Source organism: Pimephales promelas, chromosome 20, assembly GCF_988280905.1.
Source record: "Pimephales promelas chromosome 20, fPimPro1.hap1.1, whole genome shotgun sequence".
Taxonomy (NCBI): Eukaryota; Metazoa; Chordata; class Actinopteri; order Cypriniformes; family Leuciscidae; genus Pimephales; species Pimephales promelas.
Genome location: NC_142788.1, coordinates 31,470,772 through 31,542,860, shown reverse-complemented (window position 1 = coordinate 31,542,860; position 72,089 = coordinate 31,470,772). Strand labels below are relative to the sequence as shown.

General features: G+C 38.2%; 4 protein-coding genes and 1 long non-coding RNA gene across 8 annotated transcripts in view; 4 read left to right on the top strand and 1 right to left on the bottom strand.

The window, feature by feature from the left end:
- The window catches only part of LOC120462939 (alpha-2,8-sialyltransferase 8E), a 17,683-nt gene extending 12,502 nt beyond the window's left edge, over positions 1 to 5,181 (top strand). Inside the window, exons 6-7 of the mRNA XM_039651640.2 lie at positions 237 to 314; positions 4,573 to 5,181. Of these exons, the coding sequence (XP_039507574.2) occupies positions 237 to 314; positions 4,573 to 5,074 (580 nt within the window). The 3' untranslated portion in view covers positions 5,075 to 5,181. The remainder of the gene's footprint in view (positions 1 to 236; positions 315 to 4,572) is intronic.
- On the bottom strand, positions 1,140 to 3,855 carry LOC148970690 (uncharacterized). 2 transcript variants are annotated; one of them, XR_016148124.1, is made up of 6 exons: positions 3,460 to 3,855; positions 2,947 to 3,026; positions 2,620 to 2,697; positions 2,440 to 2,491; positions 1,808 to 1,868; positions 1,140 to 1,535 (listed from the first exon to the last, which is right to left on the bottom strand). It is a non-coding gene; the product is annotated as an uncharacterized LOC148970690 (long non-coding RNA). The 2 variants fall into 2 exon arrangements; XR_016148123.1 differs by lacking the exon at positions 2,440 to 2,491 and having other exon boundaries at positions 1,142 to 1,535; positions 3,460 to 3,841.
- Positions 5,182 to 19,389: 14,208 nt separating the features above from the next.
- On the top strand, positions 19,390 to 33,935 carry LOC120463365 (alpha-2,8-sialyltransferase 8E). 3 transcript variants are annotated; one of them, XM_089124154.1, is made up of 9 exons: positions 19,390 to 19,535; positions 25,809 to 25,889; positions 25,970 to 26,056; positions 28,778 to 28,922; positions 30,564 to 30,676; positions 30,950 to 30,993; positions 31,967 to 32,099; positions 32,390 to 32,467; positions 32,952 to 33,935. In XM_089124154.1, exons 1-9 carry the CDS (start codon positions 19,429 to 19,431, stop codon positions 33,442 to 33,444), a joined length of 1,281 nt encoding a protein of 426 aa, XP_088980280.1. In that variant the 5' UTR covers positions 19,390 to 19,428; the 3' UTR covers positions 33,445 to 33,935. The 3 variants fall into 3 exon arrangements, with proteins under 3 accessions (XP_088980280.1, XP_088980281.1, XP_039508338.2); XM_089124155.1 differs by lacking the exons at positions 25,809 to 25,889; positions 25,970 to 26,056; XM_039652404.2 differs by lacking the exons at positions 30,950 to 30,993; positions 31,967 to 32,099.
- Positions 33,936 to 41,216: 7,281 nt separating this feature from the next.
- LOC120463364 (alpha-2,8-sialyltransferase 8E) lies at positions 41,217 to 50,826 on the top strand. Its single transcript, XM_039652403.2, has 7 exons — positions 41,217 to 41,332; positions 41,877 to 41,957; positions 42,906 to 42,992; positions 44,277 to 44,421; positions 46,392 to 46,504; positions 46,699 to 46,776; positions 50,259 to 50,826. The coding sequence occupies exons 1-7, from the start codon at positions 41,220 to 41,222 to the stop codon at positions 50,749 to 50,751; spliced, it is 1,110 nt and encodes a 369-aa protein (XP_039508337.2). The 5' UTR covers positions 41,217 to 41,219; the 3' UTR covers positions 50,752 to 50,826.
- Positions 50,827 to 55,707: 4,881 nt separating this feature from the next.
- On the top strand, positions 55,708 to 67,617 carry LOC120463366 (alpha-2,8-sialyltransferase 8E). Its single transcript, XM_039652407.2, has 7 exons — positions 55,708 to 55,818; positions 56,294 to 56,374; positions 56,458 to 56,544; positions 60,271 to 60,412; positions 62,858 to 62,970; positions 63,167 to 63,244; positions 66,034 to 67,617. Exons 1-7 carry the CDS (start codon positions 55,712 to 55,714, stop codon positions 66,524 to 66,526), a joined length of 1,101 nt encoding a protein of 366 aa, XP_039508341.2. The 5' UTR covers positions 55,708 to 55,711; the 3' UTR covers positions 66,527 to 67,617.
- Positions 67,618 to 72,089: the final 4,472 nt, after the last annotated feature.

Here is a 72,089-nt window from a genome sequence, read left to right as displayed (position 1 = left end):
AGATCTGGTTGTGTTTGTCAGTAGGAGACCATTTTAAAATGACAACCATGTTAATATGATTTTATAGTAAAGTGATTATTAAATATCATCAGCATCAGATTCTCTTTCTTTCTAACAAACGCATGGATAATATACGTAGATCCCAACATTACTTTAGCTTGGACGACACACCAGTTATGTTTACTTCTTAAAGATTGAAGAAGCACCAGTTTCACAGATTTATTTTTCTCTTTCAGGTTTAATTTGGCAGTGGTTAATGACAGTGATGTTGGGCTGAAGACGGATCTGATAACCATCAACCCCAGTCAGATCCGGTTAGTGCACACACACACACACACACACACTCCTCTCAGTGAGATTATTTAAAATTATAATAATATTAGACACTTTTATTCTCATATATCCAACATATACTGTATATATGCAGGCATACAGTTAGATCTGTTTTTTTCAATATTGTTTATTAGATAACGTGGTAACACTTTACAAACTAACATTAACAAATATTAATAAATATGGTAACACTTTATTTTACAGTGTCTTTGTTACATGTTACATGCACTTACCACAGCAATAAATGTAAATTATACATAATTACATGCAATTAACCCTCAACCCTACATGTTTTTTAATGATATTACCCAGCAAACATTTTGACGTTTATTGACCGTTGAAAAGACGTCCATCCGAGACCTCCCGTCATGGTTGAAAAATAGTTCCAAAATGGAAGTTGAACCGACGTCTTCGACGTCATCTGGCCGTGAATTGCACGTCTTTTCTGCGCGTCCACGGACGTCTAAATGGGCTTATTTTTTTTAGTTCTGCAGGATCTTGCTACCTATTGTATGTGTATATATATATTCCTGCATATAAAATAATTACACCCATATTGTATAAGTTCGTGAAAGTCAATCAATCAGGATATTTCTATACACATCTGAACTTATAGGTTCTAAAACAGGTCCAAAATCGGTCCGGTCAGACCTGGACGTCTATAAAACCGTTTAAACACGTCTACATCAACACATTACTTCTGGACTAAGGCAAAAGAGTTATAATTTACAACAACATTTTATTGAGAATATTACATTTGAAATGTCTTCCAGTTGTTAAACTGCTAAAAAAATAAAAATAAAATAAAAATAGTACAATGACATTTTCTGACAGTTGTGACAGTTTCACATTAGGGTTAAGCAGCCATTAATCAAACCAGAATATAACAAAAGTACAGGAACTGTCAACACATTCTATAATATTACAGAAAAGTCGTTCTAAAAATATTCCACCATTGATAAATAGAAGTCAGAGCTGTGGCAGTACTAACTTTCAGTTACTTCAGTCTTGCATTACTGTTAAACAGACATAAATAAAATTATTTAGAGTCTTTGAAATTTGTTTATGGCTTTAAGGTTTTGGTTTTGTTTATGGCTATTTTTATATCCAGCTCTTCTTGAGTGTGCTTCAGGTGTTCGCCATTGCTGCATCAACATCTTAATCTGTGGCGTTTGGGCTCCACCTCGTCACAATCACAGCATCTGAGGGAAGAGAATGCGGTTTAAAAAAAGGCTCATTTTTAGGTTAATTACGTACGGTGTTTGAAAATGTCTGAAAATAGCAATGTTATTTTTCTGCATAATAATCTTATGCCAATAAAAGATGTTCTGGACTAAATGCGTTTGAAGAGTGAAATAATTAAAATAAAATTACATTAAGGAACAAGAGATGTATTAAATAAATATTTGTAAAATGTAAATTCAGTTTTGGATAGGACAACCCCATGGCTGGAAAAAAACATTAACGTACATACCCTCACTTCTGTGTTCTCTCCCGAATGCAGCGGTCAAGAGGCAAGACAACATTAGGAAATTCTGTTCATGAAAACATAACAGACTTAAATAAGAGAGTAGTTTAATAAAAAAAAAAAAAAAAAACAGTAAACAATATTGTTTTATTTTAACTAGGCCTACTTTGTGGATATAGCAAGGATTTAGACATATTGTTATCCAATTCTACCTAGTAAACTATTGTAGCCATATAATGATCATTCATAATGACTAAATCTAAGGTAGCCAACCCTGGTCCTCGAGAGCCTCACTCCTGCTATTTCCAAACTATCCCTGTCCTACTGCTGAGTGCTGACTATTAACGGATTAGGTGTGTTTTCAGAAGCTGCAAGGGCAGGAATAGTTGGAAAACAAGCAGGGTAGTGGCTCTCGGGGACCAGGGTTGGCTACACCTGGTCAGCGCATATTTTAAATTGTGTAATAAGACTGCTGTTCAAATGTTCACTTAACAGTGTAATAATGACTTAGATACTATGAAATTAGCTGGCTGTACTTTAGCTTTTTCTTGAGCAATGACAGACACAGGCTCTATATTTGTATTCAATGTAAATTGTGTAAAAAAAAATAAGATGCAAATAGCAAAGTTCTAACATACAATTGGGTGTCCTCTGGGACTGGGATGATAATGCAGAATTTGGAACTGGTGACTATAGACATTAAAAACAAATGGGTGAAAAATATTTTAAGTAAGTAAAGACACCTTAATCAATAAACACCATTACAAAACAAACAAACAAAACTTTGTGAAGGACATAAAACAAGAAAAATGCCATGCCTCTTTCGGTTCTGCCAGATGGCCTGGAGAAGGATTCCTGAATTCTACGTCTGACAGATGGCTGTTCGTTATGTCACCCTGAAAGACAAATTGAAAAATAAAATTCACAAAAGTGATCACAAAATTGGTAATCTTTAGAGTATGGTTAGAGACTTGTAACAGAGCAAAACTGGAAAACTGCCTTATAGAGAGTACATTAAGTGTCTTCTAAGTGACAATAATACACTCACATTACATTCCAAATATTATCAAAAACATAAGATTTATTCTTTGCATACAGACAGTATTTATAATCAAATGTGCAAAAATGTACAGTCAATACTTTACATTTAAAGCTGAGGCCATGGTTGAGGAATCAGATAGTCTCCATCCAGATATGTGCCTATTTTCATTGTGCATTACCTCACCTGCACAAAAAGTTAAATTTATTGTAGTGTAAGATATAAACACAGTCAATCACAGAGCCGTTTTGGGATATTATGTTAACACTTATGGAAAACATAACCTGACTTGGACCTGAAATATTATGAAAGATCCTTAATGGTCCGAACCAATAAAGGGTCCGTGCAGGAGTAGCGCAAGATTCGTTCCGCTTTCGATTCGCAGATTCGTTCCGCTTTCATTTTGTTTGACTTTTGCAACGTTGCGGTCGCGTGAACGCGACTTATAACAAAATCTGGTCTCACCGGCGGAGAAATGGTCGCAATCTGAAATTCTGCCAAGTTAATTTTATCCAAACTCAAACCTTTCAGTTGAAAGTGTACGCATCATTTATTCCGGTTCATGAGTCAAATTACAAAACTCAAATCACATTTATAAAATAATACAAAATGTACTTACCAAACAGCAGATTTGTAGTAGTTCGTCAACTTTTTGTACAACAAATTGCCCCCGATCATCAAGTCCTTCTCGCCTCGTCGTGGTTGAAGAAGAAGAAAAAACAGGAAATTGGCTGCGTAGTTGCTTTATCGCGAGATAATCAATCATATCGCGGGATTTGTTATCAAATCTCGGTAGCACAGTTAAGTGTAAAGGTTGAGGACGTAATTGTACTTCAGAACCTCGTAAAAACTATTTGGGGCATATAAATTATTTACTGCAATATCAGCCAAGGTGTAAGCATATTGCTTTTTCATATTTCATAAGGATTTCATAGCGGGTCACGATGGACTATAAATGCACGTGTAAAGGACGTCACCTACTGGACGTCAACTTACAACTGATCCACAACATGAATAAATGCAGTGGCTTTGCAATCACTGGGCATTTTGTGATTCTAATTTACATTGTATACAAATCGTGTATTTCATAAAGATAATTCCTGATAATTTTTTTCTGTCTGGCTAGACTAGACGTGCAAAAGACGCCAGTGGACGTTCACAGCCAGACTAGACGTGTAAAGGACGCCATTGGACGTCTTCACAACCTCTTAAAAACTACTTCGGCAATTACATTAATTATTGCGGTATAAACCATGCGAGGATTAAGCGCAGCTTTTGCATATTTAACAAGGATTTCATGGAGGGTCATGAGGGACTATAAATGCACGTGTAAAAGACGTCGCCAAGTGACGTCCTTTCACCCGATAAACTGTATATAACTACACGTACCTAAAACTTAAAAAAAACTATTATGCATGCAACTGTAGACATGTACAAATGCATCTGAATGCATTTTTAGGAAATTTTCTGTGTTACATATTTTTACCGATTTATGAGGTCCTGGCCGCAACTATTTTTGGCCAGGGACACGACGTCGCCGTCGGACCAATGTTTGCTGGGTACTCTGTACTTAAATATAAAATTACACTGTAACAATGAGACCTTAAAATAAATACTGTAAGAAATGACGTATTGCCGATAGTTATAGTTATACATGTTAGTTAATACATAATGTTAAGTAATGAACCTAATTGTAATGTGTTACTGATATTGTGTGTGTGTGTATCTATAGATACAAAGACCTGGAGAAGAATCCGGATCCGTTGGTGGAGCGGGTCAGTGTGTACGGAAACGCCTCCGTCATTATTCCAGCCTTCGCCTACACCTTCTGCACATCAGTGTCAATCAAAGTGCTCAAAGTCCTCCAGCCAATCAGACCTCATCAGCCGGTGGTGTTCTTCAGCCCCTCTTACCTGCGGTCACTGGACCGGTTCTGGAAGGGGCGTGGCCTGCGGGAGACGCGCCTCTCCACTGGGTTTATGCTAATCAGCACTGCACTGGAACTGTGTGAGCATGTTCACGTTTACGGATTCTGGCCGTTCGGCAGCGACCTGCAGGATCAGCCGATTCCATACCATTATTACGACCTGAAGCGTCCGCACCCCCACATGCACAAGATGCCGGAGGAGTTTGTGCGACTACTGCAGCTCCACAGCCAGGGGGCGCTGACACTGCACCTGCTGCCCTGCGACTCACCAGAGACGGATCGAGAAAATAATTTATATACTGTGTGAGCATGTTCACGTTTACGGATTCTGGCCGTTCGATAACGACCTGCAGGATCAGCCGATTCCATACCATTATTACGACCTGAGCCGTCCGAGCTCCCACATGCACAAGATGCCGGAAGAGTTTGTGCGACTACTGCAGCTCCACAGCCAGGGGGCGCTGACACTGCACCTGCTGCCCTGCGACTCACAAACACACACTTGCACTATGTCTGAAAACAGGGCGTAACGATATTCTAACCGAACCGAAAAACCGCGATACAGAACTTATGATTTGAATCGCGATACTCTCATTGCGTACCGAACATGCCCCGCCCCCTGCTACGCCGGCCCCGCCCAGCCCGGCTCATTGGACCTCATGTCTTATGGTAACAGTACACAACAAATTCAGTTTTGTACAACCCGATCTCACGACCAAGTTGGCATATGACCGACCTTCAACGTTGAAATATGGTTGAAATAATGTCAGTTGTTGTTTCAACATTGAAACAACGTTGATATAACGTTGAATGCTAAATGGTTGAAAAATGTTAACAAAACACTTCTAAATCAACGTTGAAATTTTTACAAGATCTGTACGTTGGAACAACTTAATGTTTTCAACAACATACAACAGAAATATCTGCCTTATTAAGTAGTATTGTGATCATTATTAGCATTTAATGATATTCTGCCATATAATGATATTCTGATAATACAGCCTTTCAATGGATATGTTAAAATATAATTATTATCATTATAGACAACTCTCCAATAATTTCAACCTCAAGAGTGCAGCAGAAACTTTTTGCTTTGTGATTTTGTGTGGATTTACAATACTGTGTGCTTACCTAACAGTTTAACATGCTTTATTATTTTTTTTAATCATACACTGTCATGAAAACACCATTTGACAAATTAATTAAATAAATACAGACTGCAAACTAAATATACTATACACATTTCGCTACGTTACCACGCTGAAACTACTGTTATTGGTTGTTTCACCGGTTTACTTTGATCATGATTGGTTAATCTTTCTGTCTTCCAGGAAACTAGCCAATGACAAAATGCGTGCCTATTTTAAGTTTGAAAATACGTCCGTTATTGTTTGAGTCGGTGTTTGAGGTGAGCATCTGCTCTGCTGATTATTACCCCGTCGGACACGGATTATTTTATAAATTCTTGTTAAATTCTTATTTTGAGCGAATTTGAGTTGTGATACGTCAATGAAGGACAAAAGCGGGAATGTGAACAGAGGATGGGGTCGTAATGTCACGTGGTCTATAAAAATACTGGCGAAATCACTTTTATGACATTTTTAGGTCAAACCGTTCTTGTCTGTCAGTCAGTCATGTAATGGAGATTTATGGGGCCCACCTCAAAGAGCAGCACAGAGAAGTCCAGATTAAACATGATTGAATGACTCGTAAATGTAAGTACACATTGATGGCCTAAGACACGAAACGAGCGGTTTGTGTGAGAAAACCAACAGTATTTATTTCGTTTTTACCTCTTGTAACCACAGCCACGTCCAACTGATTAAGGCACGGGCGCTTCGGTCTGCGCATGCGCCGGGAGTGATCTCTTGCGTGTGTACGTCATTCATTGTTTACACAGAGATTCGGAAGTTTTATTGCGATTTCCTATATATCTAAATATGTTTAGATCCCAGTGACAGTTAAAACTTCCGAAATCTCTGTGTAAACAATGAATCACTTCCGGCGCTTGCGCAGACCGATTATGCCTTCAGATCACTTGGACGTGGCTGTGCTTACAAGAGGTAAAAACGATATAGGCCTAAATACTGTTGGTTTTCTCACACAAACCGCTCGTTTCGTGTCTTAGGCCATCATTTACGAGTCATTAAATCATGTTTAATCTGGACTTCTCTGCATGCTCTTTGAGGTGGTGACCATAGACCTCGTTTATATGACTGACAGACAAGAACGGTTTGACCTAAAAATGTCAAAATTGAAAATACTGTGGAAACAAAGACACCTACATCTTGGATGCCCTTGAGGTAAGATAAAACATATCAAAAATTTATTTCAAAGTGACCTTTAATATTAAGCAGCAATCAATTCCACCTTGAGGCTCTGAAGAACTGCTTGTTAATTATGGTTGATATTGTACATTTACATCTGAATACATAACATGCCTTGGATAGTGTTGTATACTTTTTCAACTTGACTGTTATTGAACAGTGTAAGTGAAAATCTTGTAAATTATTTTCTATTCAGTTTTAACTGTTTTTGCTTTTATTTATGAGCTACAGGATCGTACAGAGAGCAGATGGAAGCGATGGCATCGGAACGGACCTCGAGCTGGGACTCTACTAGCAATGCAAAAGGCTGTCGTATTTTATTGAGATGCTAAGTTTTTCTACTGTTACTGTACACTTTAAATATTAAATGTATTTCATCTAAGTTTTACTGTAATTGAACAAAAACTGTCTTTTAAGTATTCCATTCAGTTTTGTACTTTACTTTAACATTACTTTGAAAACACTGCAAGTTGAAGTTTTCAGATGTAGAAAGTATTTTTAGACTTTTTTGTTTTGTTTTCCAAAATAAAACTTGTTTTACAATCTTGAGCATGTGCTAACTCTTTATTAAATGTGTTTGTAATTAAGCCATTGCTGTCAGTCATTTGACATTAAACAATGTTTTAGTGTAGACTACAGTTAATCACTATATCAGTTAGCATTGTTATGATCGTGTATTCAAACTACGTTGTAATTTAATGTATAATTGTATTCTCCCATGTTGAAAGGTAAGACTGAAACAATATCACGATAGCAATGTTGATTCAATTTGCAAAACCGAAGCATAATTAAATGTTGGTTTAACTTCGACATACAACCTTACTCACCCATATTGAAAGGAGAAACCGTGAAACAACGTCGCGACATCAACAGTGAAACAACATTCATGATGTCAACGGTGAAACAACGTTGATTAGATTTGCAAAATCGAAACATAATTCAATGTTGATCCAACCATGGTCCCTGACGTTGTTTCACCGGTGAATCAACGTTAAAATGCCAGCTGTACGAATTCGACGAATGATTAAAAAGTGGCTAATTCGTAACAATTCGTACGACCTCACTCGTACGAATTAATACGATTTTGCTAAATCGTACATATTTTACGAATTGGCCAATTCGTATGAATTCGTACGAATGACAGTCTACCCCCTTACCCCGCCCCTAAACCTAACCATCACGTGGGTTTAGACAAATCGTACGAATTAGTACGAGTGAGGTCGTACGAATTAGTACGAATTAGCCATAAAACAAATTAATATATTGATTTAATAATTATAAAATATTTTTTCTGCTATAGTTAATTATAACCAATATTTTACAGAAAGATTGTTTACAGAAAAACATTAAAGTAATTAAAACATAAGTTTGTAATTCTAGCCTCGCACTCATAGTTTTTATTAGAATACATCACTTCCGGTTGGCCGGTCGCATACGGTCTAGCCGCAGAAGTTCAGATATTTCAACGGATCCAAAGCTCAAATCGGATCCGAATTTTCCGCACACGCATATCGGAACTCCCCGCAGCTCCCGTACGACTCTCCATTGGAAATGAATGACTTCCGGTCCGACGGCGGTCGTTTGTTGTGTGCAGTGGAAAGGCGGCTATAGTGTTGGTTTTAGCCTAACCACCATTAACTCCAAATAACAAGCTCCGTGTTTTGTTACTTTCGATAATAAGCAAGGTGTAATCTTTCAAATTCTGTCTATTTGATCACGAAATTCAAACAATGGCGTTTTGGCGCCCTGTGATGTGGCGTGACATATCGCTGATGGATCCTCATGTCAAGCGGCAGCGCGGCGCGCGAGTAAACGCGATCATCTCTTCCTCAGATACAGAATGGACACCTGAAGGTATGTTGAAAGATACAGTATACTTACTGAAAAGCATCATAACTCGTGTAATCGCTCAATCAGTGTTTCAGCAGCGGAAAGACGTCTATAAACAACATAGTTGTCACTTGCATTATATTTACCTCAACAGTCAACAGGCAAGTGATTCAGTGTCCACAACTTTGGTTCCTATAATGAATTAAATAAATGCACTATGTTAGCCTATATATTATATTTTACTTAACCTGTTAATGATATCTTGATTATTTAATGTATGTTTAAAATATCTTTAATGAAAATGACAATTGTGTACATTCCAATAACAAATTGTAAAAAACACAAGCTAATGCAAAAACTGCCTTATGTTCAGTTTACATGTTTTCATAGAATGTGTTGCGTGTTAATAATTATTTCTAAAAAATAAATAGCATCTGATCCTTTAATCCTCATGAAACGTTTAATTGTAATTGAATTAAGACAAAGACAAATTTTTCATTAAACCACTGTTTTAAAAAAAGCAATTTTAAGCTTTCTAAACCGAACCGAGACGTCAAAACCGTGGAAAACCAAACCATACGTTTTGTGTATCGTTACACCCCTAGTATGAGGGCACGGCCATTTGTAGTGGTCTCCGAACCCATGGTCTCCACGGGTGCTTAAAGGGATACTTCACCTCTGGAAAGATGAATGTGTATTTAAAATGGGTCATTTATGTAGAAGAAATGTGAAATTATTCTTGAAATTTGGAGCTTTCTAAACTGAGAAAAGCCAGAAAATTTATTTTTGGCTTAAATGGTAAATGGGCCACGCCCACCGGTAAAAGTGTTAAACAACAAGTCTAGGCAACTAGTGAGTCTCCGTGATGAGTCTGCCCAGGATTTTGAGATCGTCCAAAATGTCCGGAATTCGGCTTGAGGCTCGAGGCCGTTGCGCTCGTCATGTAAACACTACATCCAGATTCACCAATCGGAATGAATTCAGTTAGATTTAAACAGGTGTGCATAAACAATGAATGGCGACTGCAGAAAGCAAAAGCCGATAAAATAAGCCGATCAGATTCTGCCATATGAAGAAGATCTTATTATAATATTCCCGCCCTTAATCTGCATGTTTACACACACCAGCGACATTGGGTTGGGCGAGCGCCAACAGAGCCCAGTTCTAACGCACTGGAGAAGATCCAGCTGAGCCTGAAACTGTTCTGTGGTCGAGCACAGACGACACTGAACACTATTGAGCAGAACATGTGACCAGCGCTGTCTTATAAACACTGTCTCAGGAACTGTGGACACTTGTGGAAGAGATCAACATTAGGGTTGGGTATCGTTTGAATTTGAACGATTCTGATTCCGATTCCTTGTTTCGATTCCGGTTCCTAACGATTCTCGATTCCGATTCTTTTAAGAGGCGGGGTCAAAAAAGTTTAGCTAACCTTGCGAACCAACGGCCTTTTTGAAGGAAATACTCCTTCAGTAAAAATACTCCTTTTGTCACAAATTTTGCATTTTGCCGAGATTTCGTTATTTTTAGAAAAGTGAAGCCACACTTTGGACCGCCGACGTAAGGTACTCATGTTCGCGTGGTTATGCCAACACTTCCGGTAGACGCTTCTTCGTTGGTGTTGTCCAGCGGTTTCTTCTTCCGCTCGGCGGACTGTGAATATCGAAACTAGGAATCGAAATTTTAACTTTTGAAGTGAGTTTGGCCTGTTCCGTTATTGCCGGAGTCTCTGAAGCTCCGCCCTCTTCTGAACGGAGGCGGAGCAACAGCTCATTTGCATTTAAAGGGTACACACACTTAAAGGGCGCGTTTTTACCCACAATCAAAAAGGGGCAATTTGACAAGCTTTAATATCTGGTATTTTGAGCTGAAATGTCACACACACACACACACTCTGGTGACACCATAGATCTATATCACATCTTGTAAAAAAGGAGCATAATATGTCACCTTTAATTAAAATTTTAGGGCATAAAAAGTCTTAAATAAATGGGTATATTCAAATTAATTAACCAATCCTTAATACCATTGATCAGCTCTACAATAAGAAACGAACATTGGTGCTTTGATGCAATCTATATTGTGAAAAGCACTATACTTGACGTGTCGACCAGCTTCCTTTGCGCTCACTAGTATCAAACGGAGTAACCATAGACCCCCTATCGAGCCGTTGGCGCGGTCAAGCCGTGGGGCTGCCGTCTTAAACCGGTCATCCGCTCCGCTCAGAGTAATCTGTTTGGCAGGCGATATGAGCTGTCAGCGCATTTAATGAATCATATCTCACTAAATACCGAACTGATTTTCACGTGGGGTTTTTTCCTGCAAAGGTCATACATGTAGCTATGATACAGGACACATGGGATATTTTATTCACAAAATACAAACTTTAGTCAGGTAATGTTAAATGTTAAATCTTATGAAAAGTAATTCCCGAGCGATAGTCCGTCGATTTGAGCAGGAATATGCCACATAGTGCTCTCTCACCTACTGCTGCTATGCAACACAATAGGAATACGACCGGTTTAAAATGGCGGCCACGTTTCTCAGTGCCCAGCAACCAATAGGGCGTCTAGTCTCTGTATGATATCTATGGGAGTATCTATACTTCGAAAAGCTACGGGTTGAACTGGATGCATTCACTGGATTTTATGTTTTTACACTTAAATCTGGATTAGTTACTGACTCAGGGTTTCTAACTTAAAATTAGGGTTATTTCTGTTGGAAAAATCATGCAAATAAATATCCTTTTAAAATATATATGGGATATAGCGGAATATTTAATGTTTTCATGTCATATATTTACATTTACTTTTGAAAATAATGATGTGTACACTCATTAATTCAAGCAGTATGGAAAATGTTAGTCATTTTTACTTGGTTACATCACGTGACGTTTTTAAAGTAGACTAATTAAAATGAAACTTTTCTGAAAAGTTTTCAAACCCACATTTCCCAAAAGCCTCTGGTCCATCCAAACACATTTCCGTGTTCTACATCAACTCTCAATACCGATTAGTCTCCAAATGAACCTCAGTTTTCTTGACGACACTCTTCTTTTTTTTTTTCTTGACTAGCCTACACTTTTTTCATTGACGACACGTGCACAAAGTCGCGCGCCAATGTTCCATCATCGCTGACCGTCGGGAATCCTCTCCCTGTTTCCCCTGACCACGGGAGTGTTTACTCTGCGGTTCGGGAGGCGGAAAGCCGAACATGCCAGTGATTGCTGGCCCGTGACAGGCTCTACATTTATTTGCTGTCGTGAGGCTTGAAAATTCCTTGGAAGAGAGTCACGGGCACGCCTGTCCTTTGCCATAAAATCTCTGTGTGACAAACATTTAACAATCTTGTTTTCCCATCTCATCGAAACACCCGAGATGATTAGTAAAGAGCTGAAGACTTTTAGCTTTCCTCGTGTTTAGCTCACATTCTGTATCAGAAACAACAATCGAGTTTAGGCTATGTTAAAATTCCACAGAGTTTATGTACAAATTCAATTCATAATTATTATTTCGGTCAGCAAAAAGAAATTTACAAACAAACATGGAAACAAAAGTAAAATTACAATATAAACAATAATAAAGAAAAGAAAACTTGCTTGACCGAATTGTGTCGGCTGAAGCTTATGCTTATTGCGTCCTTACATTTTATTTATTTAACACACATAGAGGTAATATCACACAAAAATATCATAGCAGCAGCCATAGCTACAATAAAACGTTGGCTATTATTGGTATAAACCCTATTGGTATTTTATTAATTTGATGTATTGATAGTAATTTCAGTAGTGGATTTGGTTGGCTGGCAACTTAGTTTTGTAGGCACAATCAATCGAAAGGTTCGTTTAAATGACAATTATTTGCGAATTGTAATTTCAACACTGTAAAAAAATTAAAAAATCGAATAAAACAATTATTGTGGTAAATGCGGTGCAGCTCAGAAAAAAAAAACAACAACAATCCAAGCCACTCCAGTAATTTGTTTTTAGAAAATTTAAAAAGCTTTTATTCTTTAAGTATTTTAAAACAGATGACAAGCAACAGCACACCAAGCTGCAGGACAAACAGAATCAGGTTCAAATATTACAAAGAAAATATATCTCACCAAAAACATGACTAAACAGCAACAAAAATGTAGATTTTGTTGTGTTTTTTTTTTTGGCTTTTTTTGAGAATACATTATTGATTTGCTGATTCTGATTTGTACCTTATTTCACTTATGATATTTTTGACTTGTGGATTTTGACATAGGCCTATATTCCAATTGAATCATGAGAATTGATTTGTAATAGTTTATATCTTGTTTTGTGAGATATTTTCTTCGGGTTTAAAATCATATGACCATTTTACAGGACATTTTTACATTTTACAGCAGGTGTGTTGGACATCGGATGCGGCTGGATGTAAGCGATCGGCGAAAGGAGCCGCGCGTGCAGGCGGGGAGGAGCTGCAAACGGAGACGTGAAGTCGGACACTTTCTGCTTCCCGTAGTGACCGCTAATGCAATATTTGCCAAATACACAGATATTTCAGACACATTTTCATTCAATACTTTACTGCTTCATACAGCATCTGTTTGAACTGCCTAATCAATGACGTGGAGTCAATGTTATTTTGATATGATAAACATGACACAAAATTACATCGCAACTACATAAAAAGACTGTTTTCTGTTATGAAAAACTGATTTGTGAGTTTTAGTGGAACTAAAGGTGTTAACACAAAACGCACGATCGGTCGCCGTGTTTTTCGTGTTTTTCGTGTTTATTCTCACACGTTTAGTTCCACTAAAGCTCACAAATCAGTATTTTATAACAGTAAACACTCTTTTCATGTAGTCGCAATGTTATGTTGTGTCATGTTTATCAAAATAAAACTGATTAAAAAACGTTGACTCCACTTCATTGATTATAGGCTTATTTTGAACTTTATTCTAGTTCAAACAGATGCTGTATGAAGCAGTAAAGTATTGAATGAAAATGTGTCTGAAATATCTGTTTATTTGGCAAATGTTGCATTTATTTCACTTCAGCTGTGGTATGCAAACACCACGTGAGCCGTCACTACGGGAACCAGAAATTTGACGCGCTTGCCCGTCTCTGTTTGCAGCTCCTCCTCGCCTGCACGCGGTTGTTCTCGACGATCGGTTGCATCCTATGGCGCTCGCTTTGTGTCATTTGATTCCTAGCCAAGCTTAAAGACGTGTTAACGTGCGTGTGGAGAATGTCTGTACGTTTTAATGACTGCATATCTGGACGTCTGCCCGTCTTAACGACTGCACGTCTTAACGTCTGGAGCTAGGCTATCTCCATTCAGCTTTTTAGGGCCCGAGCACTAACAGTGCGAGGACCCTCTTGAAACTGTTAGGGTTATTTTTTTTCTTTTTTCTGCAAAGTAAGCGCCATTTTCGGGGCCGCAACATGCTCAAAAACTCACCAAATTTGGCACGCATGTCAGGACTGGTGAAAAATTTCGTATTTTGTGGGTTTCGCGGATGGGCGTGGCAAAATGGCTCCCTAGCGCCACCTAGAAAATTGAAAAAAATTAGCCCCTCGTCCACGTTCAACCTACAAACACGAAATTTGGTGGGGACGTGTATCATATCAAGACGCACAAAAAAGCCTCAAGAACCCATACCCTAAACTCGACAGGAAGTCAGCCATTTTGAATTTGGCGCCCATTTTGGGACGATTTACACACTCAGTACTTTAACTCCTCCTCCTAGGGATTTAGTCGGATCGACTTCAGATTTCTGCTGTGCCTTCTAAAGGCATTGACGATGTAAAGTTGTGCTATCTGTGCATTTTCGTCGATGGGCGTGTCCGTGGCGTCGATGATTCGCCATGAAACAGGAAGTTGTAGTAACTTGGCTGTAAATGCCCAGATCTGCACCAAATTTTACACATTTGACAAGAGTCCCGCCCTGAACAAATCTACATGCCGACATTCACCCACAGTCATAGCGCCACCTGCTGGCAATAGGAAGTGACCTTTAATGAAGCAGCGTAGCAAATTCACAGCCGCACCGGCTGAGCTGCAAAATATGCAACGCGGCCGCCTCACACCTCGACGCGCTACAGGTGCGAGGGCCCGCCCATCGCTGCTTGCAGCTTTAATTTAATTTTCATTTATGTTGATTATGAACAGTGAACAGCATGAGCAACATCATAGGATGCGAAATATGACGGGAGACAAGTGGGTCAGACATGATTAATGAGTTTTGTAGAAAGACTTTCTTTAAGTGAATTTCGTTTTGTATCAATTATGCACGAGCATGCATGGGAATAGGCTATATAGGCTAATAATAATACAAAATATATAGATATAGTAGAGTGGCAGTGGGTGGAATTATATTCTGAAATTCTATGTTATAAAAAAATGGTTATAACGAGTTGTAGCCTAAATCCCGAAATAAAGGAGCTCGGCCAAACAAATATGAAACTGCTAAATATAAATATAAAACCGCCAGTAGATGGCGGCAAGGCACTGTTCTATTGACATTACTGGTTAATGTTCAACCTATTCTTTCAAAAAAACAAAACAAAGAGGCTATATATTTAATATCCACACAACTACTCCTTTAAGACAATTGCAATTGTTCTGCTGTGGTGCTGTTTGGAACAATTTTTTTTATTGTGTGAAATGTCATTACTGTAACATATTGTTTATTTACAGGCATTCTGGTTTTCTAATGATTTTTTTTTTTTTAAAGCTAAAGACTGCTCTTACTGTATTTATATGGGCTGTCAACTGTTTTGCCTGACTTGGGCGAGATTTTTGTATGCTCTCAACAGTAGCAAAAAATGTGTAGTATGACTAGATGACATTTATAGGCTTTATAAAAACTTTAGTGTAGCTCTATTAAATAGTACATTTATGTTAAAACATTTTTAATTTGAATGATTAATTACTTGTTCAGAATGAGAATAGCAGTAGCCTGATCCAAGCAATCACAGGCTAACTAATTTTAGTTTAAAATCCAATAAACTCTAAAATGGTTTCTGAATGGTTAATTATTGCTGGATGCAGCATGAGTGAACTCGAGGCATGCAGACTGTTGCTGGCTTGCTGCAGAGCATTAACACATCTGAAACACACTAATATATAATGATAAGACTCAGTTTTTCTGATTTTTTTTTTTTAGCCCATTTATTTTTTTTATCTCTGAAGATCGAATAATCAAAATACATACATGCCATAGACTTTTATTAAAAAGTTACATCTATCATTGGGATACCAAATGTATGGTACATTACCAGACATTCAGCATTATAAAAATAAGTGTATCATAGTCCTACATAAAATGTGCCAAAATAAGTCTTGTTTGTAAACTTAGATTGTGGCAGACGTGCAGACGTAATCCACACGTTAACTTTTAACGTGACGCCGCCGTGACGTCTGCATAGATCAACAGCTACACGTTAATGACGTGTCTACGTGACGTGATATTTGCGTGTACGTCTCCATATAAAACAAATGGAGATTTACCCCACAAATGTTTGCTTAAATAAGTTTAAGAATGACATTGATAAATGCTCTTTTTGTGGCTTACATCCTGAAACTATCTCACATTTATTTTGGTCTTGTGAATTCACATATAGCTAGCTAAGCTCTGGAAAGACTTAAATTCTTTTATAGTTGAAAATATTCTTCCTGAGTTCTCCCTGTACTACAAAAATGTAATTTTTGGTTGTTTTAATGACTGTGGGAAGGACAGTAGTGCACTCTTTCTAGTAAACCTAATCTTATTCGTTGCCAAATTCCATATCCATAAGTGTAAATTCAGTAATAAAAAAACTATTTTTTCTGTGCTAATTGGAACAATATATTTTTACTATTTCTTCTATGCAAAACAAAAAAGCTGTTAAAACTGTGGTTATTTGTTCTACTTTTAATGTTTTTATGTGATAAAATGTGTGTTTTTTTCAACACAGTCTCATGAAGATGCGTATCTATACCACGAGTGTAATTTCTCGTGGCATTTATACGCCAAAAGTGTTTTTTTCGTGTATATGGTATGCACTAAAAAACCCTGGGTTAGGTTTAGGGGGGAGGGGGGTGGGGAGTTCGTGCGTATTATACGCAAAAAAGTGCGTATCATATGTACGCGAAAATCGCGTGCCAAATACACGCAAAAACTGTTTTTGGCGTATATGCCACGAGAAATGACATTCGTGCCATAGACACGAACTTTCATGAGATCGGGCTGGTTTTTTTTCTTTATTACTTTAACTGTACTGTTGATTATTTTTCAATACTTTTTATTATTTATTTTATTTTTTGCTACTTTGATTGTAATGCTCTTTACTTTTAATAAAAAAATAAAAAATGGAGACGTACACGCACGTATTCGTGTGTTATCTGTCTTGCTTGTCAGTAGGCTTGTTTGAGATGCGCCTCGCCTGCAATGTAGTCGAGAGTAGGCGGCTGCAGTTTGAGGAGGAGTGAAAAAAGCGCATTCAAGCCGGACAAATCTCGGTTCTCGCAGTGAATCAGACACCTGTGAGATCAAATTCTGATATCGCGGGATTCACGGGATTCACGCTCGTGCACGTGTTGCTAATAAACTGGATGTGATTTAAGTTCGGTTGCTTTTATATAAAAATAAATATAATCAACAAGACACCCAAAGTACTTGCTATTTAATAAGGCTACATTCCAAATATGTGTTTATCAATCATTTTTTATTTAATACAGACGTGTTTTATATATTTTTTAATAAAAATGACATCACATAATAACCCATATGGCACTGTCAGAGAGTTTATTCACCCATATGTATACACATAAAACATGATATCAGTTTTAAAAATCAAACATTTTAAAAGAGAACAATTCATCACTGTTGTTTTTTATTATTTATTTTATTTTTTATTAGAATGCAAGTGACAAACATACAAGCACTACAATTTGTGAAACAAATATTATACAGCGACAAATAAATAAACATCAGAATAAAATTAATAATAAAAAAATAAAAATAAGCTTACTTTAAATAGACAGACTTACAAACTTCATCTATAAAATGAGAGAAATTTTCCTAATTTTCACTTGAAAATTTTAAAGTAGCCTATATTTGAGTTACTGACATAGCTTTCTTATTTTTAACCCGTTTAAGAGACTCACAATATAGCCTATCAGTTTCAATTTGAAAAAAAATTTAAAACATGGCCTTTATTTGGAGAATTTAGCTTTATGAATATGGAATTTACCTACATCACTGTTGTTTAAACCAATGAGCATTAAGCAGTGTCGTCAGCAAGTCGTTTCCCATCATGCTTTTGATCAGCGCAGTCGGTGGAGAGCAACTGCGCGCGACTGCAGAATCCGACCCTTCCGCCTTGCGCTCGCGAGAGTTTTTTGACATACGTCGGCATGACATCAGAGCCAGGCGGACCGTTCTCGGACACATTTCTAACCGGCATGCATCTCGCGTTGATCACCGGTGATCGATTCTGCTCATCTCAAACAAGCCTCTTCTCGTCGCCGAATGGAACATTCCGAGCGCCATAGCATCCAGCCGCAGGCGAGGTCGAACACACCTAACGACTTCTGGCCCAACGCCGGCTTTGGAAGCTCAATTCATACTTTGCAAATGACGTCACAAGTAAAGGCTGGCCGGCAAGAACGCCGTTCTCTAGAAACGAAACCCACCAGATATTCCTGTTTATCACCTCCAGCGTTGTTAACCCATCCAAACTTGAAAAAAAGCCATAGATAGGCCTACTTTTTGTAGGCTTTCGGCGGTGACGGATTATATGATATAAATATCTCCAAACTACAAGTCTGGTAGAGACTTTGCCAGCTTCAATGAAAACATGATGCAATTTCTGTAAAACTGCTTTGAAACAATAGCCTATGTAGGCCTATACGAATACATTTGAATTTAATTGAATTGAAGAATAAACCTGTCCTGCTCAGCCAGTTTCATTGAAGTTCTGAGACAAGACCCTGCCTGAACATGCAATACCATGTGTTTCACAAACAGAGAAAGTTTTCACATCATGAAAGAAAGGTATGTATTCCTTTTTGTTCTCACTGACGCTCAAAACGTGACGCCGATGGATTTGCCCCTCCTCGCAGTGAATGAATGACTACCGGCCCATGCAGCGGCGGTGTGAATAATGTGAGTTCTCTCAGATCCCCTGTCCTCTTGAGTCCAGCTCCCGCCAGTTCATCAAGCTTGCCGATGACAGAGTTCTGGTTTGTATCAGTTGATTATAAAACAGTCATAATCCACTTGGTTCTGAAAAATCTCTGTTGACATTGAAGTTATCAAGCTTTCAGCATTGATTGATAAAATGGGGTTAAATTACTTATGCCCATTCTTTAAGTCTCAGTAAAAACAGTGTGTGTGTGAGTGAGAGTGAGAGTGTGAGTGTGTGTGTGTGTGTGTGGTTGGAGCGTGTGTGAGAGTGAGAGAGAGAGAGAGAGAGAGAGGTCGATCCAGGGTAAAAGGCGACACACGCACACGCGCGCACATTGTAGCCTATGTTTCTCCGATGGCATCGGCGTGTCTCCAGTGGATCTTCACACTGTCGATGGTCTTGGTCATCTTTCAGGGTGTGTGTGTGATGTTTTACTACACAGCCGACACACACTCGTCCAGGTGAGCGCTTAATCTCGATATTTAATTACTATAATCGCTTTTTAAATGAATTCCAATCGGGCTCCGTGTTGCTGTTTTTTTTTAAGTGACCAAGTAGCCTAAGTCTAAGTTTTTTTTTTTTTTTTTTTTTTTTAAGTTTATGCCTAGTTAAAGATTTGCGTGTTAATAAGTGAGTTGTTTTATTCTACTTGATGACAGATACATGTGCACGGCGTCATAAAGTTGTTCAATTGTTTTCTGAGGAGTCTAAGAAACGCACAAGTGATATTTAATTGTCATTATTTCAGATGAAAAGGTCGTTATAATTTTAGTCGGAATAGGAATGTTTTAGATGTGTTGTGCTGGAGTAGCCCAGGCTGATCATGAGTCAGAGAAGCTGTTTCACAAACCTTTCCCAGATTACAAACAATCATTGAGTAAATCAACTTTCCGTTGTCAACATTAAGTCATTTGATCAACATCGAATCGTTTTAATAACAACATTGAAATCCTGTCATTTGATCAACGGAATTTCAATGGTATTTCAAATATTGAAACAGTGCTGAAATTTCAACTGAACTAAAGATCAACGTGATTTCAATGGAATTTCAATCGTTTTTAAATGTAATGCCATAAGTTAAATAAATTAAATAGCATGCTTTATCTACAGCCAGGATGTTAATGGGACATTTGAAATCTTGTATAAAACACTGAACACACCATGTTGTTCCAATATCGGTGCCATCAACATTGATAACATCAGGTTTTCACGATTTCAATCTGCATAAAACAATTATTTGTTAAATGTGTATGCTACATATTTGTATTTGAAACGTATTTACTTAAAGGAGCAATGTGTGATTTTTAGCGACATCTAGTGGTTCGGTTGCGAGTTTGCACCAGGTTTGCACTAAGGGCTCAGCCCACTGCTCACCCCTCCCTTTCGAAGAAGCTACGGTTGCTAAAACGGGACAAACATCTCGTCGGCTGAGACAGCAGAGAATAGCCAGAGTAAGCCAAGAGTGTGTAACATTGTCACTGTTTCTGTACCACAGTCCATTATAAACCACATCATGGATACTGTTTACAAAGCCATAGTCAGGTGAGGATCAAGGGTTTTAATATATAATTTAATAAAATAATAATCAGCTGATTGTCTCACAAACGTAACCAGCAGCACATTTCTCCCCACATACTGTAGCAAACCCATAATACAGCGAGGGAGCAGCTATATATTTTTTCTAACAGGGTAGTAATAGTTTAGCTGGCTAATATGAGCTGTTACTGTGGCTGAGCTGGGACGCGTCCGCATCGCACGAGTCCAAAGGTCGGAAGTGCGCGCGCTGTTACAATCATGTCATCTCCGCATCCCATAGATACTATTTACTGCACACAATAGGCTTTTTTCTCTGATTTTGAAAACTCTTCGTGATCGACTTTAGTGATCTAAAAGTCTCTATCGACGGCTTAGTGATTCCTGTAACGTACTGTTTTACGGTCAATGACATGAATACTAATCATCAGCTGTCTCACGAACGTAACAGCACATCTATCCCCAACATAACAAACCCATAACACAGCGAGGGAGAACTAAGTTACATGAAACAATCCCAACTACATATTTTACACCACTCACAAGGGAAAAGTCACTACTCACGGAGTGTAAGGCTAGCTTCCAGCTTTCCGCTACTTCTCTTTCAAGGTAGTGATGAAACGCGTTCTGTAGCGCTGTTTGTTTGCGTTCGGCTACGGAATATGACGTCACAACATGGCGACCTTCATAGAAGGGGATTCCCGCGGTTATGGAGCTATTAATGTCTCATTCTAAGGTAATAAAAACATTACGGTTAATTAAGTAAGTTCTTTATACACCACTGAAAACATAGTTATGGATGTCATATTGCATTTCTGTTAATAGATACTCAACTTTTTTACACATTGTACCTTTAAAAAAGGAAATGCTGTAAGATATGTTTGGCGCAATTCCACATAAGGCCAGTTGGTGTCACCAACACAATTATAATTGTGTGTGTGTATGTGTGTGCGTGTGCGATAAGGCATAGTTAGCGAGTCCAAATATCTACACAAGTATAGTAATATAATTAAATTTTGATCTTGTCGATTTTTCTTTTTGTATGACATGTAGGTTTCGTGTAATAGGACAGAATAAACTGTCAGGAATGGAATATCCCTTGAGAAACATGAAAACCAATCAAATTTACTTATACTCGCCTTATTTTAGAATTTCATTTTCTTTATTATCCATTGGAACCCGGTGGTATTGTAAATATCCAGCCCATACTGAGAGATCTATCAGTAGCCTATTGATGATTGTAAGTGTAATTAAGTCAACCAGAAATATATTGACTTTATTATAATCCAGTACAGACAAGAGTCCAGATCCAAACAAGTAAATCCAAGAACAAGAACCAAACGAGAAACAAGCAAAACAGACTTCTTGAAGTGGTGTGACATACAGCAAGGACTCATGACAAACACTGAAGCACACACATAATTATGGTCATATAATTAGAATATCAACTAAAAGTTGATTTATTTCAGTAATTTTATTAAAAAAGTGAAACTATACTCATTACATGCAAAGTGAGAAATCTCAAGCCTTTATTTGTAATAATTTTGATAATTATGCCTTGTGAAAACCACAAAACCTTTTCATGTAATATACAAGTTTCCTTTTAACGGAATAACTGAAATAAATCAACTTTTTGAAGATATTATAATTATATGACCAGCACACAAATATATGCATACATCTTGCCCAGACTTCAAAACAATGCACAACCACAAAGTTCATAAATATTTTATTTAACATTTAGTGGTTGTAAAAGAAAAAAAGAGCGTTTGTCATAATGTCAATGGTTCCCTTTACATCTCTCTCTCTCTTCCTGATGGATAAAGTTTTTAATTTGTTTTATTTGGACATGGATTATTCAAATAAAAGGAGGGGTTGTGAAAGTTGTCCCCTGTTGTCCTCTACTGAATGACACTGGTTTGATGTCCATCAATGAACTTGATGAGATAATCCAAAAAAAGTGTTAATTTTGGACATGTTGTGTAAGGGAGGCCAGCTAGCTGCAAGTAAACCTCACTCCTCTGATCTCAATCGGTGCTCTAGTCTAGACAGGCACTAGTGGCTGCAGTCTTTAGCCTCCTTGTTAGAGCGCCTGACTCTCATGCCGGAGACCTGGGTTCGAGGTCCGTTCGGAGCGGGTTAAGTGGGTTACACATGTGATACCCATTTCAGCCAGTAGGGGTAAAGGAGAGGCTGTTAAAGACGCCCACTGAGGCCCCCTACCGAACTGCACTGGTCTTATGTCAATAGGCCCTTTAAAATGAAAAAGCCATTACAAAAACACGCACTGCATTTTCCTTAAAAACGAAGAAAAAGTGCACTTTCCCCACGCTCCCTTACTCGAGCTTTCCCGGCCAAACTCGCATTGCGGCGCTTTTGAGGGGCAGTGCTTATTATATAGAGCTAAAATACGGAAAATTAAGCTTCTCAAACATTGTTAGCCTTGCCTTTTACCGGCAATAGGGTTTAAATAATTGTTGGTCAAGTCGTTTAGGAGGTTTTGCCATTTTTAAAGGTGCCATCTAACATCATAAATCAAATCCTACTCCATGTTCCATAACAGATGGGGGCAGTATACCTCCAAAAAATGACTTGTGCTCCTACCATCGCGCATGTTATTCAAATCATTTGACATGATAGTAAAAGGTTGGAAGACCGCAGTTTCACGTGGAACATTTGGAGATTTTTAGAGATCAGAGACTCAATGAACTAAACGCTATGAATCTCAACACTAAATGATGAAGACCGCCTCATAGATCTCAAAAACAAGCTGGTGCATTTCGACGGTATGGGAAAATAAAAGCTTGGGCAATTATTTGAAGTTTATGGTATTCGTTTTGTTCATATTACACTTTTATTGTTAGTGAATTAATTTGACAGACAGCATTCGCTGATGTTGATCAAGCTAGCGCCGTGAATTCACCGTGAGACACACGCAATTGACACTTAGCAAGCAGGTTAGTTAAGCTCTCAGATTCTGTCAATTATATTACGCAATTCAAAGAATAAATACCGTTTTGGCGCTTGTACATGTTACACTACAGATCCCTAGCGCACGTGAACCGATCGTCTCTACTAGCTTGAAAAAGAACATGAACACTGGTGAAAGATACAGTATGCTACAACTTACCAAAATGTATTCCTCATGCATAATGTCGACCAATCATTTTTTGAACTTTTCCCTGAACTGAAATGTAGTAATTGGCTGTATTTCCACACGACTGACATCAGGTTCAAGTACACACAAGCCGGCGCGAGCGCGACTCACTCGTCTATTGCAGTTTGGCTGGTGCTAACGTTGCCCGTCCGCATACCGCCTCCCATGGCCGGAACTGGTATTACGATACCTGCCGGGCCGGGGCTAGTAATTTAGCATGCTAATTCAGGTTAATATCTCGGCAGCACTATAACTTATCTAATCTTTGCACTTATTTCTTCTCATTCTTTTGATGCGTGTAGCTCATTTTTCGTATATTGTTACCTCAATTATTACATATGGCACCTTTAAGCGAATCCGGGGAATGAAAACAAAACTAAGTTGCATTCTCACCTCAAGGCGTCACCTTTGACCATGCTTCAATATTTGACGTTTTAGGTGCCCTTTAGCGTCACTTGCATGACGCGATCCTACAGCGTCATCTAACTGACGCTAAAGGAAAGCGTCAGTTAAGCCTAGTTCACACTACGTGATTTTAAGCCCGATTTAAGCCCGATTTGCAAATCGTTGAGTCGCCGACGAGTCAGGGTGTTATCGCGTGCAAATTGCGGGCGATTAGCGGACGATTAACGCTCGCCAATCCGTTAGTGTGAAAGAGCCAACAACACATCAAAGACAGCTCGCAGACAGGTCACCGAGCTCAGAAAAATATCTAGCATGCTAGATATCTCGAGCAGTCGCGCGACTCAATCTCAGTGATGTCATGAGTACAGCCAATCATAGCAACGCATGGGTTGAGGACACCAGGTAAATCTTACTTTTTCTTTTTTGCATTTTTTTTTCTCAGAGCAGATCGTCGAGCAAACAGTGTGCAGCACTAGTTTCTGTCTGACGTCCATATTCGCGTGTTGTGTTCTTCTCTGCAGTTTCGCGTCATTTCTGGTTCGTTTTATTGCGTGGTTTTTCGTGACAAAACATGGTTTCTAGTCCAGATAGAATCGTGTTGATGTCAACTCGTTATTTGTTTGATTATTTTCAGGATTTAGACCGTACTATAGAAACAGCTCTCATTGAGTCACAAATGATATGCTCTTATCATCCGATCGTGGTTGTATCTCTATGTAGTGCGTTGTTAACTCGTGTAGTGAGTTACCTCCTGTTGTGGATCAATCACGTTGTGTTGTGTGGTGTGAACAGCTAAACAACTTGAACACTCATGATTTCACTGAGAGCAAGTCATGTAGTGTGAACCGCATAGTTCAGCCCGACATTTTAAAATCATGTAGTGTGAACTAGGCATTAGAGGACGCGGTTAGGTTTAGGTCTGGGGTGGGGGTAGGGTACACGCGATCCTAGGGCGTCACCTGACTGACGCTAAAGGGCGCCTAAAGCGGCTGGTCCAACAGGTTAGCTATCTGCAGTTTTGATCCTGTTGATCATTTAGCGTGTGTGCTTGTCATTTTCACATTGCCACACACACAGACATTCATGTAGTGTCACTGTGTGTTTGTGTGTGTATTTTGTTTCAACAAAAGGAAATTCAACAGTTGCCAGTATTACCAGTATATCTACCAGTATTATTATAAAACATAAAAATTATAATCGTAATATAAAAATATATCGGCGCAGGAATAGACTGAGCCTAGGTAAACCAACCCGGAAAACACTTTTCAGACTGGATCGAGATATCCAGCTTTATGAATGAATGAATGAGTAAGACTTAAAGCTCTTTCATATGTCTACTCAAAGCGGTTTACAATCATATCAGAGAATTATTTTTGAAAGCCCAGATAAAAGTTAAAAGCTATCATTTTTTGTTGATCCATGGCAGTTCGACTTCACAAGTGCTTTTCTTTAAACACACGCTCGCCGACTGTTATGAATGCACACGCTTCTATAGAAGACTGTATTATCCTAATCTTATGTATAATCTTTCGACTTTTTTCAAACTCTCGAAATGTATCGACTTTAATCTCGAAAATGCTAGATTACTTTTTAACAAAAAAACAAACAACAAAAAAATGACATGCTCTTCTTCTTTCAGAGATGCGATCACAAAGGGGTTTCTGAGGCTGCACTGTGAAAAACTCAGACGCAAGTTTTCAATCATCAAATCGGCCAAAAGGTGCGTGAGAATGAAGATCAACCAGCGATCCTATTTCGCAGAACTGACCATTGAATGAAATGTCTTTGTTTCCCTCTCAGTATAAATTTCGAAAGGTTCACGGAGGAGCTGTCAGATTACACGAGCTGCCCGTACAAATCAAACCAAACTGAGCGGGAGCTGAACAGGTGTGTCTTTAACATCCTCACATTCATGCGTATGCGTTTGACAGGTCGTCAATCCCAGATAGCACAAGGGTATTTGATGTCCTATTTACATCTGGATGACGTATTTTAAAGAGTGTTTGCTCATCTGCAAGACGTCCATAGGACGTTTCAGATGTCAAATAGACGTCTTGCAGATGAGCAAACACTCTTTAAAATACGTCATCCTGATGTAAATAGGACATCAAACAGCTTTGTGCTATCTGGGAAGTGACTAGCATAGCATTCAATGTTGACATTTTGTCAAGCTGCAATCTGTTGTATTTTCTTGGAATTATGATCTTGGCATGATGATATAGCCGATAAGGCCTATAAATGCAGTCCATTTACCATATAACATTAAAAAAGAAAAGAAAAGGAGAACAGGATCCAGAGCATGAGGTTACAGAATTTTTTTTTATTGTAGTAAATAACATCTTCAGTTACATAAAGTACAGTAATGCAATATCTAATATAGTAATTGCAAATAATAAAGAGAAAATAGGATGTACCTTCTGTATGAATGTTAAGTGCTGCTATGTATAATCCAAGGAATGAAGAACAGGACATGGTGTATAACTGTTCTCCTGTATTTTACTTGTTTTATTGTATGTAGCGCTTTGGGTTTTAGAAAAGCGCATTATAAATGAATTATTATTATTATGTTTTAAAGTTAGTCCATAGGCTAGAGTATGGTACTTTGTATACTGTGTGACAAAATATGTTGCACACACACACACACACACACACACACACACACACACACTATCCACGAGATTATGTCACTGTAGCTTGTGAACATCCCATTATCTGATTATTATTTGCGGTCAGAGAACACCATTAGCTCACACATCTCTTTAATGGTGTGCTGGATATTGAAGTGTTAGTTAAAAATAAAGGTATTAATAACAAACAAACAAATACTTTAAATCAACATGAAACCATATTAATAAATATAAATAAATGCAATATAATTACAATCATTTTCCTTTAGGTATGACTGTATGACAGAGACCAAAGTTTTGCGTTGGTGGTTGAGACCTCAAACAAAAGCTACAGGAACAACTTGTCCGCTCAGTTGCTTTTGTTTCTTTATTCCTCTGTCTTTGTCCTTCGACCAATGAGTTTTTGAGCAGCACTGGTGCATATCGACAGAAACTAAAAACAAAAAGGTTTTGTTGAATTTTACAATGCTACTTTCCTAAAAAATGTGTCGTACATAATTGTTAGCATGATTATCTTGTTTCATTGCGTATTAAGTCCATATTTATAGGCTGATATTTGGAGAGATTAAAACAAAAACGGGTATGAAAAAATGTTTGGTTTTTAACTTTTTATTCTTTGAAAAAGTGTCTTCAGCTCATCACTGACGGGAGGGCTTGGTTCATGACAACTTAAACTATTTGCTTTTTGGATTGTTTTTTTTTTTATCATTGCTTAAAGAATATTCGAACACATGCAATCTCTCGTTCTGATCGCAGAGAGAGAGAGAGAGAGAGAGAGTTTATCTAATTGCGTAGTATTAAGATGCTATAATTTAATGGCAGTTATTTTTACCTTATACTTTATGCTAACAGTAGTTCTTTAGAGCCCTCAGACAATGCGGTTTGTAACAAACATGTCAGTCTTTTTTAGACGCATACCATCACTTTTATTATTTAATGTTTTACCATACAGTTAGGATATGTGACATTTTTTATTTGACGATATTTATAGGCTACAGGTTTATTAAAAGTAGCTACCAATGTTTCATGTAAAATTCACTTTAAAGACATTAGCAGTTTCATTCATGTTGAAAACATGAAACGTGTCATAATTTAGTGGAAGATTGCTGCCATCAACTCCCACACAAACACTGTTGCTAGTGCTCAATGAATAGTTTGTGCATGAATGACATTTGGAACATGACATCACTGTTTTATCCTGGAATGCTGAGGGATGAACCCGTGTGACAAAGTTCCTTCACAACTTGCATTAAATCAATATCAATATATTAATGTCAATATTAAATCAACATACACACAAGGTCAAAGATGACTAGATCATCGAAAGGGCACGGGTGAAAAGTCACCATCATTCATTGTAACATAAGCTCAATCCTAATACTCCTATTTGAGCGACACGAACAACTTGTCCGTTCAGTTTCACATTCCTTTCGTTTCTTTATTCCTCTGTCTTTGTCCTTCGACCAAGAAGTTTTAGAGCAGCATTGGTGCATATCCCCCCGAAAAAAAAAAAAACCACCCACCTGTTTTTATTCAAATTTTGAGATATTGCTTAAAAAAATGTCAAGATGCGCATGAATTCTAAAAATGTGCATTAAAATGTATGAATGCAACTGAGGCGGATCTTTTTTTTTTGTTGTTGTTTTTTTTTTGTTTTTTAGCTGATAAATTGTGATGGAAACACATTTTTTTGAAAATAAATCCCTGGATGTCCCTCAGCGTCAGCTGTGATTGGATAACTGGAGTAACTAGAAAATAGGTGAAGGTTTGAAGAATTGTGCAAAACTGTAATGTGGCAGCTTTCTAAAAAACATGACATTATTGTTCGAGACACGGCGTTTAAAGAGACGAGCTGTTCAAACTGTTCAAACAATAAAGCTACTGAAGTGGGTCGTTTTAACAGAGATAACACTGACAAAGCTGATCATGCTACATTAATACTCATAAACTCTCTCTCTGTGTGTGTGTGTGTTTATGACAGAATCCGGTTGCAGTTTTGTTGTAACGCCACAGGATCATTCATCCTCACCAAACGCAACACAGCCATCAATCAATCCATCCAATATGAAACAAGCACAACAAAAACATACAAAATGAATGCAGCACTTCACAGTATGCTGCCTGAGGTGTGTGTGTGTGTGTGTGTGTGAGAGAGAGAGTGCGTTTGAGAATGCATGTGTTCGTCCGTGTTTGTGTGTGTGTGAGAGAGCGAGTTTGTGAAAAAGAGTGTGTGTGTTTTGAGCCGGACAATTTTGTCCGTTTTTGAGGAAAACAGCTGAGAAATCAAACTAGGTGAGGTTTTCTGATAATGATGACATGGGTATAAAAATGTACCCAGTATATGGCTTTATATATATATATTTACATACAGTATATATACATACAGTTGTGGTCAGAATTAATGGCACCCCTAGGGTATGATCAAAAATGGCTGTAAAAAAATAAATTGCATTGTTTATCCTTTTGATCTTTCATGAAAAAAAAACATACAACGATGTCAGGCACTGTAATTTGCTCTGGCCGCCTTTCCTGTTTGCAGGAGTGAAGAGATACTTACTAGACTGTACTCACTCAATGCCTGGCTAAGTTAGATCCGCAAAATAATATTGAATTCATAGACAATTAGAAAAGTTTTTGGGGCAGACCTGACCTGTTGAAAAGAGATGGTATTTGTGCTGCTCTTCTCTCTATGGCACATAATCTTAGAGCTCAAACATGACAGTCTGGGGCTCAGGTCAGGGAGCAGACAGACTGGCTAAACCGACCGTCTGCAAAAATAAATAAATCCCATCAAATAGAGACTCTTTCACCAAGATATCATCACATAGAGACTGTGTCTGTTCCCAGAATAAGGACATACAAAAAACTTCCAAACCCATTTAGGTTTAAAAATGTAATTGGTTCAACTAATAAAAAAACAGATAAATGAGCCACTGATATATTCGATCCCTTACTTCAAAAGCACTTATTGTTAATGATATGATTACAGATTATAACATAGATGTGCTGTGTTTGACAGAACACTTGGCTAAAACCAGACGATTAAATGAGTCCACCCCACAAGATTACGATATGATACCCCACAACATATAAACATGATCCTCGTCTGAAAGGCAAAGGTGTTGCTGTAAATTATAGTAATACTTTCAAAATTACTAAGAAGTCGACTTTCCAGTATAATTCTTTTGAAGTGTTTGTGCTTATGTAACACTATCTAGTGTAAATCATAAATCCAGTTTGAGAACAGTCCTTTGTTTAAAGTGCTATATAAATAAAGATGATGACTTGACAAAGAATCCGGTCCCTTTTGAAGCTCCAGTCGTGTCTGACATCTGAATATGCTGGAGTTTATGCTTGAAGGATCGAGGAGGATTTTTCTGTGGTGATTGCTCTTCTTAATTATTGCCCTGATGGTCAAAATGGGGATTTTCAACTCTTTAGCTATTTCTTTACAGCAACTTTCTATTTTGTAATGCTTAACTATCTTTTGAAGCACATCCGAAGTTTTTCTTCTCTCCATTGTGATGGAGGATTAAGGCCAAGCTTTCAATTATTTCACTTCAATGAAAGGTTAGATTTTTGCCATTTTTTTTAATGAAAGATTAAAAGGATAAACAAAGCAGATTTATTTTTTTTATTATATTTACCAGGGGTATGAGTATAACATTTTGTGTGATGAGTATATTTAAATATACAGTTTGTAAAAAAGTCCCCATGAACCACATATTTAACTGTGTGTGTGTGTGTGTGTGTGTGTGTGTGTGCAGGACATCCCCTGGTCCGGTCGGCGTCTGGGTCGGTGTGCTGTGGTCGGCAGCGGTGGGATTTTGAAAAACAGCAGCTGTGGACGTGAGATTGACAACGCAGACTTTGTCATTCGGTAAACACATCCCACACACACACACACACACACACACACACACACTATCCACGAGATTATGTCACTGTAGCTTGTGAACATCCCATTATCTGATTATTATTTGCGGTCAGAGAACACCATTAGCTCACACATCTCTTTAATGGTGTGCTGAATATTGAAGTGTTAGTTAAAAATAAATTTATTAATAACAAACAAACAAATACTTTAAATCAACATGAAACCATATTAATAAATATAAATAAATGCAATATAATTACAATTATTTTCCTTTAGGTATGACTGTATGACAGAGACCAAAGTTTTGCGTTGGTGGTTGACAGTGTTGGGAGTAACGCATTACAAAAGTAATACATTACAGTAACATATTACTTTTTGGTGTAACGCAGTAGTGTAAGGCATTACTAATCAATTTTCAGTAATATTTTACTCGTTACATGTTCAGTAAGGCTTGTATTACAGTTGTATTACAGTGTATTGTCTGCTTTTACTTCTTAAAGGCAACAGACTATGTGAAAGTTTTAAAGCAGTCTTTTAGTGCCAGTTTAGAGCGGTCGCGTCTGTAACATTGATTTTTCCTCATAATTGCGAACACGAAAACTAAAATAAAATGAATTTTTTAAGTTCTATGGAGACTGGAGAGCCAACCCTTCCTCATCCGATCTGCGCAGTGTAATTAACAGAATTACAAAAAAATATATTTTGCCTCCTATTTTTTTTGTCACGCATGAATGTGTGTCTTTTTCCTAATATTAAAAATAAAACATAGACTGATATTTGTCTAATGTCTGGAGTCCTTTAAGGAAGTAGCCTATATACGTTTCAATACAAACGTGATTTGCATGACTGCAAATGTCATGTCCATAATGCTGGACTTCCCCAATTTTAAATAGTTTATCCTCAACTAGTTTTGTGGTGTAGGTCTACGTATTTTATAATGTTAACTTCAAATAATACTAATAGCCTAATTTTAAGATAAGGTAGCATTGGATCTGGATGGTAAGGAGAATAACGCTGGGAGTTGGAAGACGTGTGTCGCGATTCTGTAGGTTTGTGGATGTGGCGAATTGCGATTTCGGTTTCATATTGCATATCGTTAGAAGCCCCAAAGTTAAGTTCTACTTCTGTAGTTATTTTGGTGAAAGTAACTCAAAAGTAATACATGAGTAATGTAACGCATTACAATTCTGAGACAGTAATATTGTAAGGTAATGAATTACTTTTAAATAACAGTAACAAGTAATACCTAATGTATTACAGTTTGGAAGTAACTTGCACAACACTGGTGGTTGAGACCTCAAACAAAAGCTACAGGAACAACTTGTCCGCTCAGTTGCTTTTGTTTCTTTATTCTCTGTCTTTGTCCTTCGACCAATGAGTTTTTGAGCAGCACTGGTGCATATCGACAGAAACTAAAAACAAAAAGGTTTTGTTGAATTTTACAATGCTACTTTTCTAAAAAATGTGTCATACATAATTGTTAGCATGATTTTGTCATTTGTCATCCAGACTTTGTCATTCGGTAAACACATCCCATCATTCTTTGCTCTCACACTGACCACAACATCATTATTCATCCATCCTTCCTGTTAAAGGAAGAAATAAGAACTGATAAGAATGTCAATTTTGTACCTTAAAATGCAATGTAAATCGCTTTGGATGAAAGCGTCTGCCAAATGCGTAAATGTAAATGTTGATGTTTTCTGTCTCTTTCAGGTTTAATTTGGCAGAGGTTAATGACAGTGATGTTGGACTGAAGACGGATCTGGTAACCATCAACCCCAGTCAGATCCGGTCAGTGTATACACACACACACACAATAAAAACACAGCTTTGATTATCATTTAAATTAAGACTTTTCAGATTCATCGGAGTTTTTTTTTTTATTGATTGTGCTATTCCTAAATAAAATTCTAACTTCCGCTTTAATGAAAACACATTCATTGTCAAGTCGAGTATATTTATATAGCACTTTTACTATTTTCACAATATAGATTGCATCAAAGCAGCTTCACAGTATCAATCAAAACATTATAACAACGTTTGTTTCTTAGTGGAAAAACATCCAGAGCTGATCAATGGTTCAGGATGTGTTTAGTCTGTATTGTATGTTTCTTAAATATGTATTCTGGTTAAATTGGGGCTTCCAAGTGCGACACATCATTTGTCAGTCGACATAACGTAGTATTGACTGACAAATTGGGCACAGAGACATATTTCCCTGCTGTATACATATGTGTTCTGTCAGTAGCATTTATTAAAAACTGTGTTTGTGTAGATACAAAGACCTGCAGAACAATCCGGATCCGTTGGTGGAGCGGGTCAGTGTGTACGGAAACGCCTCCCTCATTATTCCAGCCTTCGCCTACACCTTCTGCACATCAGTGTCAATCAAAGTGCTCAAAGTCCTCCAGCCAATCAGACCTCATCAGCCGGTGGTGTTCTTCAGCCCCTCTTACCTGCGGTCACTGGACCGGTTCTGGAAGGGGCGTGGCCTGCGGGAGACGCGCCTCTCCACTGGGTTTATTTTAATCAGCACTGCACTGGAACTGTGTGAGCATGTTCACGTTTACGGATTCTGGCCGTTCAGCAGCGACCTGCAGGATCAGCCGATTCCATACCATTATTACGACCTGAAGCGTCCGCACCCCTACATGCACAAGATGCCGGAGGAGTTTGTGCGACTACTGCAGCTCCACAGCCAGGGGGCGCTGACACTGCACCTGCTGCCCTGCGACTCGCCAGAGACGGATCGAGAAAATAATTTATAGGGTTTGCATGAAGACTATCCCAGATTGTTAACCCCTTAAGCCCTGAGGCCATTTTTAGAGTTTTTTGTCTGAGAAACACATAAAAGTAAAGACTCATAACTTCAAAACTCTAGCAAGGAGAGTCAAAAGGTTGGTATCGTTTGATAGAAAACTTTTCAAATTTTTTGAAAATATAAATTACATTACTCTTTTTAATCGTGAGCGACTGCTAAAAAAAAATTTTGTGCAATATTCTACGATCTGTTCATTTTTCACGTAGTTATAAGCGAAATACCAACGCGAGTGCTTCATCAGTATATACTTGGCCAGGAACGTCTGTGGTATTTTTGGTGTTAGGGCGCCACGGCGAATATCTTTAGATCTGATTCATGGAATACATTGAGTTTGGGTTCTTTTTAATCGTGAGCTTCTGCTGTAAATAACGATGTGCAATATTTCATGATTGATGTATGTTTCATGAAGATATGAGTAAAAATGCCAAGTCTAAACTACCTTCACTGTAAATGATTTCTGTTGTTTTCACAGGATTATACTGTTTTTCTCAACAGTTTCTTACTGTATAATCTATGTACAGTAAGTTACAGCAGATTTAGTTGTTTTCACAGTATTAAATTGTTTTTTCAACAGTTATGTACTGTGCACACAGTTGACAGTATGTTACTGTAGAATTTCAATGCATTCTGGGAAATTATCAGTTACTGTTAATCTAAATACAGCAGTGCAAATTGACCGCGAAAAACACCACACAGTTCCAGGGGTAAAATTGCTAGCCTACTAATGTTATTCTTACATTTAAAATAAAAATGTAGCACTGGTTGACCATTAACAGTCATAATTTATGACATAATTTATGTCAGTGGGGTGTGCATGAGAGCATATTTGACTTTGGAAGAGTTTCTCTGTCGTGTCAGTGGTGCTGATGTCTTTTCTGCCGACCTGGAACTTCTTCATCTGGTAAGTAATAATTCTTATAATGTGTATGCAAACGGATTCTAGCTAATAACTTTGAAGTTTTTTAGAATAGCTGACCACGATTTCTATATTCAATTTAATCTATTCTAGACATTTTAATATAATATGTATATGATAGGCTACTCTTCAATATGTAGCCATTTGGGGCATGTTACTGTAAATTCAAATACATTAGTACGAAATGACCGCGAAAAATAACCACAACCAGCTGCCATTTTATGAAGAACTCTTCAGTTCCCTTCCCTCTGTAAGAACACGCAGGCCGTGCATCGCGTCGCTGTCGGCAACGTTTTCGCCATACATATCTGGTTAGTAGCCTAATTCATATTTTTATGCAAACCATATGAGTTACGTACGTTAATAGATTAACGTTAGAAAGAACTGGCCGCGGAAAGTCAGACGCGGATTTCTTTCATCTTGATAGCCTAACTTACTTGATTAAATATGTGATTTTATTAACATATATTTCATATGTAACCTCTTATAAGGTCAAAATGGTCTAATCATTTTGTTATTTACCACGTTAAGTCGGTGAAAGCGCCTGCACGTTCATAGGGGTTAGGAATTGAAAATCGAAAAATGTATCCTGAAATCGGATATCCAAGGTTAGGATTCGGATTTATTGTTATAAAATTAAAGTGTCAATTCCTCTTATTGATTTTTTCACGCTTTTTTTCCGTGTAAATCCTGACCTGGCGTTCTGCCATTTAACGTTAACGTTACCTCAGTGATAACTGATGGACCACGGAAAGCGCCCAGGTGTATTTTTGTCCAAAATACAAAGCTATGTGTGACATTTACTGTATTGTCGGCTATAATATCATTGTTTTTTTTTTTGTTTTTTTTTTAACTATGTGTAAACTGACATGTAGCCTACTCATTTGAAGGGAACGTGTCAAGCTTTTTTTAAGTCATGTATCACACAAGCAAGATTTAACCTACGTTTTCACGTGATCGTAAATGAATTGATGTTGAGTTATGTTTCAGCTTGCGTTGCATTCAAAAGAAAAGAGTGGACGATAGAGATGAGTTATCTTTAGCCGTTCTTGGCATATTTATTTCAGCTGTTGACACATCGGTCGAACTGACAGCACAGAGAGTAATGAAGATTCTCTCAGTAAAATGATCCTCTTAACTACGGTAAATCAACTTGGACAAACATAATAATAATACAAACGCATCCTCCATAGCCTATACTTTAGTGCCCTCTTGTGGCATAAACACAACACTGAACAGTATAGCATTGCGTTATATTACACAGCATACAACTGAGGACATAATGAACATACTTTAACAATTGATTTTAAACAACAGTCCAACAAACAAGATTTTAGTATTAAGTGAATTACACTTTAGACATCATTTTGTCTGTTTTTGCTGTTTAGCCCAAACAACAACAACAAAAACGTACTGTATTTTAACTGTCTTGTCTGTTCTCCTTTTCCACAGGTGTGAGCTGTGCATGTTAAGAAGACCCCTATCCATCTTGACGACCGATGAGTTGTAAATCTAATGTAATTATTCTATTTATCTAACTACTACTACTATACCTTGGTCCAGTACTGACCCACTGAGAACATTTTAAACAGATTATTATCCATCTGTGAATTTTGTCTATCTGCAAGTTGTTAAGAATTGTTGTGTGAAAATAAACGTTGTTGTACAGTTTAAGGTTTAATTGCATAAAAGCTTGGATAGAAAACTTCCTATTGCAAAAGTTAGAACATAAGTCTGCATATAAATGATTATTAATACCGTAATGCAAGTTTTTCATGGCACATGTGCATGATGAGGTTGTTTTGTGTTTAGTTTTTTTTTTTAAAGGACACTGGATAACTTGTCATTTTGTAATACTCATCTGGATTGGTGGTTTACTTGTCAAAGCTAGTTTATATGTGTCTCCCAGCCCTGCAAATCTGGTCCCTTAGATAGAAAGCAGCCAAAAACCCTTTAAAATCAGCAACTGACCAGTTAGACAGTCTATCTCAAACCAATAGACAATCTTAGACTAGTTTCAGCTGTTTATCCCCAGCAGGGAGTGGGTGGATGAGTTGTTATGAACTATCTTTCTAATAGATTGATCAGATAGCACCCCTTTAATCTTTTCTATTTTACCTGATATTTTTTTTGCATGTATTTATGCATAATTGTTCATGATAGTCATGCATGATTTTTATTGTATTATATTACATTTTTATTATTAATGTATTTAATTGTATTAATGTATTTAAATGTATATTATAAATGCGCTAATGTGTTTGAAAATACACAATAAACCTTGTGCAGTTAAATCTTCAATTGTTCTTTTTTTCTATTTCCCATTAACAGTTAAAATAATATTTCTACGGATTTTCTACAGGTTACACAGTAGCACTATAAAATAAATACAATAACATTACATACTATACAGTATTATTAAAAATTAACAGTGTAATACTGTACTTTAATATGGTAAGAAATTACAGTAAAATAATGTTATTTAATTTACAGTATGCTTAACAGTACTGTTGTTAGTGTTACGGTAATTTTACTGTTAAATGATATACAGCAAGTACTGGATAATTGTTGCCAGTAAGTTACTGTTAATGTGACAAGAAATTTTGCGTCTGCGTGCGTCTGTGGATTATTTTTGTGTTAGAACTCCGCGAGTGATATCTTGAGTTCTGAGTCATGGATTATGTTGAGTTCGGGCTCATTTTAATCGTACGAATCTGCTGTAAATAATGATGTGTCATTTCCCACAATCGGAGCATGTTTAATGAAGTTACGAGCGGAAATGTGTCTTAAATTAAGCATCCATGGATGATTTACATATGGGTCTCTTGAGGGGCTTATTGTACAAAATCTTACTCAAGTTTAGTAAAAATCCCGAAACAATTGTGCTCGTTGTATTCTACTCCTTGAGACCTTTAAAATGACATGGTACATGACTATCTGAGCTGTATGATGTATTTGACATATTGCAGTATGTAGTAGGCTACAAAAAAATTAATTCATAAATTATTAAAACATTTTTTTATATTTATCAGCAAATAACTCGGCACTACTTAGGAGTTTATCAAATTGGCTACATTCATTGTAAAATTCAGACTCTAAGCTTTCAAATGAGGCTTATTTTAAGTAGATCAAGGTCATATTTTTGAAAAATATTATAATTATGTTTTATCGCAGCTGTGTCGCCTGCTGGCGGTACACTCCGTTTTAGAGGGATTACTCGGCACTCCTTTGGAGTTGTTATTAGTGTTTAGATGCATTAAAAAGTTGAGATTCTAAGCTTTAAAATGATACCTATTTTGTGTTATTACCTTCAGTGGTTGCTTAGTAATTTGATCATGAATTTTTTTTATGGGGGGGGTGTCCCACCCGTGGGACTGGGACGGTTCGGGTTTAAGGGGTTAAAGACATAATATGTAGTATTGTTGGATTAAAATATACCAAAACCACTAGAATAATTTCATATATTTGCGCAAATGGTTCTAAGAATTTTTAAATCCAGAGAAATCCACAATTGTAACCAGTGTAATTATTGGTTATTTCTCATTGTGCCGCCTGTTATATCAGGGTTAACCTCGATTTCCAGTTTTACTTCCGTTGTAGAAAACTTGCTTTAATGTGTTCCATTAGACAGGCGAGCAACTGTTTGAGTAGCTTTGTCAAGAGAAAAATAACCATTTGTTATATAGCTCAAAATGGTTTGTCTTATTGTTTGAATCCTAGTATGTTTGTACAAAGTGGCTAACACTGCATAATCAGAAAGAACTTTGTTTGTAGTAGTAACACAGCATTTTCTCCACCATACAATACATATCCTTAAATAATTAGTTGTCACAACAACAATTGCTCTTTTCCACTGCGGTCCCCCTACAGGTTGGAAACGGAATTGTCCCTACTGTTAAACACACACAATTTGTTTATCCACCACCGGCTTTGGAAATAACGATGTCCATAGACAATATGTTACACAGTTTTATTAAAGTATGATGTATTGCGACATCAAAAATGAAGAAAAACTAAATAATGACATTGGTTGCTTTTTTTTAATTTATTTGTTTTTTAGATTGTGTAAAAACGGTAAATTTGAAATGTTCTCGCAATAGCAAGATTCACTCAAGGATGAAAAATAAAACGTATTGCCTGACAGTTAAGCATGTATTAGCCATTTGCATTGTCTGTGAAAATCTTGAGCATTTTATTGGAAAAATAGAGACCCATCAGTCTTGCATCATGTAGCCTCCTTCAGCTCTTGCCAACGAATGTAAGTCGGTCCAATGTTCACTCTAGTTCAAGCTCTTTCTCTATCATCCTCCCTCTTTCTTTTCTTCGCCTCCTCCGACATCAGACCCTTCCTTTTATTTGCAGTCTCCATCATGATGACAATTCAAAAGCTACCCAAGTGCTAGCTATCTTTCATATGTACCTGCTGCTCCACTCAGAGCCTTGCTCCACCTATATGCTATTGTAACGCTTGCCGTAAAGCAAGTCAAATTTGTAGTTTCTTATGTGTCATTCAAACTACAGATCCGCTACCCGATCTGGCAAACTTGCGTAGTGCAACTATAGCCGATAGAGGGCCATAAAGCGAATGCCGAAGTGCCGAGTTGATGAACCACTGAAACAGTTTTGGAACCATTATATTAAGGTACTTGATTCCACGCTCACTCACACAATCATCAATGCTAAGCTTTAGCTACGACCTTTAGCGGCAAAACTTACATAATGTGTCTATAACAAATGCATTTGTTAAAGTCATCAATTTCCTTTAAATATCTTATTTTCTTATTATTTTGACTTATTATACTTTACTTATATTTATTAAAATTAGTATTTTACTTTTTTATACTTATATATATTTATATTCAGTAGGCTATGATAGCCTAAGTGAACATTCAGATCAGTGTTCTATCCCAGAGAGAGAGAGAGAGCTGTTGTCATGTATAGATTATATACTTATATCTGTTTCAAACGTTACAATTATCACAGAGGTATTTAAACGTTTATAGTAAATTGCGTTTTGAAAGGAACTGGAAACTTCAAAATAAAGTGTTACAATTACATTATTACAGCAGTGAACTGAAGTGAATGTTTTGAATGATTTGTTCGAGAGATTCGTTCAAAAACACAGCAGCAAGTGTCTCATTTCAGAGCGTTTCCGCATAACCGGTTTAAGAAGTCACCTGTCACCACTGATTCTTTAATTAAATACCAAATACAGCCGCTCCCAATCCGATTTCAGCGAGCGTCAGCTCTCGGATCGGGCCGGATCGTTATTCTCTGGACGATTTAAAATCTGCCCTGAATCAGTTTCGATTCCATTTCTTGCATTTTGAGGCTCTTTAACCATTTGAATTTGTCGTGACAAAAAACGAATAACCAAAATCCTCAATACGAAAATTCTAAGTTAAATCTAAATCTGCGTCTAAAAGAAACGATATGTTTTAATAACAGCGATTCGCTACTGATTGGGATCTTTTTATAACTGATCTTTTTATAACGTCATATAACTGACGTCTTGGGACGTCTTTTGACCATACGTCAACATCCGCCGTTTTAGGGACGTCCCAAGACGTCAGTTACATGACGTCTTGGGATGAGGCTGTGTTAATTTACCACAGTGAATTAACGATATAGCGCTTGAGTCAGAATTACATCACTAACAGAAGGTGGAACATTAGAAATTATTACATTTTTCGCAGGCATTGAATGTAGTAGGTAGGACTGAAATAAATTCCCCATCGATGACAATGAATTTGATGACAATGAAACGGCCAAACAACATGCCTCCAAATAATAAAGAGACAAAAAAAAAAAAAAAAAAAAAACGCCGGCACACTAAACAGTCGGAAACGAGACAGTGTGCGTGTGTGTATGTGTGTGTGTGTGTGTGTGTTTGTGTGTGTGTTTGTGTGTGTGTGTGTGTGTGAGAGAGAGAGAAATAGAGCTGGTAAGTCCCGCCCATCCGTAATTGAGCCATGAAAGTGAAAGTAACATATGTTGTCTGTGAATTTTTTATATAATTTCTCACGTAACGAGTTTGACATTATATTCATTCTTTGCCTAGCAGTTGTGCAATAGACATAACGAGAAAGACTACACGTCGCATATGTGACGTCGCCGCATAACACATTTTCCCTCCACAAATCACGGTTTTCACCACCTCAAGTTTGTCCTCCCCCTGAAAGAAGGCGGTGAAGTGCACCAAAGACACAGGCATGTTTAGCGGGATCCGTGTGCCGGTGGATGTGATGTAGGCCTATATCAAACACGTCGAAAGAGTTGTAGTCCACAAAGTGCTCTCACACAAAGTCTAACCGTATGAAAATTCTAAACGCTAAATTGTAGCATTCTTTACACGAAACATTATATAAAAAATTCACAGACAACATATGAAGAGTTCAGATGCAAAAGCCTCTAAGTGCCATTTGAAATTTTCTTCTAGAATGATCATTTTTATCAAGCTTGTATAATTAAGTTCAGTGATTTCACTTAAATGGCAATGATAATTACCACAGTGAAATTACTGAACTTAAATATACAAGTTTGATAAAAATCATTATTAAAGAAGAAAATTTCAAATGGCATTTAGAGGCTTTTGCATCTGATGTCTGAACTCTTCGTATGTTCACATTCATTGCAAAATTCAAACGGGATTAGAAAATAATTATTTTCTCTCATTCACTTGCATTGACGATTTTTCAAGAGGTCCAGCGGGGCTAGCTGAAGGGGCGGGACTTACCAGCTCTATGGAGATCCAGGGTTAAGGGCGACTCTCTCACACGCGCGCGCGCACATTGCATTTGTCTCCGATGGCATCGGCGTCTCTCCAGTGGATCTTCACACTGCTGATGGTCCTGGTCATCTTTCAGTGTGTGTGTGTGATGTTTTCACACATGGCCGAGTCCGACACACACTCGTCCAGGTGAGCGCTTTAATCTCAATTTTTCATTATAATTCAATAAACGCTATTTAAAGGAAATCCAATCGGGCTCTGTGATGCTGTTTTTGAGTCGGCTAAGTTATATCTAAAGTCGATGGCTGGTTTAAGATCTGCGTCTTAATAAGTGAGTTTTTTTTTATTTTACTTGATGACACTATGATATTGTGCAAGGTGTCACGAAGTTGCTAAACTTCATCATAATTTTAGTCTGAATATAAATGTTTTAGATGTGTGAAAGCTGTTTCACTCAAATAAATCCTTTAGTTTACTGCGGGGAAATGTTTAACATCTCAAAATTTTAATAGGCTATAGCTATAGGCCTATATTTGCTGAACAAGAACCTTTATTTTTAAGAGTGAGGAGGAACAAGACACAATTAGAATGAAATAGATTGTGTCGAACGGGTTTATCAGCAGTTTTGATCATATTGATCATTTAGAGACATATAGAATATAGCCTAAAAATACATATATAAAAATAGTTAATGATCAACACAAAAATGACATATATGCTCTTCTTCTTTCAGAGATGCGATCACAAAGGGGTTTATGAAGCTGCACTGTGAAAAACTCAGACGCAAGTTTTCCATTATCAAACCGGCCAAAAGGTGCGTGACGTTGCATAAAGCTCTACTGGGGCACAGGTCCCCCATCGTTTGTCTGGGATAGCAACAGTAACTAAGAAAGGCGGTGCTTACCGATAGGTCAATTGTAATGATATATTGTTATCACACACAATAATAATAATAATAATAATAATAATATGTGATGTTTTGAACGTTAGGGAGGTTAGGGAGATTCTCCCCCGAGAAAATTTAGATTTCTCCGACCTTCATATCCGCATTTAAAGGTGTTTCAAGGCCAAAACATTTAATAACAATTAAAAGTATGTTAGTGGACAGCAGTAGCTGAAATGATTTGTCAAGCAGATAACAGATTGTTAAACATGAGAATAAGGATAAATGAATGATTCACACTAAATCACAAAATGTGATTGTCATCATTCAAAACTAAATAACTCTTCAAAAAATGTTGTTTTTGCGTAGTAACTCTGCGCACAAACATAAAACGATTAGCCCACATAAACACCAAACTATACACAGATATGAATTATGTGAAACACTTTATTATTTGTATTATTTACAAAGTTTTGTTTCGTCATGTTTTCATAGCCTACCTCGGTGTGCTCAGATGTGTGCGCGCTGCCGTTGCTTGGAAACACAGACGCGCGCAGACAAGGATTTCTGTCCCGCGGGTCAGCTTCTGGTTAAACAAACTGTGTTGCTTTTACACGCGTTGGTTCAATTGTTTTAATAATGCGTTGCAAATAGATCATTAATATAATTACCCTAGGCCTATATTATAATTTATTTTAAATACACTGAAATATAAAATAAATTGTTAAACTCAGACTTTAGATTTACTGGGGTACAGCAGATTTATAGTGGGGCACGTGCCCCAGTAAAAGGGGTCTAGCAACGCCCGAATGATCTACCAGCGATCCTAGTATTTCAAAGAACTGACTATTGAATGAAATGTCTTTGTTTCCCTCTCAGTATAAAGCTCAATGGGTTCACGGAGGAGCTGTCAGATTACATGAGCTGCCCGTACAAATATAACCAAACTGAGCGGGAGCTGAACAGGTTTGTCTTTAACATCCTCACATTCATGCTTATGGGTTTGCCAGGACAAAAGTCAAAAGTGATTTGCATAGAATTCAAGGTAATTTTGTCAATCTGTATTTTCTGTGCGTGATCATCTTGACATTTGAGCTACAGGAATAACTTGTCCGTTCAGTTGCACATTCCTATCTTTTCTCTATTCCTCCGTCTTCGACCAAGAAGTTTTTGAGCAACACTGGTGCATATAGACAACCAGAATTATCTCATGAAACATTTGGTATTTTAGGAAAAACAGATTTTGATTCTGTGAGAGAGAATTTTTCCAGAACTCCAAGTTTCCATTGATTGATTTCGTTTATTTTCCACAGCAGTGAACTTGTTTAACACACACAACATAACCAATATGAAAAAAAAACAAAAAAAACACCCACCTGTTTTATGCAAATTTTGGGATATTATTGTCCCCTAAGGCGAGACACTATAGCCTACAGGTGAAAGGCTACATTTTTGTAAATAATAGAGATCACCATGAAACTTCCTCAGTTGATTACTTACACAAGTATATTTAAAAAATATTATACTTTTTTGAAATTTGAATGTTTGATTATGCAAATTAGGCAGGAATGATTTTATTTACAAATCCTTCTGAACAAATGTTCAGAATACTGGTATAACTGGAGAGTTTAGTCTGAAATCTGAAGTTTGTACTGGAGAATGACATAGAAATTTTTTTTTTTTTTTTTTTGAGAAAATGGCATATAAAGATTTGTTATGCGATCTGTGAAAACCCGTCGGATGTCGTAACACACTTGTAGGCTACATTTTCAGTTAATTAAACCTGTTTTTTTTTTTCAAAATCCCGTTTCTGAAAATCAAAGCGATCAGCCGACTTCAGATAACCACAATTTTTGTTACAGGCAATCTATAAAAGAAATAAAGATTTAGAAAGGGCTTGAACCCAGATGTATGTGTATGATCGCAAAACCTGTAGTAATTGCCATATGTCAAATTTCACCATGTGGTGGGTTTTCCCTAATCGCATCACATTTAAGTAGGGAATTAAAAACATTTCTATTGGGGGAAACATAATATTTCTAGCTCATGAACACTGATTATTGACATTATTGTTCGAGACACGGTGTTTAAAGAGAGAAGCTGTTCAAACAATAAAGCTACTGAAGTGGGTCGTTTTAACAGAGATGACACTGACAAAGCTGATCATGCTTCTCTCTCTCTCTCTCTCTCTCTCTCTCTCTCTCTCTCTCTCTCTCTCTCTCCCTCTCCCTCTGTGTGTGTTTATGACAGAATCCGGTTGCAGTTTTGTTGTAACGCCACAGGATCATTCATCCTCACCAAAGACAACACAGCCATCAATCAATCCATCCAATATGAAACAAGCACAACAAAAACATACAAAATGAATTCAGAAATTTACAGTATGCTGCCTGAGGTGTGTGTTTGTATGTGCGTTTGTGTCTGTGATTGTGTATATGATTATATGTGTGAGATAAAGAAAGGTTGTGTGTTTGTGGCTATATGTATATACTGTATATATATATATACATACATACAGTGGCCAAAACTAATGGCACTCCTAGGGTATGATCAAAAATGGCTGTAAAAAATAAATTGCATTATTTCTCCTTTTGATATTTCATAAAAAAAATGAAAGGCACTGTAATTTGCTCTGGCCCCCCTTCCTGTTAGTTATATCCACAAAATATAATAGAATTCATAGACAATTAGAAAAGTTTTTGGGGCAGACCTGACCTGTTGAGAAGAGATGGTATTTGTGCTGCTCTTCTCTCTAGTAATATGGCACATAATCTTAGAGCTCAAACATGACAGTCTGGGGCTCAGGTCAGGAAGCAGACAGACTGGCTAAACCGACCGTCTGCAAAAATAAATAAATCCCATCAAATAGAGACTCTTTCACCAAGATATCATCACATAGAGACTGTGTCTGTTCCCAGAATAAGGACATACAAAAAACTTCCAAACCCATTTAGGTTTAAAAATGTAATTGGTTCAACAAATAAAAAAACAGATAAATGAGCCACTGATATATTCGATCCCTTACTTCAAAAGCACTTATTGTTAATGATATGATTACAGATTATAACCTAGATGTGCTGTGTTTGACAGAACACTTGGCTAAAACCAGACGATTAAATGAGTCCACCCCACAAGATTACGATATGATACCCCACAACATATAAACATGATCCTCGTCTGAAAGGCAAAGGTGTTGCTGTAAATTATAGTAATACTTTCAAAATTACTAAGAAGTCTAGTTTCCAATATAATTCTTTTGAAGTGTTGGTGCTTAATATAACACTATCTAATGCAAATGATAAATCCAGTTTAAGATTTGTGGTGGCTACAGCATACAGGCCACCAGGGCACCATACAGACTTTATCAAAGAATTTGCTGACTTTCTATCAGAGTTAGTACTGGCTTGCAGATAAAGTCCTATTTGTTGGTGATTTTAATATACATGCCGATAATGAAAAAGATGACAAATATGTTAGACCTATCACTTCTGCCACTAAAGATTGCTTTATAAATAATCTTCCTAAACAGTTACATAATTTCAGCATCCCAGATAGCTTAGAAGAACTCGATAGTGAACCTGGAAGAAAACTAAACTAGAGGTATTTCGTATTTCATGGAAGGAGATCTCTATTGCATACAGAGAGGCCTTAAAAGCAGCTAGATCTACTTATTTTTCAACCCTGTTAGAAGAAAATAAACATAACCCAAGGTATTTATTTGAAACAGTTTCTAAACTATCGAAAAATAAAGCATCAAGCCCAGAAGCTTCCAAACAGCACAGCAGTAATGACTTTATGATCTCCTGACGCAACCGTCAACTACAGCATCGCATCAGGGACTGCATTGTAGTCTCCTTAAGGAAAAATTAGCTATAGGAGACGGAGAGTTGTCTAAACTCGTTGAATCTAAATCTCTCTATTCCTCAGCTGGGATTGTGCAGAGCCCTTTGAAGCACTTCAACATGTTGGTTGCGCTTGGAGTCCTGAAATCCTGAAATTTTTTCCTCAAACTTAATTTCTTTTCCAATGAAGAAAGAAAGACATGAACATCTAAATATATGGCGGTGTATAGTATGTTATGGGGTTTGCCTGGCTTCGCTATACGTAGCACGACACGATACGATGCTTCTGTCGCCTTCATGTTAGTAGTACCGAACGATTTAATTATGCTTTTTTTGTGACTGCATATCATTATGCTTCCTATCAAAAAACTGGAGTGGCTTGTTCACTAAATGTGTGTGCTTCGTTTCAATGTGACTCCGTGGTCTCATGCTGCCATTTTTGATTGTATATACCAGGGGTATAAGCATAACGTTTTGTGTGATGATGGGTATGGGTATAAAGTTAAACCAAATATATGTTCAGGACATCCCCTGGTCCGGTCGGCGTCTGGGTCGGTGTGCTGTGGTCGGCAGCGGTGGGATTTTGAAAAACAGCAGCTGTGGACGTGAGATTGACAACGCAGACTTTGTCATTCGGTAAACACATCCCATCATTCTTTGCTCTCACACTGACCACAACATCATTATTCATCCATCCTTCCTGTTAAAATGAGAGCTGAGAACTGATAGGAATGTAAAATGTGTACCTTGAAATGCAATGTAAATCGTTTTGGATAAAAGTGTCTGCCAAATGCGTAAATGTAAATGTTGATGTTTTCTGTCTCTTTCAGGTTTAATTTGGCAGAGGTTAATGACAGTGATGTTGGACTGAAGACGGATCTGATAACCATCAACCCCAGTCAGATCCGGTCAGTGTACGCACACACACACACACACAACAGTAAAAACACAGCTTTGATTATCACTTAAATGAACTTCTCATGATGTTTCAGATTCATTGTAAGCTTTCAGAATCTTTTTTATTGACTACATGCGCCTCTATGCTTTGAACTGGAACCTGTTCGTCGTTTGGTGTCGTTTGGCCGAACTTGCCCGATCAGAGTCGTGCTTTATTCCTGCAAAATGGGTTGGAGCCTCAAAGTGTATGTTGCCACAATAGCCGCTCATCATGATACAGTATAGATGGGAAGTCGTTGGAAAAGCACGACCTGGTCATCACATTCCTTAAGGGTGCTCGGAGGTTAAGTCCACCTCGTAACCCGCACCCTGTACCCTCTTGGGACTTAACCATAGTGCTCAGAGCACTCCAGAGGCCCCCTTGTTGAGCCCTGAAATACAGCAGAGATAAATATCTTGTCGATGAGGACAGCTCTCCTGTTGGCGTTGGTCCAACACTATCTCACGACCAATTCGTACGAATTCGACGCATGATTAAAAAGTGTCTAATTCGTACGAATTCGTACGACCTCACTCGTACTAATTCGTACGATTTGTCTAAACCCACGTGATGGTTAGGTTTAGGGGCGGGGTAAGGGGTAGGTCATTCGTACGAATTCATATGAATTGGCCAATTCGTAAAATATGTACGATTTAGCAAAATCATATCAATTCGTACGAGTGAGGTCGTATGAATTGTTACGAATTAGCCACTTTTTAATCATTCGCGGAATTCATACGACTTGGTCGTGAGATCGGGTTCGACCAAGTCGTACGAATTCGACGAATGATTAAAAAGTGGCTAATTCGTAACAATTCATATCATAAATCGTACATATTTTACGAATTGGCCAATTCGTATGAATTCGTACGAATGACCTACCCCTTACCCCGCCCCTAAACCTAACCATCACGTGGGTTTAGACAAATCGTACAAATTAGTACGAGTGAGGTCGTACGAATTATTACGAATTAGACACTTTTTAATCATTCGTCGAATTCATACGACTTGGTCGTGAGATCAGGTTCGACCAATTCGTACGAATTCGACGAATGATTAAAAAGTGGCTAATTCGTCGAATTCAGTGGCTAATTCGAAAAAGTGGCTAATTCGTCGAATTCATACGAATTGGTCGTGAGATCGGGTTCGACGAAGTCGTACGAATTCGACGAATGATTAAAAAGTGGCTAATTCATAACAATTCATACGACCTCACTCGTACGGATTAATACGATTTTGCTAAATCGTACATATTTTACGAATTGGCCAATTCGTATGAATTCGTACTAATGACCTACCCCTTACCCTGCCCCTAAACCTAACCATCACGTGGGTTTCGACAAATCGTACGAATTAGTATGAGTGAGGTCGTACGAATTCGACACTTTTTAATCATGCGTCGAATTCGTACGAATTGGTCGTGAGATAGTGTTGGTTGGTCTCTTTTAAGAGGTTAGGGGATCTGTAGGCATTTTTGGTAGATGATCCTCTTCGTAATATCATTCATTTGTCTTTGTCGCTAGGATACCTACCGAAAACCTTTAAGCTGGCTATGATAAAACCGCTAAGTTAAATCGCAACTTGATCCTACAGAATAAGTCAATTACAGAGTAATCTCGAATCTGCCTTTTCTGTCATCCTCTATGGTGGACCTGCACCTGGACCCAACCCCAACTCATCCTCATCGACACGACAGCCATCGGCACTGATCCTTAACAACTCGGCGGGATTACTTCGTCTTCCAAACAGATGGAAATAGACAAATACTCTAAATGTTCCGATCCAATCTGACTTGTAACGCTGCCCGAATCACACACTGTTCCTTCATTGGCCAGAGGAGAACTGGCCCCCGACTGAGTCTGGTTTCTCCCAAGGTTTTTTTTCTCCATTCTGTCCCTGATGGAGTTTTGGTTCCTTGCCACTTTTTCCTTGGCTTTTGGCTTGCTTAGTTGGGAATATTATTGATCTGTGTTGTTTTCATGTTATCACTGTGAAGCTGCTTTGATACAATCTGTTTTGTAAAAAGCGCTATATATATATATATATATATATATAACGGTGACTTGACTTGACTGCTTTGGCGGGAAGCTAAGCTGGGCGCTGTGAGGGGCAAGCACCATGGTGTGTTATTAGGGATCCCAATTCTCGGTTCCGTATGGTAACCCTCATTCCCCAGAGGTGGGAGACGTCTCGTCCTGTCGGCATGCTTGCTGTACCTTCGCGGAGGACTGGACATCGTCTGGCTCCTCAGCTTAAAGCATATGTGTGTGCACTTGCTTCCGATTTATACCCGCACTGGCAGGCGGGGCGCAAAATACAATTCCTGCATGCCAATATTCATTGGCTCGTTTTAATTCACCAGAAGGCAATTGTTCTCCCTAGTGTGACCCCAATTCGTTGGAAACTCCTCCGACAAGATGTCTCCGTTCCCTCCTCAGGGAACGAGGGTTACCATACCTAACCTAGACGTTCATTGTTACTTGTTATTGTGGAGCAACATGAGACACTGCTAATTAAGGAGGAGGAGGTGCCGATCTCAGGACTTGGTTGTAAAGCCAGTGGTCTCATATGCATCAACCTGAGCGGCATTACTGAGGGTGTGGATGCCACAAGCCCCATGAACCTCTGAGAATATTTCAGTGGAGCCTCTGTTTTCCCCTGATTGTATATTCAGGCATTTCAACTCTAACTGAGAGATGGTGAGAAGTGCCACTCCTTGTTCTTGAACTTTGTCTTTTCCCAGCTGACCTAATGCTCACTCAACAGATGTAGAGAGAGAGGTAGAATGAGCCAGTAGTCCAGATAGTTTAAAATGCGAATCCCCAGTTGGACAAGGGCCACCTCCACAACTTTGGTAAAAATGCAGGGAGACAGGAATAGGCCAAAGGGGAGGACCTTGTACTAGTATGCCCAACCGTCAATGAAATGGGTCTGTGTCGAGGTAGAATCGAGACGTGAATGTACGCGTCCTTCTGGTCAATTTCTACGAACCAATCTTGAGGACGTACGCACATGAGAATGCATTTCTGCAGTAGCATCTTGAATGGGTGCTTGTGAAGGGCCCGATCCAAGATTGTCCAAAAAGACACTCGTCGCCCGATTTGCTCTTTTAAGAAAAAAATACTCTTTTTTGACTGAAGGGACCTCTGCGCTTACCCCTTGGACTGCAATGCACTGGTGAACCACTGTTGAATGCGCTCTTTTCCCCTGTCTAGAGAAATCATTGAATGAGTGATGTGGGCCCCCATCTTATATACCCATATGTACGGGGAAGTGGCTTGGCATGCAAATTCGTCACCAATTCCATTGGCGGTTTTTATAAAACTCAGAGATGATTGGGGCTCCCAAGTGACACGTAGTCGTGACTGACAAATGGGGAACAGAGACATATTTCCCCGCTGTATACATATGTGTTCTGTCAGTAGCGTTTATTATAAAACTGTGTTTCTGTAGATACAAAGACCTGGAGAAGAATCCGGATCCGTTGGTGGAGCGGGTCAGTGTGTACGGAAACGCCACCGTCATTATTCCTGCCTTCGCCTACACCTTCTGCACAACTCCGTCAATCAACGCGCTCAAAGTCCTCCATCCACTCAGACCTCATCAGCCGGTGGTGTTCTTCAGCCCCTCTTACCTGCGGTCACTGGACCGGTTCTGGAAGGGGCGTGGCCTGCAGGAGAAGCGCCTCTCCACTGGGTTTATTTTAATCAGCACTGCACTGGAACTGTGTGAGCATGTTCACGTTTACGGATTCTGGCCGTTCGGCAGCGACCTGCAGGAACAGCCGATTCCATACCATTATTACGACCAGATCCTCCCGAGCTCCCACATGCACAAGATGCCGGAAGAGTTTGTGCGACTACTGCAGCTCCACAGCCAGGGGGCGCTGACACTCCACCTGCTGCCCTGCGACTCGCCAGAGACGGATCGAGAAAATAATTTATAGGGTTTGCACGAAGACTATCCCAGGTTGTTAAAGACATAATATGTTAGATTGTTGGATTTAAATATCCCAAAACCACTAGAAAAATTATATATATTTGCGCAAATGTTCCCATGAATTTCTAAATCCAGAGAAATCCACAATTTTAACCAGTGTAATGGCTCATTGTGCCGCCTGTCATCAAATCAGGGTTAACCCATAGACTGTAAAAAATATGGACAAAGCGTCTGTGACGTCACCCATAGACTCTCTGAAGAACGGGTTTGAGGCTGTTTATGGGCGGCGCCATACTGGAACCTCTTGGAAAATACAAAAGTTTCAGAAAGGATACAGAGGTGGTATGATGTGTCGTGTCAGATCATGGCCGAGACGTCAAATTCACTCGGCGCGGCCCGTTATCAGCTGTCAATCAAAGTTAACCGCCCTTATTTGTCATACATTTTATATCTAAATATGATCTAAACTAACGAGTTAGAAAAAAAAATCACCCCCCTCACAGTTGTAAGGCACACGGAACATATTGAAGATTACAATAAAAGTCCATGAGACCAAACTGTAAACATATGAATTTATGCTGTGAAAACGGACATTTTAACATGACGTCTACGATATTTGCTCCCGTTTGGGACCGGCCTCTAGCGGATTTTCAATGTATTGCAGTTTTTCGCACTTCCGGGTAGGCTTCATCTTTCAGATTAGAATGTTGCCGCTTGGGTTAACCTCGATTTCCGGTTTTACTTCCGTAGTAGAAAACTTGGAAACATAATGAGTGAATGTGTTCCATTAGACAGGCGAGCACCTGTTTGAGTAGCTTTATCAACAGAAAAACAACCATTTGTTATATAGCTCAAAACGGTTAGTCTCTTGTTTTATTGATTTACCGCGAGTACCATGTTTGTACAAAGTGGCTAACACTGCATAATCAAAAAGAGCTTTATTTGCAGTATTAGTAACACCGCATTTTTTTTCCATCATACAATATACATTTTGAATTAATTGCATTCCACTTAGAAACACAAGATATTCAAGTACTGATCTAGCTCCCTTCAATGTGCAACAAGTGTCTCATTGCAGACACTGAGCGAAGGAGTAACAGAACTATGCAACAACTTTCAACATAGAGGTATTTATGATTGTTTTGACCAAGAACCCGACAATTTTAAGCACTTGCTGGCTGTTTCATTAATGAGATAAAACTATTTTGAATTTAAAGCAACACCAAAGCACTTTTCCTCTTCGGAAGTAGCACTTAATAATGGGGTTTTAGAGAATGGGTCAGCTTCCATTCATGGGACTCAGCTGGTACGTATACAAACACTTAAATTACACACAAGGAAGGTTTTCTAATAATAACGTTAAATGCTAATTTTATTATTGTTTTAATACCAATTCAGTTTTTTTTTTACATTTTAAATGGCTGATATAAAAACTTGATAGAAAATAAAAATACATGTATATAATGAATGTGTAATATATTGAAAAATGTTAATCTCTCGAGTTATCTAACTGTCTAATGAGTTTATTTTCATTTAATTTTTTTTCTGAGATAAATGTAATACGCACAAGCTTCATCAGTTTGAGCGATTATATGAGACATGATCCGTTAGTATGTTGTGCTATATCTTTTATCATTCCTTTTAATTTTCAATCATGATTATTTAGAAACTAGTTGCAAAAAGGAAGAAATGAATTTAGTCAAGAGCCGCTCAAGTCATAGCAATAGCTAAGTCACGCTACATCAAAAAAGTTCAAATATATTGTCAAATTTCATTATAAAACAGACACACTTTGAAATCCGAAACTTTATAAATCACGAAGCGTATTGCGATTTATTGGAGAGAAGGTGCGCTACAATCTTGTTCATTCATCAACTAAAAATTACGTTGACTAAAAGATTGATTCTTACGATTTAAGAATTGATCATTAAAAACAAGATGAGATTAAAAATGAGAAATAGACATTTTTACCCATCCCTATTTTGAATATTCATATGGATCATTCAAAACTAGAACACAGAACGGATAAATAATATTGACCACAATCAGCAGAGATTCATGGTGGCGATGCAGGAGAACAATGACATGAATCAAGAAGAATGACTGTTATGTTTGGAGATCAGTGTTGACTTTTATACTAAATAATACTGCGCCGGGAGGAATATATAGCAAATCCATGGTTAATGTGAAAACCCTTTTTTATGAGAGATCAAATATGTTTTATTTATCATTATTTAGGTGTGCAGAATTCATTCAGAAGTATTTTTCCTCTAAACCATTCAGGTCATATAGTTTATACTGTTCTGTTCTTTATTTGCATGTGAGACATTAGTGGATGTGAATGTAATCAGACTGTGACTTTAATTTTGTTAAATCTGTACTAGTTGACTCAGGGTTAAAATATATGGGATTTTTGTTTATTTCCGGAAAAGTCAGGTAAATAAATATATTTTACAGATTGTGATGACGGGTGCTAAGATGACGTCATCATCACTGTGTGAAGGAAGTTTTAGATGAAGTTTTTGCAAACTGTTAAGGTATTTGTTTCTTTACAGTTATCTTTATGGTTTTGTGTTTCTGTTGATTATGTTGCAGCCTATTAGGTTTACGATATAATTGTTTAATCTGGTTCATTATTCTAAAATATATACGCTATTTATAAGTTTAAGATATGTTGTTTGAGTTGATTGCAGTCAGATAGGTGCACATGTCAGCGGTCATCACATGTTATATCTATTACAGTTGTTTTTTGACCACTCGGAGACAAGTTGTAGCATTGTTATTTATTATTTCAAATCTGTATTTATTCCCACATGGCAAACAGTTACCCTACATGCTGTCTACTCTCCAGATCTTGTTGGGTTAAACCATTTCTATTAAGAGGGAAGTGAACCTAAAAGTTTGGCGATGTAGGCATAGATGAATGTCTTAAGGTGTTTTTGTTTAGTTTAAGTTTATGAATGAGTTTATTTTTATTTATTTCAGAAATTAGGCTACAAAGTTTTGGTAATGATGCCCCTGCAGTGGTATGGTCTTTGGTGTAATGAGCCTGACCTGGGTTATATAAGACCGTCTAAACTGATCCTTGGGAGGAGGAGAGTAGGCTATGTGATTATATTGCTGAATGTTTCAAGAAGCATTGCTGCCTGAAGCAATTACTTTTCTTTGATTTTGTTATATCAAGGTTTGCACTGAGTCCAGTGTATGTTTATTTTTGAAACTTTCTTTCTTTTTTTTCGGTAATGGTATATTCTTTGCTTTGCCACATCACTGAGAAATTTGTACACCCCTACTTCTCCACTGGCATTTAATAAAAAATCCTCTTGGATGATGCCTGAGTCCTGAGCCTATCTACCACCTCCTCTTTGTAAGTAGTGTTATCATGAACCTTGTGTAACTTTTTTATGATTTATGATGTGATTTATGGCCTATTCGCGGAGATATTAGCCGAAAACCGTCGGCCGCGCTCTGAAATGGCGCCCGCTGAGGACGTCACGAGCTCGGGAGAAAATCGCCTCGTGGGCCCCCGGAAATGCAAATATCTCGGCGAAAACTCAACGTATCTCGGCGAAAACTTAACCTATCGACGCCATTTTTCTATTGAGTGGAGAACAGGACGAGGCCTTTCGAAAGAGACCACCTCTAGCCTCGTGGGCCCCCGGAGGCCCAAGATGCAGCCCCCGGAAGCGCCCCCGGCAGCGAAAAACGCAAATATCTCGGTGAAAACTCAACGTATCTTGGCGAAAACTCAACCTATATCAACACCATTTTTTTATCGAGTGGAGAACGGGACGAGAACTTTCGAAAGAGACCGCCCCTAACCTCGTGGGCTGATATACAGGCCCCCAAAGCAAGGGAAGCGAAAATCGCAAATATCTCGGCGAAAACTCAACCTATCGACGCTAATTTTTTATCGAGTGGAGAACGGGCCGAGACCCTTCGAAAGAGACTGCCTCCAGCCTCGTGGGCCACCGGGGCCCCGAGATACAGCCCCTGTAAGCGAAAAACGCAAATATCTCGCGAAAACCCTATGATTTTTGCAGCACATTTTCATCTTTCTTTTTTGTGGTGTCTTAAAAGAAAACTGCTCTTGTTCTGGTGTCAACTGTGCATTCTTCAGCCACTACACTGATTTGTATCTTCACCTTTTACCTCTTTTTTGCTTTCTGAAGGATGACAGAAACACTTAAATCTCTATACTTAAAGGTAAATTCCTAGGAACTGGATCTGCTGGTTGCCTCAACTTCTACCGAATCGATCTATTCTCCACTCGAACCTTCTTCTTTAACATCCACATTTACCTCTTTTCCATAATTTTCCTTACCCTGTACAACTTCTTCATTACTTTTTTTGACCCTTAGCATTTTTGGTTGGGAAATTCCGAATTTAATGCCCTTTATTGCCACATCCGAAGCATGAATAACTAAAATCTTCAATACGAAAATTCAAAGTTCAATCTAAATCTGCGTCATCCGCAATTAACATCTAGGCCTATATGACGCGCCTAAAATTAACTATATGTTTTAATAACGGCGAAAGAATTACATCACTAAGAAAAGATGGAACAATTAGAAATGATTACATTCTTCGCTGGCATAGATATCCTAGTGGTAGAACTGAAATATAAATTTTCCATCCATGACAATTCCCTGCTTGACCAACTCATTTGCCTTTTATACTGTCGCATTGTTCATTTGAATGTCCAACTTAACCTCGAACGGCCAAACAACATGCCTCAAAATAACTCAACAAATATCCATCAGACAACAAAAAAACAAGAAAACAGATGAGCAGAAAAAAGGGGGAAAATTACAGCCTCAGGACCACGCTCACACACCCTCAACAGTCACACCAGAAACGAGAGAGAGAGAGAGAGAGAGAGAGAGAGTGAGTGTGTCGCCCCTAACCTGGACATCTCTCTCACACACACACACGCGCGCACATTGCATTGGATTGCATTGTCTCCGATGGCATCGGCTTCTCTCCAGTGGATCTTCACACTGCTGATAATCCTGGTCATCTTTCAGTGTGTGTTTGTGATGTTTTACTACACAGCCGACATACACTTGTCCAGGTGAGCGCTTTTATCTCGATATTTCATTATAATTAAATAAACGCTATTTAAATGAACTCCAATCAGGCTCCGTGTTGCTGTTTTTTAAGTAATCTAAAGTCTATGACTAGTTTAAGATTTGCGTCTTAATAAGTGAGTTTTTTTTTTTTTATTCTAAGTGATGACACTATAGTGATATTGTGCAGTTGTTAAACTTGAATAGGGAAATATATTAGATGTGTAGAGCTGATCAGGATGAAGCTGTTTCACTAGATTGTGCTTCAAATAAATCCTTTAATTTACTGCGGGGAAAATGTTTACAACATCTTAAAATTTTAATAGGCTATATATGTATTTGCTGAACAAGAACCTTTATTTTTTAAGAGCGAGGAAGTAGATTAAGTGCCATCAGCAGTTTTGAACAAGTTGATCATTTAGAGACATAAGAAATAGTTAATGAGCAACACAAAAATGACATATGCTCTTCTTCTTTCAGAGATGAGTTCACAAAGGGGTTTTTGAAGCTCCATTGCGCAAAACTCAGAAGCAATTTTTCCATTATCAAACCGGCCACAAGGTGCGTAAGAATGAATATCAATCAGCGATCCTGGTATTTCGCATAACTGACCATTGAATGAAATGTCTTTGTTTCCCTCTCAGTATAAATTTCGAAAGGTTCACGCAGGAGCTGTCAGATTACATGAGCTGCCCGTACAAATATAACCAAACTGAGCGGGAGCTGAACAGGTTTGTCTTTAACATCTTCATCACATTTACGCTCATGACCCAAGGGTTTGCCAGGTCAAAAGTCAAAAATGATTTGCATAGAATTCAAGGTTATCTTGTCAATCTGTTGTATTTTCTGGGTGTGATGATCTTGCAATTTGAGCTACAGAAACAGCTATTCGTCTATAGACCTAAACAGACTTGTCCGCCCAGTTGCACATATCGTTTCTTTTTTTTTATTCCCCAGTCTTTGTCTTTAAGTCTCAACCAAGAAGTTTTTGAGCAGCACTTGTGCATATATAGACAACCAGGATCATCTCATGAAACATTTCATATTTTAGGATAACACAGTTTGATTCTGTGTAGAAGACCTTTTTCATGAGTCTGAGATACTGTGTCCATTGATTGATGAAACTTCGTTTCCCCCGGGGGAAATTCTTTTCAACAGCACTGAACTTGTTTACCACACACAACATAACCAATATGGAAAGAAAAAAAAAAACATCCACCTGTTTTATGTAAATTTTGGCATATCGCTTAAGGCGAGACATAGCTTGAATAGGGTACATTTTTTAAATATTAGAGATCGCCATAAAACTTCCCCAGGTGATTACTTGCACAAGAACGAAAAAAATATTTTGTCGGTAGACAGATCTGAATTGATGATAAAGCCATGCATTTACCCAAGATGAAAAAAAGTATTTCAGTATGCTTTCACTACCTACCTAGGACGGTTCCCAAGCTTTTTTTGTCTAAGACCCCATTTTTCCCAAGAAAATATTTTAAGGTCCCCCTTTACATTTAAAGATATAATCGCTCTTGTAAGCTTGCAGAAAGGATGACAAAATATGTTGTTTTCAAACAAACGATATGTTTACTGTAGCCCTCAAACCTCAAAATATATTAGCTTAAAAATTATCATTCTAGAAGAAAATTTCAAATGGCACAGAGGATGTGGCTTTTGCATCTGAACTCTTCAAATATATAAATTTAAAATCTAAGTATTGTGATGAATGGCGTGGGGGTGTATCTTTTTGTGTTGTTTGGCGTTGGTTCCGCCCGTCTGAACCTTTTCGTAGATGTCCTTATTGATGATCGATCTCACCTGGACGGGAGGACATTTAAGAGAGCAGAGGGGAAGTTCGGGGGGACGTGATTGGCTTCTCGCGCTCGGAGGGAAACGGGGACGCGTTGTGTTGCTCGAGACCATTAGGGTTTGTCCGGCAACGAAGATAGCTAGCTAGAGAGACTTCATCGGTGTAGTTAGTAATAGTGGGACGGGGGTATAGGAGCGCTGGCCACTTGTTCCTGGAGCGATTAAAAGAGCTGCGTCTCGCATAAAATAAAGAACTCGTGCAGCACCAGTGATCCTTAAAGAGAACCTAGCCTGAGGAGGACTAATTAATGCCATTATTGTGATTGCTGTGGCTGGGACGGACAAACGCGGACAAACAACGCGTGCTGCCTCTCTGTGGACTATTCATCACGGCTGACTCCGTTCCCCGAGACCTCTGGGCGGGGTCTTATTTGCCTGGAAATCGGGGAAGTGTTTTATATTTTAACCATTTCATGAGTTATGTGTGGGTGTGAATGTGTATGTGAGAGTTGCGCATTTTAGAGTGTGTACGCCCATTGCTTTGTGTACGCGGGACCAAGGACGATGATTTTTCCACTTGATAAACGGATTGTAGTGTGATCACGAGTTCTAGTGTGCTGTGCTGGGCTGGGGAGTAACCATTGGAGTGTAGTGACGTTTGCAGTGTTCACTTGGGGATCGCGATTGTCCTAGTGTGCGCGTGCTGAGTTAATGTGGGATAGAGCCTCTTCCAACGTGTATTTATATGATGGTACTATTTTTCTAAATCAGATTGTCAATAAAAATATATATTTTCTCTAAAATCCTGTGTGGTGACGTGCCCTCTGTCCTCCATAAATTGTTAAACCTCTTACTAGAATAATTAAGGTTTACTACAGTATAAATGAAAGTCAAAACCCATTTTTAGTCATACCTGGAAACAAATCCTGGTCAAATAAGTTATGGGCCATTTTGTAGAAATTTTTGGTTCAAAGTTAGAGTTTAAAACATTTTGAAAAGAAAATAATATGAGCAGAAACTGTCTAACTAAATGAACGTTCGTACACACACACACACACACACACACACACACACACACACACACACACACACACACACACACACACACACACACACGAATCATATTTAAACACTCGTTTTTCGTTATACAATAGCTTTCAATTGTAATGATGGAATCACTGTAACGTTGGATGGCTATAATTAACGTTTAAAATGTGGTCATTTTTATCCAGACATCAGTTATAGGTGTTATCAATGGGCTATATGCACGCATAAGTTCCGCATTTGACGCAAGGATGCTCGTCCATTTCCGGTTGTGGAGATTAAAGCGGAGGAAAACCGGAGAAAACGGGATTATGGCAGAGTCTTCAATATTTACTGTCCTCCCGTCTTTGAAACGAAACGTACATACGTTTAGATGTAATTTTATATAGTTATGTTTATTTAATATAATTTTAAAAAGAAGCATAAACACAACGAGGGGTGTCTGTTTTATCTGTTTTTGTGACTAACGTTTCTTTAGTATAACCATGGAGTATAAAATTCAATATAAATTCTCGCTATTGCATTGGACTCTACGATCGGCGGAAGTTATCGAGCATCCTTACACCTTCACCGGAAATAACGCCGTGCATAGAGCCCATTATTTAGTTGTTGTTGCTAGTTTGAGTTGAGAAATACACATTAATACACAGAATGATCACTAAATCTGTGTGCATTTTTACTTTAGAACCAAGCAAGTTGACTCATGAAACCGTTTGTTTATTATATCGCAATCGCAATATTGACCTCATAAATCGCAATATGACATTTTCCCCAAATCGTGCAACCCTACTTGAATTATACATAGCGGCACTTAAACATTCATACAGTTCATTAAAATTTATCCTTACCGTTAGCAATTGGATTAATGTACTTTTTTATGTAATTGAAAATTTTATTTACTGTATACAATTTAAAAAAAATCTCTAACCTCATGCTCTGGATGCTGTTCTCCATTTTTTATGTAGAGTGTTTATATGGTAAATGGTAAATGGACTGTAGTTATATAGCGCCTTGACCACCAACACGCTTTACATATTGTCTCGCATTCACCCATTCACTAACTCATTCATACACCGAAGGTGGTGTCAACAGTGCAAGGCTTAGGTATCACACACACACACACACAGAACTGGTGTTAGGTGTCTTGCTCATGGACACCTCGACACTTGGTCAGGTGAATCGGGGATTGAACCACCAACCTTCCGGTTTGTAGACAACCTACATGAGCCACTGCTGTACTACCGCCCCTATATTGACTGATGTGTGTATGATCTGAATGATCGGCATTGCTCGAATACAGGTGAAATGGTTTTGAGCCAATTGTTAAATTCTGCCTGAAGAGTCAGGGGTTTTGTGAATGTAGTTTGAAGATTTGTCTGTGTCTTAATGAACTGTGCAAAACTGTAATGTGGCAGCTTTCTAAAAAACATGACATTATTGTTCGAGACACGGCGTTTAAAGAGACGAGCTGTTCAAACTGTTCAAACAATAAAGCTACTGAAGTGGGTCGTTTTAACAGAGATGACACTGACAAAGCTGATCATGCTACATTAATACTCATAAACTCTCTCTCTCTCTCTCTCTCTGTGTGTGTGTGTTTATGACAGAATCCGGTTGCAGTTTTGTTGTAACGCCACAGGATCATTCATCCTCACCAAACGCAACACAGCCATCACTCAATTCATCCAATATGAAACAAGCACAAAAACATACAAAATGAAAGCAGAACTCCACAAGATGCTGCCTGAGGTGTGTGTTTCAGACCCAGATCCAGATATGAAGAATGAAGACCCGGAGTCACAATTATAAAAACTCTCACAGGAGTTTGTAGGCCGTCTTCTTACAGTTACAAAGATCACGGCAGTTATACCATTTCCAAGGTCTGAGCTACGTCATTGCTCACACGCTGAATGACTCTCATTGGCTAAGAAATAGATAAACGTAGTAATTTTCCATCGATTAGCATCAATCTCAGCTGACACTCAGAGGCACGTCATGACCTTCCAGGTCACAGATTTGGGTTGCTGGGCGCCAGTATGTCCAGAACAACAACGTCAATCTCCAATAATGCCAGCAGTTCCTCAACCTGCAACCAAGAAGACTAACACACACACACCGACACACTGCTTTTCCCAGGTTGGATTTGGCCAGGCTCTAACTTTAAACAGGAGGGTCGTCTCAAAACATCAAGATAATGTCTTCGTTCACTCGAGGATAGCTAAACTTTAGTGTAAGACTTTAACAAAGAAATGGTCCTTCAAACTATTGGCTTCAATCAATGACCCCTTTATTTTCTAACACTTTGGAGACCTTTCTCAAACACAAAACAAATCCCTGCATTGCCTGCATTCAGATATCAAATACAGACTTTAGAAAATACACGAAAAGAACATTTCAGTAATCACACTAGTGACTTCTATAACAAAGTAAAATCGCACAAGCCAAGAGAACTCATTCAACTCATTTGATATTTAGAAAGAAAAATATTGATGAATACCTTGATTATAATTACTCATCATAAACATTGAAGCAGCATTGCATTCCCATCCACCCCCTTCAGTGTGTGCGTTTGTGTGTGTGTATGTGAGGCATGTGAAGCGCTTTGGTGATCATTAGCCCCTTTTCCACCAAAGCATTTTTAGAGCCGGTTCGGAGCCGGTGCCTGCGCGCGAACCAGTTCGGCAGCCAATCCGGTTCGCGGCCGGGAAAAGCGGCACCAACTCTTTGCTGGACTAGAACCGTTCTTTCAGCACGTCATGTTTACGTCGGGGGCTGAGGCGGGTTTAGATGTGTTCTAAACATATTTTCTGACCATCCAACCACTATCTCACGACCAATTCGTACGAATTCGACGCATGATTAAAAAGTGTCTAATTCGTACTCATTCGTACGACCTCACTCGTACTAATTCGTACGAGTTGTCCACGTGATGGTTAAGTTTAGGGGCGGGGTAAGGGGTAGGTCATTCGTACGAAAATATGTACGATTTAGCAAAATCGTATTAATTCGTACGAGTGAGGTCGTATGAATTGTTACGAATTAGCCACTTTTTAATCATTCGTCGAATTCGTACGACTTGGTCGTGAGATCGGGTTGGACCATCGCAAAACCAGGAGAAACTGCAGAAACAGGCAAACGTTTTTATTTATCCATTTTTTATTTTTATTTAAAACATAAGCAAAGAAGAAAACAGTCACGATATAGAACAAATAAATGGAAAGAAAAAATGACACAAGACACAACTTATCAGAAAAGATTACCAAACGAAAAAAGACTTACATATTTCAATTGTTTGTAAAGTTTTCTTGGTACACGAGTTAGAGATAATCCCAAAGCAATGCACTTGCAAGCGTTTCTAGCGACGTGCACAGTGACGTAACGACGTCGTTCCCTGAGTGGAAAAACAAACAGGTTCTGAACGGGTTCGCAAGTTGAACCAACTCCGAATCAACTTTGAACCAGCACCAGTTCCGAACCAGTTCTTTTTTTGGTGGAAAAGGGGTAATTGGGTCTGTGAAAGCGCTATACAAATGCAGTCCATTTACCATATATTCAAACATGCATACATGTGGAGAGGGCTCTTAATACGCGTGTGCATGCCATCGGGTTTGTTATAAATATTCTAGAGCTGCAATCTCTGTTACTTTAATTTCCTGTTAACACTATAAAGCTGGTTTTGAACAATCCTTTGTTTAAAGTGCTGTATAAATGAAGATGATTTGACAAAGAATCCGGTCCCTTTTGAAGCCCCAGTCGTGTCTGACATCTGAATATGCTGGAGTTTATGCTTGAAGGATCGAGGAGGATTTTTCTGTGGTGATTGCTCTTCTTAATTATTGCCCTGATGGTCAAAATGGGGATTTTCAACTCTTTAGCTATTTCTTTACAGCAACTTTCTATTTTGTAATGCTTAACTATCTTTTGAAGCACATCCGAAGTTTTTCTTCTCTCCATTGTGATGGAGGATTAAGGCCAAGCTTTCAATTATTTCACTTCAATGAAAGGTTAGATTTTTGCCATTTTTTTTATGAAATATTAAAAGGATAAGCAAAGCAGATTTATTTTTATTTACCAGGGGTATGAGCATAACATTTTGTGTGATGTGTATATTTAAATATACAGTTTGTAAAATATAAACATCATTATGCCTATGTAAAGTCCCCATGAAAAACATATTTAACTGTGTGTGTGCAGGACATCCCCTGGTCCGGTCGGCGTCTGGGTCGGTGTGCTGTGGTCGGCAGCGGTGGGATTTTGAAAAACAGCAGCTGTGGACGTGAGATTGACAACGCAGACTTTGTCATTCGGTAAACACATCCCATCATTATTTTCTGACACACTGACCACAACATCATTATTCATCCATCCTTCCTGTTAAAGGAAGAAATGAGAAGTGATAAGAATGTAAATTTTGTACCTTAAAATGCAATGTAAATCGCTTTGGATAAAAGCGTCTTCCAAATACAATGTAAATGTTAATGTGATGTTTTCTGTCTCTTTCAGGTTTAATTTGGCAGTGATTAATGACAGTGATGTTGGGCTGAAGACGGATCTGGTAACCATCAACCCCAGTCAGATCCGGTCAGTGCACGCACACTAAAAACACAGCTTCGATTATCATTTAAAGGAACTTTTCATGACTTTTCAGATTCATTTTGAGTCTTTCAGAATCTTTTATTATTGATTGCTATTTCTAAATAAAATTCTAACTAACACTTTAATAAAAACACATTCATTGGCCATTACTGGCATCTCTATATTCTTGGTTTCCAAATGAAAATAATTCAGATTTAATTAACTACATTCAGGTTGTGTTTAGTCTATATTGTATATTTCTTAAATATGTATTCTGGTTAAATATAATTTATACTCTGTGGTTATTATTTGACTGATCCTTCAGGTTGTAAAACAACAGAAACATAGTATGAAAAGCGAAACATTGGTAAACCGATCTGTCACGTATTGTGGAAACTATATTTGGGGGATTAAAGTAATGGGCCGAAAATAAACTTGATTTACTTTATGCAAAATGCATTTCTCTTTGTTTGACATGTTAGTCATAGTGAAGTAATATGGAACAAGTGAAAATTATTATTGGGTGTTTTTAGTTTGATGACAGCAGGGTTTTATGTGGCATTTAAAACAAGTATGTTAATCTGTTCTGTATATGTTGACAAATAGCATTGCGTAAACTAGTTTATTTATCACATTGATAATATAGTCACAATCTAGCAATCATGAGTTAACCTGACTTGATTAATATTAATTTATAAATAAACTAATATTTGTTTTAAAAGCTCAAGGAAATTTTGATTTCTCAGTTAATCAAAATTTCTTTGAGCTTTTGACATCTAAGAGGTCATCTTTCATATTATAAGAATATCCTGTAAGTTTCAGAACTGAACATTTTATTGACACCAGGCTCAGCAAAGGACTCGTTTTTAAAAGTGGGGAAATATGACGTCAAAAACATCAACGCCTACTTCAACACGGCCGGTTAAGCCCCGCCCACCGACTCGCGCATTACACGCATAGCTAAGTAACATAGATGCCTACCTCGTGATCACAAACCGGATCGAGCTACCGAGCAATACAGAATATTGTGCAGCGCCTGGTTGTGGAAGAAGACAGTCGCTACATAAACTTCCTCTGGATTCCAACAGGACTGCATGGATAAACTTTATTTTTAATGACTTTCCACTCCAGCTGATGAGGGTAAAACATCGTCCGTCTGTTCGCTTTATTTCACTGAGGATTGTTTTGTAAACAAGACTGGATTTGCAGAATGATTAAGAGTAAAGAACGGTGCTGTGCCGTCTATATTGGATCTGACAGGAATGGTGCAACACACGGACTCTGGGCCAAACATGTACGGGCGAATCATTCCGGTTGTCATTTTACAACATTGGACGTTTACAAAACAATTTCCCCCAAGTGCATCATTCTAGGACTGCATTTCTTATTATCCTTCCCTGCTCATTATCTCCTGATTATGGCATCTGCAACACCTGTGCCCCTTTATTTGGACTGTTCTGTTCCTTGCTAGTTTGTGAAGTCTTGTTTTACCCACATTGTATCTCTGTACTGTTTTCTCTGGCTTGCTTGTGTTCTTACAACTTGGACTTATGATTCTCAGCCGCCTGCCTGTGAAGACTACTTCTCTTGGATTGCCCTTGTCTGTGAGCTGTTTTTGAGTTTTTGTCTGCTGTTCTCTGCTGGCTCACCTGTGTTAATAAATTACTGCAGATGGATCCAAACGCCTCAGCCTCTTCGTTACACAAGCATTTCCTTAAGATTTTTCCACGAAAGTAAAGAGTTTATTAATCACGAAAACGAGTATTTATTTTTTGCTAATTATCATTTTATTTCAGTTAGTTTTTCAGTAAATGTTGTTAGTTTTGTTTAGTTTTAGTTTTTCCAAACGGTTCCAAACGGAAGCAAATATCCATAGACGTCATGTTAAAATGTCCGTTTTCACAGCATAAATTCATATGTTTACAGTTTGGTCCCATGGACTTTTATTGTGTTTTTCGATAGGTTCCAAACGCCTGACAGCTGTAAGGGGATTGATTTTTTTTTTCTAACTCGTTAGTTTAGATCATATTTAGATACAAAACGCATGACAAATAAGGGCGGTTAACTTTGATTGACAGCTGATAACGGGCTGCGCCGAGTGGAATTTGACGTCTCGGCCATGATCTGACACGACACATCATACCACCTCTGTATCCTTTCTGAAACTTTTGTATTTTGTATTTTCCAAGATTTTCCAGTATGGCGCCGCCCATACCCCCAGCCTAAAACCCGTTCCTTTAGAGAGTCTACGTCACAGACGCTTTGTCCATATTTTTTACAGTCTATGTCTTTTCCCAGTCTTGTCTTTTCTATGTTTCAACCCTCGAAGAGAAACTGATGAATCGGTCTTTGTCGAGGTAGAATCCTTCTTGTCAATTTCTTATCTTGAGGACGTACGCACATGAGAATGCGTTTCTGCAGTAGCATCTTGAATGGGAGCTTGTGAAGGGCCTGAAAAACTACCCTTTTTGACTGAAGGGACCTCTGCGCTTACCCCTTGGACTGCAATGCACTGGTGAACCACTGTTGAATGCGCTCTTTTCCCCTGTCTAGAGAAATCATTGAATGAGTGGATGTGGGCCCCCATCTTATATACCCATATATACGGGGAAGTGGCTTGGCATGCAAATTCGTCACCAATTCCATTGGCGGTTTTTATAAAACTCAGAGATGATTGGGGCTCCCAAGTGACACGTAGTCGTGACTTACAAATGGGGAACAGAGACATATTTCCCCGCTGTATACATAATATGTGTTCTGTCAGTAGCGTTTATTATAAAACTGTGTTTCTGTAGATACAAAGACCTCGAGAAGAATCCGGATCCGTTGGTGGAGCGGGTCAGTGTGTACGGAAACGCCACCATCATTATTCCTGCCTTCGCATACAAGTTCTGCACAACTCCGTCAATCAACGCGCTCAAAGTCCTCCATCCACTCAGACCTCATCAGCCGGTGGTGTTCTTCAGCCCCTCTTACCTGCGGTCACTGGACCGGTTCTGGAAGGGGCGTGGCCTGCAGGAGGACCGCCTCTCCACTGGGTTTATGCTAATCAGCACTGCACTGGAACTGTGTGAGCATGTTCACGTTTACGGATTCTGGCCGTTCGATAACGACCTGCAGGATCAGCCGATTCCATACCATTATTACGACCTGAGCCGTCCGAGCTCCCACAGGCACAAGATGCCGGAAGAGTTTGTGCGACTACTGCAGCTCCACAGCCAGGGGGCGCTGACACTCCACCTGCTGCCCTGCGACTCACCAGAGACGGATCGAGAAAATAATTTATAGGGTTTGCATGAAAACTATCCCAGGTTGTTAAAGACATAATATCTTAGATTGTTGGATTTAAATTTCCCAAAACCACTAGAAAAATTATATTTGCACAAATGTTTCCAAGAATTTTTTAATCCAGAGAATTCCGCAATTTTATCTCATTTGTGCCGCCTGATTTCCGTTTTACTTCAGTTGTAGAAAACTTGGAAACACAAAAGATGCTTTAATGTGTTCCATTAGACAGGCGAGCAACTGTTCGAGTAGCTTTATCAAGAGAAAAATAACCATTTGTTATATAGCTCAAAACGGTTGTTTGAATCCCTTGTTTTAGTGATTTACTGAGTACCATGTTTGTACAAAGTGGCTAACACTACAAAATCAGAAAGAGCTTTATCTGTAGTAACAGCATTTTCTTCATCATACATACATTTTTAATTAATTTCATGCCATTTAGAAACACGTCATCCAGCTTTTTATGAATAAGATAGGCTATTCAAGTACCGATCTATCGCACTTCAATACTATTACAATACAAGTGTCGCAGACACCAAGCGGAGGCACACAGTAACATTATAACAATTTTCAACACACTCAGAAGTATTTATAGTATGATTGTTTTGACCAAGAACCCCACAATTTTAAGCACTTGCTGGCAGTTTCATTAAAATGAGATAAAACAATGTGAATTTAAAGGGAGCATGTTGAGAAAACATGCGATAAGAAAAGTGAAAATCAGCGAATAAGTTGCTAGAGTTACCGAACATTCCTTTGGAAATTAAATTAAAAGTGATTTTTTTTGTGAAAAATTTGTGTCAAGAACAATGTTAGGAAAGGAATATTGACACCAATGGACCACAGACCAGTATCAGAAGGACCATTCAAGCACTTGGTAATTAGTTTTCAGATAATGGGTCAGCTGGTACATCTGTAACACTTAAAGTGCACACAAGGAAGGTTTTATAATAAATTACAATGCTAAATTTATAATTGTTTTTAATTTAAAATTGTTATAATTGTTTCCAATTCAGGGGTTTTTAACATTTTAAATGGCTGATATAAAAACTTTGCTGATATAAAAATTATTTGATCAGATATGCACAAAAATAAAAATACATTTAATGAATGTGCATTATAGTGCAAAATGTTCCTCTCTCTCTCGAGTTATCTAAATGAGTTTATTGTCATTTAATGACTTTTCTGAGATAAACGTAATTGCGCTCAAGGTTTCTCAGTTTGAGCGATTACATGAGACATGATCCGTTAGTATGTTGTTCTATATCTTTTATCATTCCTTCTAATTTTCAGTCATGATTACTTCAACTAGACGCAAAAAGGAAGAAATGGACTTTAGTCAAGAGCCGCTCAAGTCATAGCAATAAGTCAAGCCACATCAAAAAAGTTAAAACTATATTTATTGTTAAATTATAAAAGAGCAACATGGCATCATGACTTTTGCGTAAACATTAACGCCAGTATCAAGTCAAGTTGTGTGATTTCTATACGCATTTTGAGCTATCCGCATGTATGCATAGTCTACGCCGTTAAATGTCCGAGTGATTCGGTTTCACAAGTTCACACTTACATACAATTAAATGGAATAAAGTATAATGCGTATTTGGCGTGCTGTACGAGGGGAGGGCTCCGAGCTCGGAATTCGGCCCGAACCCAGAGTACTCCCCCCTGTGTAAAGTGGTTTAGGACTAGAAGAGTGGAGGAGGGATGCTGCTAAACTGTCAGAGAAATGAGGTGAGACTGCTGAGTCTATATATACATGCTTTAATCATGATTGCTAAGTGCTCTCCACCCGTGTTAATTATCTGAACGTGCTTCTCCCGAACTTTGTTAATAAAACATCATTAAATGTCAGAGCTAGGGGAAGAATCATAAATGCTGTTAACCCCAGTGACGGGTTTGGGGTAGGTCATATATTTATAGTATAGATAATGTAAGTCAACGGTGTTCATAATATGCGTGTTGACTCCAAAAGTAGAAATACGAATTGGCGTGTCATACATATGCCATTTCATGAGATCAACTAAAACTTACATTGACTAAAACATTGATTCTTGGGATTTAAGAATTGATATTCCTTCATAAAAACAAGATGAGATTAGATATTTTTACTCAGCCCTATTTTGAATCAATATTCATATGGATCATTCAAAACTAAAACACACAATGGATAAACATTAGGCTATTTACCACAATCAGCAAAGATTTATGCTTTGACTGCATTAGGAGAACAATTACATGAATCAAGAAGAATGACTGTTATATGTTTGGAGATCAGTGTTGACTTTTATTAAATAATACTGCGCCGGGAGGAAAATATAGCAAATCCATGGTTGACGTGAAAACCTTTTATATGAGATCAATTACATTTTTATTTTTATCATTATAGGTGTGCAGAATTCATTCAGAGGTCTTTTTCCTTCAAACCATTCAGGTTTATATTGTTTTGTTCTTTATTTGCATGATGTGAGACTAGTCTGGCTAACTCCAGACCGTGGTCTGATGATTATAGCTAGGCCTACTGTGTGTATAGGGGGAAAAAAACCAAACAGATTAAACACACTCGCAACAGACACGTACACACCCCAAAGCAGAGAGGTTAATTGCCAGCGGCACTGAGCGGAGTTTTGCCGCTGTAGTGTATGACGAGTATTTAGTGCCAATTAAAGAGCTGGCACGTCGGACAATTCGGTTGGTAAGTCGTGACGTAATCACGCTCTGATAATACTGTTTCCGGGTGCAAATGCTGGGTCCTCTCTATCTGCTTACCGCTTTTGCCCGAGGTTTAACATGCCGCAGTGCTGTGTCCCATGTTGTTTAAATAGATCGGAGTTAAAAAAAACAAGTGACATTCAACTGTCATTCTACCGCTTTCCCTGTGACGAGAAAGAAAAGAGAAAATGACTGCAGTTGATAAGGTAAGTTAATTCTTTCCTTTATCCCTAACACCCACTGGCGCTGAAGCGAAGCCAGTCCTTTAAGAAAAGGGCTTAGTCTAACGTTATGGGTTGTAACGTTAATTAGATATGGACGAGCGGAGCGCTTGGACCCGGAAGAGGCTAAACGACACGCGTGACGTCAGACTAAAGGCCAATTTATACTTCTGCGTCGAGGGTACGCCGTAATGTGCGGCGTTGGCTACGCACGTAGGCGACGCCGTTATGAGCATTTATACTTCTGCGTTCAGGTCTTGTTGCTCTGCAGTACTGCTCCGAAACGCTAGTTGGCGGCGGAGAGTTTTAATGTTCCACTGTGTTTAGATTCCTCGCGGCTAGGTTACTACAAGCAATAGCGATTGAAAGAGAGTGGATCATGTTGGAGTTGGAGCTTATTGAGGTGGAAAAACAGTTCACTTTAGTGAAATTACTAAAACTGAAAGGCAGAAATGAGAGAAGACGTCGGAGGAGATGGTACGTGTGGAAATCATAGACAGTGATGGAAATGCGTGAGAAGGTACGTGCGGAAATGCGTAGGAGGAAATGCGATGCTACCAAGCCGACCAATCAGCGATCTTGCGGTCCGCGTCGTCGCGACGTGTAGTTACATTTTTGAGGAGGTGCGCGTCAGGCGACGGCGAAGGGTACGCGCAATGGGACGCGTCTGTGCGTATGCTACGCCGTACCTACTGCGCGCACCCTACGCAGAAGTATAAATCGGCCTTAACAACCGAATAGCGCCGACACGCATCGGGAACGTCGGAGAATAGAATCTTAATGGGTGTATTAAGGTGTATGTTTTATTGTAAGAAATTGGTAATCTTTGTGGTTGGACTTTTTGACAGCTAAAGGTAATGGTTTGTATAGAGCTTGTGTCATTGTTTTTATAAGACATGCATTGAAAAAAAGGTTGATAGGTTGGGGCTGGATGAAAATGTAAAACCTGAGTGGAGATGTCTGTATAAGCCGAAAATATCGAAGAAGGATTTACAGTGGGGCATTATTGCTGTAAACTCTTTTATTACTGTCTTAAATCCAGAGGTTAGTTAGAAGTAGATTCACGCTTCCAATGAGAGAACTTGAATAGCAAATCACCACTCTATAAATCAATTCATTTTAATTGAATGTTTTTTTATTTTATTTTATTTCCAAGGTACATGAGCAAGATCAAATCTAATACCATGTATATATCACATTGCCATATGTTTTGAATATAGGTGCCATGTTATGACAAATATAAAGACTTTTCTACTCGCCAGGCCTGTATTATTTGATCAACAATACAGTGAGATAGTATTCCAATGTAAATCATCTGTTTTCTAGGTGAATACATAATAAGGTGGAATCTATTCCTGTAATCAAAGCTGTATTTTTCTGTCTTCAGTGTCCCATGATCCTACAGAAATCATGCTCAACAAGGGGTACATGCTCTTAAAGGGGTAGTTCATCGAAAATTCCCATTATCATGCTGATCCCAACCTATAAAAAAGGCACTTTCAAAATATTTTGTTTGTGAGTTTTATAGAAGAAAGGAAGTCTTTGGACTGACGAGAGAGCGAGATTAATGAATGATCAATCCATTAAATGCTGTGCTTGTGTGATAATTCCTCTCCGCCACAAGATGGCGGCACCTGCAAATATATTTTTGCTCAAAATTGCACATAAACCTTTGGAAAATCTTAGCCTAATATTACTGTAGTTTACTGTAGTATTTAGTTTAATGTTGCATATATTCATATGTTTTATACACAAAGAAAACTCAGACAATTTCCTTAATTTTCCAAATTTGCTGCAGAACACTGCTGGAGAAAATGTATCCCATAATGCAATGGACTCAACTTGACCTTCCATTTGTAGTTACATTTTTAGAAAAAACTGATTTAGAACTACAATTATTCTTTTTTTTATTCTTCTAGCGTCATGCTTTCTGTTTTTATCAGCAAGTTACATAAATAAGCAACATTTTGTATCACATGCAATTGGTTTGATAGAGGGAAACAAGATATATTTCTAGTTTCAAAATTGTATATAATCTTCATACATTACTACAGTGTTGCACAGTGAACCATATTTGGTTTCCGGCTGTTGAAAATGGGTAAAATTCAACAATTTGGACATGGAGTCACATATAGAGATCACAATATCTCTGGAAATTAACCGTATTGGGCATTAAAAGAAAAGTTGGTTGAAAACCATTCAAAACCAAGGATATTGAGATATCTTTTACACTTATTGAGTTACAGGCATACAAACGGGGCATAAAACACAAGAAGTGCTTTTTCCCCATTTTTGAACAGTAACTTTTGGAATTGAATGCAACAAAGACTGCCAAAGTCGACAGATTTGACTAAAAATAACGATAGGTGTATTTGAGACTAATGCAGTCTCTGGGTTGAAGACGATCATTTGGACTGCAGTGTAAGAGTGTGTTGTTTGGGTGTGTTTGCTCTGGATCGGCAGCTCGAGGAAAGTTTTCCTAGGATGAGTGTCGGTCACGTGATGAAGAGCCTATAGGAGGTGTGAGATTCCCTATAGCGGCGGGAAGCCGGACCCCGGTCTGGAAGTGATTATTTAGGAATGATTTACTTTAATGCAGTGACGTTTGTCCATTAACAAGCCATGATTATTAC

What these genes read in the sequence shown, in the direction of transcription:
- LOC120463365 (XM_089124154.1), top strand. Translation starts at nt 19,429, where the DNA reads ATGGCATCGGCGTGTCTCCAGTGGATCTTCACACTGTCGATGGTCTTG. An exon ending in AACGCAGACTTTGTCATTCG is followed by an intron (nt 30,677 to 30,949) that starts GTAAACACATCC and finishes ATTTTCCTTTAG; the next exon opens with GTATGACTGTATGACAGAGA. An exon ending in AGTTTTGCGTTGGTGGTTGA is followed by an intron (nt 30,994 to 31,966) that starts CAGTGTTGGGAG and finishes ACTGGTGGTTGA; the next exon opens with GACCTCAAACAAAAGCTACA.
- LOC120463364 (XM_039652403.2), top strand. Translation starts at nt 41,220, where the DNA reads ATGGCATCGGCGTCTCTCCAGTGGATCTTCACACTGCTGATGGTCCTG. An exon ending in ATTATCAAACCGGCCAAAAG is followed by an intron (nt 41,958 to 42,905) that starts GTGCGTGACGTT and finishes TTTCCCTCTCAG; the next exon opens with TATAAAGCTCAATGGGTTCA. An exon ending in ATCAACCCCAGTCAGATCCG is followed by an intron (nt 46,777 to 50,258) that starts GTCAGTGTACGC and finishes GTGTTTCTGTAG; the next exon opens with ATACAAAGACCTGGAGAAGA.
- LOC120463366 (XM_039652407.2), top strand. Translation starts at nt 55,712, where the DNA reads ATGGCATCGGCTTCTCTCCAGTGGATCTTCACACTGCTGATAATCCTG. An exon ending in ATTATCAAACCGGCCACAAG is followed by an intron (nt 56,375 to 56,457) that starts GTGCGTAAGAAT and finishes TTTCCCTCTCAG; the next exon opens with TATAAATTTCGAAAGGTTCA. An exon ending in AACGCAGACTTTGTCATTCG is followed by an intron (nt 62,971 to 63,166) that starts GTAAACACATCC and finishes TGTCTCTTTCAG; the next exon opens with GTTTAATTTGGCAGTGATTA.